Consider the following 61,206-nt stretch of genomic DNA (forward strand, 5'->3'; position numbering starts at 1 on the left):
CTACCACACCCCTAATCCCTTGCAACTCCCACAGAGCTTGGCCCGGCCCACCCATTGCCCACCCCCGGTCTTCTCCACAGGAACAAAATAGATGTCCGAATCTGAATTCTTTCGTGTAAGAGCTTGACAACACCTGTCAGGAATCGGATGTCTTGATTAAAGGGGCGGGGGGAATTCATACAGACTTCTCAAGCCTGTAGTCCACTAACACCAATAAATAAAAATCCCATGCATGTCAATCATGATCTGTGAGCGTGCCCTGCCTCAACAAGGTGGCGGCAGTGGAAGGTATCTTTGAAGAGAGGCTAGGATGTTAATGCCCTCTTGAAATAAACAGAGAGCCCTGGGACACCTTAAGAACTCCCAGTGATGGCGGGAGAGGGGTCTCTGGAATGGTGCTCGCCTGGGTTTATGCGTCAGGAGACCTGTTAATCCCTCAGTTGCCCCCTCAAAAACTATTTGCCGTTTTTACTTCCGTGGGGGAAATGAATCTGCCTCTGCCTCTCAAATTTGTCTCAACCCGGCTGCTTGGAGCCAAGATCTGGCTCTAAATCCTCTTAATCGCGAGCCGATTGGGCCTGTGAGCGATGAGATAAAGACAACCGCTATCAGGAGGAAGAAAGGGGACAGACACCATCCCGGACCGTTTCCAGAGCATTGGTCTTAGGAAATGTCACTGGCAAGTCAGAAAGGGCGCTCCTGATATCAGCCGTAGCCACGGTTTCCCTGGCATCTTGGTTTCCTTGGTTACTGGGCAGGAGGAATCAATGCAGGGATTTGGATTGGAAATACCATCTAAATCCTGCAATAGGCAGCAAACAGACAAGGAGGTCTTTCTTAGGCATTAAGAGGGAGAAAGACAACAAAATGTTACAGTTTGATGGTTGTTGTGGGTTTTTCAGGCTCTTTGGCCGCGTTCTGATGGTTGTTCTTCCTAACGTTTCACCAGTCTCTGTGGCTGACATCTTCAGAGGAAAGGAGTCAGAACTCTCTCAGCTCTGGTGCAGCTTGTTTGGAAAGTTGAGTATTTATAGCTGTGGGATCAGCTTTTGTCCTGTTCAGGAGATTGGGTGATTCTGGTGATCAGCGTGTTTTTTGTTGTGGTGTATTGTTCGGTTAAGGGGGAAGAGATTATCTCTCAACTGTGGTTGAGGGGTGTTGTTAGCTGGTCTTTTGTGTGCAATAATCACCAGTCCTTGTGGCCATATAGAGTTCATTGACCTTTTGCGGGCTGTATTTTTCAGTGCTGGGAGTCAAGTTTGTTGAGTTTTAAACTTTCTTCTTTTTTGTTGAAGCTCTGCTGGTGTTTGTGGATTTCAATGGCTTCCCTGTGCAGTCTAACATAATGATTGCTGGTGTTGTCCAGGACTTCTGTGTTTTGAAATAGAATTTCATGTCCAGATTGTTTTAGGGAATGTTCAGCTACTGCCAATTTTTCTGGTTGTTTTCGTCTGCAGTGTCTCTTATGTCCTTTGATTCTGGTGTGATGTTGTGCTTTGAGGCTCCAATATATACCTGGCCACAACTGCAAGGTGTCCAGTATACTCCTGCAGTGGTGAGGGGGTCCCTTTTGTCCTTTGCTGACCATAACATTTGTTCTATTTTTGGGGTGGGCTTGAATATTGTTTGTAGGTTGTGTTTTTTTCAAAAGTTTCTCCATGCAGTCTGTGACCCCTTTGATGTATGGCAGAAATACTTTATTTGTGGGTGGCTGTTTTTCCCCTTCAGTTTGCTGTTTTTTTTTTTCCTTGGTTTGATGGCTCTTGTGATTTCATTCTTGGAATAACCATTTGCCTGTAGGGCCCAATTCAGATGGCTGAATTTGGTGCTGAGAAATTGAGCTTCACAGTTTTGATTTGCACGGTCTACCCGTATTTTGATTATGCCTCTTTTTTGTCGTGGGTGGTGGTTGCAGGGTTTTTTTTTTGTAGGTAGGCAAAAAAGAAGCATAATCAAACACTAGTAGACCGTGCAAATCGGAACTGTGAAGCTCAGTTTCTCAGCACTGAACTCAACCATCTGAATGGCTACTCCAAAAATGAAATCATAAGAGCCATCAAACCAAGAAAACAACACCAAACTGAAGAGGAATTTTGTGTAGGTAAACAACACTGGCAGTGGCAGAATTGCCAATAATTAAAGAGTTCTCTCTTTTTTAATTTCAAGAGTTCTTGCTGCTCACACACAACAATAAAAATCATTGGTAATTTGAAAATGAAAAAGGAACTCCTTAATTAACAGCAATTGGCTGCTGCCTGTGACTTGACTCTGGTTCTGCAGACACAGCTATGCAACAGGATACTGTCCAGAGCTGCTGCTGTTTCTATGGAAGGTAGACTCTACTATTTCTCTACCCTGACAAAGGCCACACTTCTGCAAGCCTTTGATCACATAAAAGCCAGCTTCCAGAGAATGGTTTTGCATTATAGAACGGATTTGCAGGAGCCAATCTTTTTGACCTTCTCTCTGGTGAGCAGGCTTTGAACTCCACAGAAAGGCCTGACACGTGTGAAGTACTTGTCAGGCAGAAAAATCACTTGTTGACTCAGAATTTTGCCCAGTTCTCTAGACTATACACCTGTACCAACCTATATATCCAGATTCTCCCTTCACTTCCCATGAACCAAGACGACTGTGGGCTGAGTGCATGATATTTAATCAGCTCACTTAACTGCAAGGGGACTGCAGGGCCAGAGAAGGAGTTTGCTTAAGAGGAGAAGGTATGATGTGCATCTTGTATATCGCAGATGATGGTCAAGAAATGGAGGATGTGTGCATGAGATCATGACATCTTTCAGCATTTACTTGCCCTTTGCTGAAACAACAGCTCCCCACAGCTCCCTGTCCGTTGAGCAGCCTGCTTCTTGAGTCCTGTTTTCTACAGTTCCACCAAGAATCACAGAATCATAGCATTGGAAGGAGCCTATAAGGCCACTGAGCCCAACCCCCTGCTCAAGGCAGGAATCCAAATCAAAGCAGATCTGACAGATGATGGTCCAGTTTTCTCTTGGATGCCTCCAGCATTGGAACACTCACCACCTCCCAAGATAATTGGTTCCATTGTCGTACTGCTCTAACAGTTAAGATGTTTTTTCCTGATCTTCAGCCTAAAACTGGCTTTCTCTGTATTGAACCCCTTACTATGTGTCCTGCACTTTGGAAGGATTGAGAACAGACCCTTCCCCTCTGTATGACTACATTTCAAGCATTTGAAAAGTGCTTCTTGAACTTGATTCCACTACATCGCTCAAATCTGGAGTTGCCTCCAGCTCACCATGCTGGAAGTCCCACTTCACAACCAAGAGCCAATATAATATAGGTTTGAAGGCAAAACTCTTCCTGCATTCTCTCTGGAAGCGGCAAAGGCATCGAGCGACAGCCAAAGCAATGATGGGCTGTTCCATCAGCAAAGCTTCTGGTGCCACCTCAGACAATCAGTGGCCATCTTGGTTGGTTGTGGGTGGAGCTAAAAGACTGGAAAGCCACTCAGACCATGAGCAGAAAAAGCAGCAGCAACTCTGGAAAAATCAGAATGGGTAGCAGAGCGCACCTCTCCTTTCGGAAACCATTCTTCTTAGGATAACAAAGAAGCTAGCGTTTGTTAAAGAAATACACCGAGATGGGAAAGAGAACAGGAACCCTGGATCTACATCCCTGAAGTGGAGATGCACCTCCTCACCTCAAAGGTCAAAGGAAAGGTATCACTTCCGTCCTCCTCAAAGAAATATGAGGAAATATGAGAAGGAAGGATGTGACGTCAGCAAGAATGTCAGTCTAATTCATTGATTCTCGTGGGTAACCCATGAGTTCTTGGCCTAACACTCCCAGAAGCCTTTGCCACTCGCTGTACTAGCCAGGATTTCTGGGGGTTACAGGCCAAGAATACCTGGGGACCTAAGTTTGGCAGCCGCTAGCATGACTGAGGGCAGGAAGCATAGATCAGAGCAGGTAAAGGACAGTTTAGAAAATTCAAGGAGATCATTCTCTCTCTCTCTCTCCCCCATGCCATGGAAAGACATCTTTTCATTGTAAGCTGAGTTGCACCTGGTCACCTCCAACATGTCCAAGGATGTATCAGTGATTTCCTTAGAAAAAGCCTCAGAAAGGTAAGAGCGCTCACTCAACTAGTTCTTGCATCCTGGCTCCAGATACCAAGCAATGATACCACGTGGACTGTTCTAACGGAATTCTTTACTTTTCTTCAACGTGTAGCTGGAAACAAACAAATCTACGGACACTCTCAGGCATCTGCCTTCAGCTGAATCATTTTGAGCTCCATAGACTCTTTCTGAACCATGTTAATTTATTTCACCTATACTGATGAGGTTAAATTGAAATGAACTTCAAATTAGAGATTAACGTAATTAACTCCACTGCACGAAGCAGACTCTTTATTTTTCCTTTGAAGGGAGGGGAGGAGAGGTAGTGGTGAGACTGGTTTCAGAGCAGTCAAGAAAATGAACAGAATTCACACCATTCGTAGAATCAGCTCCACTGGATCCTCGCAGAATGTGCTATAGCTAACACCAGTGTAATCCAGGAAATTGCCACCTTGTGTATAAATTCAATTTGACAGAACTCTGTTTTCAGTGTACAAGAGGGCCAATGATTCTCAGCACTTGACGCTGTCCTCAGCACCACTTAGGACGAAGGTTGGGGTCCATAACCCCCTTAATCTGTGGCAACCCACACTCAGTAGGTGTACCTTCACCCTGAGGTGAAAAGGACCGTCCTGGGCAGGATTGCCAGAAGGGTGTGAAAGATAAGGGGGCTTTAAAAGAAAAAAGAGGTGTCCACGTTATTTTTGCACTAACATGTTGGAATACACAGGCCTTCAAATTCAGGCTTGTGAAATCTTATGCATGCAAAAGAACACGCTGGTTGGTTTTGGTTCTCCTGCGTTCTCCTGTTCCCCCCAAGTTATTCACATTTTGGCACATACTTATATAAAAAAGCAAAATCAAATCAAATTCTCACTTGCCCATCTGTTCTGTGATCAGTTCCAGAATATGAAGCTTGCTGCCTCTCAGTCTTGGCAAGGAACTGGGAAGAGAGGATTTCTCAATTCTCCTTATCCCGTAGGACCACGTTATCTGCGGGTGGACCGGTTCCAAGCCCCCCCCCCCCGTTCCTGTGGATGCTGAAAAATGCAGAAGTACCAAACAGTATACATAGCATTGTCTCTGTTTCCCTCTAGTGGCTAGTTGTGCTAGATACATCAATTTTTTTAATTTAATTTTTTTTTCAGGCAGAGGATAAGTAAATCTGTAGATGCTGATGCAGCGGATAAGGGGTGGGTGGGTTCTACTGTGCAAGATTTATCCGTGGGAAGACTTTTCTTCCTCTTAGAAATTCCATGTGTCCTTTTTTCTTTGTCAGAAGCCTCAATCTGCACAGAATGATTGGGAGCCCTCTGCAAAATGGCTTCTCTCCCCCACCCCGTGCAAGGTCTCCTAGAAGGAGAAGCTGTGCAAAATCTGGCCTCTCCTTGTGCAGAAGAAGGAATGAAAAACAAAACAGGCAAAGGGAATAAAACCAAGATTCTCGTTCTTGTGCGCAAATTTGGGAATTCTGGCCAGTATAGGAGGAAGTCTCAGTGAGACACCCGGGCAGCACAAAATTTGGAAAATTACTGAGAATTCTCCAAGTTTCAAGATCAGCTGTTCTACGACACAGCTGTTTTGAGTCCGAGACACCTTACTTCTTTTTTTCTGGAGCAGAACCTGTATTCATCTAGAGATGGGATTTTTGTGTTAACATGAATTTTTTAAAAACACACACATGGACACACAAAAGGCTTTCACTTTTGATTTTGCATTCCTTTGTAGTTTTCTGAAAAGGAGACTCTGAAACGTGAACCATTTGCTTAAATAAAAGTGCAGTACATGAAACAGTCATGTTTTCCCCTTTCGTTTTACCCTTCTTTGACCCACTATATGTAGAATCCACTGCTTGATTTTTCATCAAAGAGTGTTGAGAGTCTTGTGACGGAGGCTGTCGGTTGCAAATGAGAAGATCTGGGGTGTGGACTCTAAAAGGGCTCAGAAACCAGTAGAGGAGTGCTTGTTTTTCTTCTTGTTGTTGCTTTAGTCCTTCCACACGGGATTGTTGTGCTGCTGAGCTCCTGCTGGAGACTTCCACCTTGGGCTGTTCCAGGCTCTGCTTCCATCTTGGAAACTTTCAATTTCTGCTCTTTTTAATTTGGTTTTGGAAGGGAATCTTTCCCTTTTTATTTTTGGTGCTGCCTGCCTTTGCCTGGTGCACTGGCCTCCTGCTGCTCGATTTCAGACGAAAAGGCAACAAGACATGGGGGGGGGAATCTCCCCATATTTCTAAGGATTTCATTTGGGGGGCTTTGATTGCACTTTTTGTCTTTATTAGTTGGCTTGCTTTTCTTGGTTTTGGAAAGCGGGAGCTTTGTGCATGCTTTTTATTTTGTTTTTAGCCCAGACTTTGTAGGAAGCACTGCTGAGTGATTTTTCTTCGCCCTCTTTTGGAGTGGATTGATTGTCTGTTGCCCTCACCCTGCTTTTTTTTTTTTAAATCATTTTTAAAGGTCTGTAGAGCTTAATTTGGACTAGCACCAGAGACATGAATGGGGAAAAAATGAAACAAAGGAACACCAAACAACTGGTCTCTTTCATGTTTAACAAATGACCAGCACATGAATGACATGGAAATGAAAAAGGAATCCCTCAAAAGAATCCAAAAGGAAACAAAAAATAAACGTTTTCGCCATGCACATCCCTCCCATTCATCCCTTCTATGTAAGTAAACAAGACAGCGGCAGAGCTTTGAGCAGGAGCTATTTTAAATCAGTGTGTTGGATAACCAAGTCCCAACCTCCAACCTCTGTTTTTCCAGCCAGATACCTAAACCCCTGAGCTATCCAGCCAGCTATAACGCTCTCCAATTATCCCTAACATTTTTCAGGAGTTAACTTTTGAAAGGAAGAAGAAAAAAAGGCACATCCCATCAAAATTGACTTTGCAATTACTTGCCACTCTGCTTTTGAAATGTGACTCAGCGATGCCATTGTCACTCCCAAAATAACTACCCGTATTTTTCGCTCCATAAGACGCACCTTTCCATAAGACGCACCAATTTTTTAGGAGAAGAAAACAGGAAAATATAATCTGTTTTCTTCGCTCCATAAGACGCACAGACTTTCCACCCCCCTGTTTTGTGGGGGAAAAGTGCGTCTTATGGTGCGAAAAATATGGCATTTACAGTTAACTATCTTACAAATGAGAAGACTTCCTGGAAAAGACCCTGATGTTGGGAAAGTGTGAAGGCAGGAGGAGAAGAGGAGGACAGAGGATGAGATGGATGGATAGGGTCATCGAAGTGACCAACATGAATTTGACCCAACTCTGGGAGGCAGTGGAAGACAGGAGGGCCTGGCGTGCTCTGGTCTATGGGGTCATGAAGATTTGGACATGACTTAACGACTAAACAACAACAAATCTTTCAAATGACTAGTAACTTTTAATACTGGGAACTGAAGTTACGACAGGAGCGCCTGCTTCTCCCTGCTTCCGTTTTCCATTTCAAGAGCATCCCAAGCAAACCGTTCCAATGCAAGGCGGGACTATGTTTATTTATACAACTCTCAGTGCTAGAAAAGAGCCCTTGCCTCCGAGGTTCGACTGGGTACGTAAACAACACCAGTCCCAAAACAAATCATTGCTGCTGCCATCAGAGAATACATTAACATTTCCCAATGAGGCAGGATTTGTGTGAAGATTATGCCGATTAAATCATCAAGCAATCTAATCCTTCCTAACAAGTCTGCAAGAGGGATATGAAAATAGAGATATCAGCCACTAAGCTCCAGCAGGGTGAGACTTGAAGTCATCTCCCAAAGACACTGGAGGCTGTTGTGACTATCAAGAATATACTGCGTAGGATTCTTCCCGGGTCCCACAGAGGAACCCAGACACCTCTCCCTTTCTTACAAAGGAGGAAGCTGCACATGGGTTCTTGTCCTCAGCATGACCTCATGCACAGAAGCCGAATCTAAGGATTTCTGCAACGTAGCTTAAGGGTTTTTTTCCTGCACCATCCCTTCAAATCTATTTCCTAAAGCCATAAATACAAGTTTTCCCTAAACCTATAACAAGAATTTTCAGATGGGGACCTGTGCAGCTCCTATTCAAGAGTGTACGTTTGCACCATCAGATTGCTACAGTTTTCGTAGCAGGAAATTAAAAAAAAATTTCTTACACACAGGTGGGGAATAATGTTGTCCTCCAGATGTTGACAGATGTCACCTTCCATCAGCTCCAACTAGCATGCTAAGAGATGATGGGAGTTGTAGCCCAACAATACTGGGAAGGGCACATAGTCCTTACCAAGGATTGGAGCCTGCACGGATAACTTCACAGCTTGTTGCACTTTTCCTCCAGAGATCAGAAAAGGACGTCTACGTTGGCTTCGGCATGTCATGAGAATGGCTGATGGTCGGGTTCTAAAGGATCTCCTGTATGGAGAATGAGTGCAGGGAAATCGCCCCAGAGGGAGACCACAGCTGCGATACAAGGAGATCTGCAAGCGGGATCTGAAGACCTTAGGAATGGACCCCAACAGATGGGAAACATTGACATCTGACAGTTCAACCTAGAGGCAGGTGGTGCATCATGGCCTCTCCCAATTTGAAGAGACCCTTGTCCAGCAGGCCGAGGCAAAGAGGCAGTCCCGAAAGCAAAAAATCAGGGAGCTGGACAGAGGACAGACTGTATTTGTCTTCAGTGTGGAAGGGATCTTTGTAACTCTCGAATTGGCCTTCTCAGCCACACTGGATGCTGTTCCAAGTCCTCCATACAGAGCACATTACCATCGTCTCTCGAGAGTGAAGAATGCCTAACTACTATGGTCTTCACAGAGTGATAGCCTCTGACTGTTGTTGGTTCCAACATAAGAAGAGCTACTTCCCATTCAAGGGAATGTATTTTCCATTAGAATTCCAGTCGGACACACACACACACACCTATCTATGAGCTCAGTATCTGCTGATTCATTTATCCCCAGACTGAAAATACTAAATAAAACTCATCAGAAATACGTATTTATACATATTTCCAGAAAGATCCAGAGATCATGCCATGTATAGCGGTCCATACTTTGCTGGGTTTTGGTATCTGTGGGGGAGGGGGAGCTCCAAACGGACCACCCGTGGATCCTACTGTATAAATCTAACAGTGAACGACACGTTCCTTCCGTAGCAGATTTTCCATCAAACATCTCCAAACGATAGCAAGGCAATTGCAGAAAAATGTCAGTGACAGTGAACTCGGAGCATTTTTCATGGAAGCCTGGGCTAACGCTATCTGATTTATTTTATTCTACTTCAAATCCAGTAAAAGTACTGTGTGTGTGTGTGTGTGTGTGTGTGTGTGTGTGTGTGTGTGTGTGTGTGTCTGTGTGTGTCTGTGTGTGTGTGTGTGTACTATACCGTGTTTCTACAAAAATAAGACAGGGTCTTATATTAATTTTTGCTCCAAAAAACGCATTAGGGCTTATTTTCAGGGTAAGTTTTTTTTTCATGTACAACAATCTGCATTTATTCAAATACAGTCCTGTCATCTTCTTCTGGTTGCTGCACAAGGGTGGAGGGTGGGGGTTTCACTTAACTAGGGCTTATTTTTGGGGTAGGGCTTATATTCCAAGCATCCTGAAAAATCATACTAGGGCTTATTTTCAGGGGAAACAGGGTACTGTGTCTGTATATTCTTTATATATATACAGTATGCACACACAAACACACACATATATACCCTATACTATATATACTGTATATTTACATAAGCCTAGTTGACAATTATGGGTGAAAACTGATGTCAAATTTTAAGAGGAGTCTTAGCAGCTTTGTCGTCCACTGCAGCATCAACAACACCTACTTCCAATCGACAAGTCAAAATGTTGGATTGACTGTCAGGGCCATCCCCTCACCTCCTGCACCAGAGAGACAGTCCACTGACAGTCTTACATCAGCTCTTACGATGGCTCTGTATGTACATGCAATGCACCACCATTTTTTTGTTGCCCAGTCCATTCACATTATGACTAAGAAAGAGAAACTACAAACATGGGCACGTTTTAATTGCAAAACTGTTTTGGTGTAGTAGTGTGAGGTTCAGCTGCTCATCATGACAGTTTTGAGTGTAAAATGCAGTTTTGTTGAGCCGTGTCAAGCAACCAGTTTTAGTAGATTTGATCATCACCAAGATTAGGTCTTTTGTAAGGCTAATGAGTTTTGATTATCCGTTTAAAGCCAAGCTGTCTCAGAATTCTCTGCATTATAACACAGTTAGTTCACAAAAATAGATTGTCACTGGGGGAAGGACCAGCCCCTTCCTAGGTACTGCAAGACTTCCAGTTAATCTCAGAAAGAGCAAGCGAAGCCTGACTGTGAGAGTACATGTCGTCTTCCCCTTTAAAGAAAAGATTCCAGTGGCCTGCCTGATCCTGTCTCCTGGATGTGCTCTGAGGATGCCGATGTCATGTGTTGATGATGTCACAGACACTGGCCAATAGATATCCTCCAGAGATAGATTTGCTAAATTGAAATAGACCTTGCTGGAAAGGCATGTTTGCAAGTTCATGTTGTGAAAACACGGTGGCCAAAATCTTGTTGCTTGGTGTAGTAAATTGGACTCACTGAATCAATGAGGATTTGGTGTGTCAATTACTCTGTAAGTTCCATTGATTCAAATGAACTTACTCTAGCTATCACTTACTTTAGCAGAGTTAAGCTGCAACTAAAGTAGGCCCATTGAATCAATGGAGCTTATAGAGGAGTTGAGCAGCCAAATCTCTATCGATTCTGTGGGTCTACTGCACTGCAACACACTATGCTAAGCAACAGGATTTTGGACACTGCATGTTTTAAGCTGATGCCTGGCTTTATACACCAGATCATGCAGGGCCAACAGGTAGATGATAGATAGGCATGATTTAAAGTGCAGGGAAACAATGGTTATTTGAAGTGCTGTCCTGTTTTACAGACAGGGAGAAAGAAAGATACTGGTGAGGGTTTTGCCTCAGATTCCAGAATGACTGGACCAGAGATGAATTATTTTACACCTTGACTTGCCGACAGTGGAAGCTAGCGATTCTGATACGTGCATGTTTGTGTGAGTACACTCTAAGTTTTTGTCCAAACTTTCCATGAGCTCTTCAACAAGCTGAGTTCTATTCCTAGATCCATTCATCACCTTGGATAGCTCCTTTAAAAATCATGCTAGATTCCAACATGGAATACAATATTCTTGCAAAATCAGAGTAAACTCCACAGTGTTCATGCTCTCTCTCTCTCATTCTGTATCAGGCAGCAAAATATCTCATGCTGGCCTCTGGCATTTACAACATGAAGTACCACATGCAAACATCCTCCCCTTTCCCCACTTAACTCTGCACCTGCACCGTGTTGCCCACAGAGGACTCGAGAAATCATTACAATGGCTAATTTAATTTCATGCCAATCCTCTCTGCCCTCTGGATGACATTGCAGAGAAGGAATAACCCATTTGCATTCTCTGGGTGGAGGAAGGCGGGAGAGAGACCAGAAAGTAAGGGATGGCTGGATTCCACAGCATGTTGATCGCTGAAGGCTGCTCCAAGCCTCCCCACCAGACATCCTCCCTCTCCCCCCTGGAAACGCCAGTAGCTCTTCTCAAGGACTGGGGACAAGACTCTGATATTCCTAAGTGGAATGTCTTCCTGTATGTCTTGCAACCCACGGAAAGAGAACTTCTTGCTTCCAGGTGATCCCATGACAATTCGTCGCTTGTTCTCTCCAAAGCTAACCTGATCATGGATAGGTAGCTAGAGATACGTTTCACTTGCTTTTTGTTTTTAAAAAAAGAGACTGGCCTTCGCCACGTGCAATGACAGCATACCTTCCTTATAGGAGCAAAACAAACCAACGAAGGCCTTTTTTCTGCTTGCTTGTGAGAAATCAGACCGCCTCTCTCTCTTACTGACACACGCACAGGATCAAAAAAACAAAACCAAGCAAAACAAAAAACACATGCAAAATCCCCAGAAGGACAGGCAGGTTAGACCATGGCATCAAAAACCCAAGAATCTTGTGCCTTCTAAAGACAGAAGTTTAGACGAAAGACTAGCATTCAACTTGGCATAAACTTTCATGGATTTCCACCGACTCAACTGTTCATCTTCAGGGTGTCACAAGATTCATTTACACCTAAGAATATTTCACTGGAGGGAAGGGTAGTGGATGTTAATTGTCTGGTGTCTGTCTGACTCTCTGTCTGCCTTCCATTCCCCACTGGGCTTCCTTGAGAGGGGTTGGACTCGATGATCTATATATTCTATCGGGTCCCGTCCAGCTCTGCAGTTCTAAGATGATGAGGGTGACGAAGGCGAACAGTAACTTCTCCAAGCACTGAATTTGACCTCCACCCTAATGGGACGTTTTGAGAATCGCCATTATTTAAGGTTTGGAATCCTTGTTCCTCATGGTGAAAGCCAGGTGAGCAAAGCTCAGAGACAGATCTGGGGGGGAGGCGGATAAAAGGGATGTTCTTCGCTTGAGCTGTGAGCAGAAGGATGGCGCTACTTATTATGCGGGTGCTTTTCCGCTCCTGATCTTGGCTCCTTTCTTAATCACACCATATTTTATCCCCGTATTGTTTTAATCTGCTGTAAGGCTATCTCGGAGATCGCTCGATCAAAAGGTGGGGTACAAATCTTCAAAATAAATAACCAAGCGGCGCCGGCACCGATCTCTGTCGGCTTTGGCCTTCATGTCGATCGTAATCATTTCATCATCAGATACCTTTTTGGCACCAGAAACACAAGAAAATAACAAGAGCTCCCGCTCAGATAGAAAGAGGAGGGTTTTTTTTTTCAAGGAACAGGGGTGGCGAATAGGTGGCTGTTCTGAGGTCAGGGGACTATGACTCCCATCTGCCCCAGCCAGCTTAGGCTCAATTGGCCTGATGGGAAAGGTGGGAAAATGTGTGGCCGTTCAGATTTTTTGTCACATCATCCCTGCCAGTCACCCCCATGGGCTAATGTGAACTTAGGGACGTGGTGGCACTGCGGGTTAAACTGCAGAAGCCTCTGTGTTTCAAGATCAGAAGACCAGCTGTCGTAAGATCGAATCCACGTGACGGAGTGAGCTCCCATCGCTTATCCCAGCTCCTGCCAACCTAGCGGTTCGAAAGCATGTAAAAATGCAAGTTGATAAATAGGTACCACCTCGGTGGGAAGGTCACGGTGTTCTGTGTCTAAGTCACGCTGGCCACGTGGCCACAGAAACTGTCTACGGACAAATGCTGGCTCTACGGCTCGGAAACGGGGATGAGCATTGCGCCCTACTACACAACTGGACTAAATGTCAAGGGGAACCTTTACCTTTACCTAATGTGAGCTCATGGGAAATGTAGTCCAGTGACATCTGGATGGCCCCACGCCTGATCCATCTTGCCTGCTCCTTCTCACTGTACCTGATCAGAGATGGTCATGACAGCCAAAGTCCACAATGTGTGCAAAGGGCTGCCACATATGCAGAAAGCCCTCCTCCGATGGGTTCCACTTCTTGAAAGCATTCTGTTTGAATGGCTCTCTACTCCATGCCTGATTTGAAGAACCACCAGGAAGGAGATCAGGGAGCTAGTGGTTACCTCTTTGAGGCAAAAGCAGTGCCCACACAGCAGACACAGCTCCAGGGTGCAACAGACACCACCTCCTGCACAAAAAGTGTGCTTAGCATCACATGAGAATTTAAAGAGCAGGATGCATCAGGAGGGTAGACAGACGGGCGGACAGAGATGGTGAACAAGCAGGCAGGTGCACAAGACAGAGCCATAACTAGTGTGTCTACTGGGCTTTTGACTGATGGCACTGAGATGGAGAGAATGTCTACACGTGCTGTTGGTACCCTCAGAGCAGAACCCACATGGCCACTGCATGCTTAGACCCAGGCATTGCTCTCCTCTCCCCACGTATCTCCCCAAGAGGACAAGGAAGTTCTGGGTGCACTAGTTATGGCTCTGGCTCACTCAACAGGACAAAAAACGCACTGATGTGAAATTGGAAATGGTGCCAAGTAGACGCTGGAAGTACAGAAACAATCATATATGCCTGTGATCTTTGTGAAGAAAGACAAGTGCATTTCAAAACTTAATGTGTGTGTGTGTGTGTGTGTGTTTGAGAGAGAGAGACAGACAGACAGACAGAGACAGAATGAGCATTTTCTAAAGCTGGATCTGAAGAACTGGGTTGCAATCCACAAAAGTCCACATTGAAATCAACCCACGAGCCTCCAAAGGTGCCCCCACGCTTTTGTCTTGTCTTTTATTCTCATTGGTTTTTACATTTTACGAAACTGACATGGAGGTCTGGCCTGGAGAATGTGGGAGCCACAACTCCCCACAACAACAACAACTTCTTCTCCTCTCAGGGTCTGATGTGAACGGTCGATGGCACCCATTCAGTGACATGGCCACTCTCCCCCATGCTCCCCTGCTTTAAGGAAAGCTCTTCACTGGATTGGGGCTTTCTAAGAGAGAAGTCATCTTTCGGCGACATACTAGGGCTACCAAATCATACAGCAGTACTGCAAGTTTCAGGGTGTTGCCCTTTGTAGGTGAAGGTTTGTTTTGGGCAGGAAGATAGCTTTGAATTTCTGGGCATCCCTCGCCACCTGCTCTCAGCTGGTTCCAGAGCTCACTGGTTCCGTATGAAAGTGGTGTGTGTGTGTCCTTCATACTGGACCTAAGAGCACACACCTCTTCCCCTCCTGGCCCGCCAACCCTGAGCTGTGTGGCATTTGTAGGAAGACAAAAGAGTGGCATACAGCAACCAGGAGCCTTCTGCTTACATGTGGCTTTACAGCAGCAATGCAAAATCCAATGGCATTGGGGGCGCATGAAGGATGCCTATGCCTATGCTAAGGGGGCACGTGCCCTCTTTTCTCCTAAATCTTGCCTGCTCCTCCTTTGCGACATCACAAGGGTCCACTCCCTTGTTTCCAAGCTACAGTTCTGCAGTTTCAGGGAAGAGGATGTAACTGGTGTTTGTGTGGGGTTTGTGGCAACTTGCCATGGCTAATTGTGCCTAATTGACAAGTTGCTAGGGCACACCTCAGTTGCACGCCGGGCTGTGTGCCTGCCTGAACAACCGAGATGTGTCCAGCGCTTTGTCAGTTAGCCGTGGCATTTTATGCAAACCCTATGCAACCAGCAAGAGGATTCTGGTTGATGTTTGCAACTCTAGGATTTATTTACAAACTTACAGGCTGAGAACAGATGCGGAGGCCGATATGTGAAGCACACCAAGAACATACCTCATTGCCTTATCAACTCCCCTGAAATTCAGTCCCTCCTCCCAGCCTCAAGAGCTTAAAGCAAATGGTGGAGCCAGAAGGACAGGATTCTAAAGGCAGATAAAGGTCCCAATGCAGTGTAGTAGTGGATAGAGTGGAACAGCAGCATTGAGAAGACAATGGAAACTCACTAAGGGATGGTAGAGATCAAACTACTCCTTAAATATTTCACAGACCTTGGAAATGCTATAAAGTCAGCCGGACAGCGGATAGAGTGACAGACGAGGCCTCTGGAGAACAGGGTTTGAATCCCCACTTGGGTGGGGGAATGCAACTTGTAAACACTTCCTGAGATGTCTTACCTTGAAAGCCCTATTAGGGTTGCTGTAAGTTGGGTTCTGACTTGACCAGACAGAAGACACGTACACGTATGTCAGATGTGACTTGGTGGCACACGACACGTACAAAGGTCTCTCTTATTCAGTAGGGGAGCAGGCCAGAGTCCCTACTCATGAGAATGAGTGGCAGGGCCTTTTTGAGGAGCTGCAATCCAAACACACAAAAATCCCCCCCCGGCATCCGCCTTAACTAATAAGCACACATTCATCCTTCTTCTTGTGAGTTCACTGACATCCAGTTTGGATCTAAGCCTCCTCCTTTCGCTCCACGGATTTGTTTTGCCACGCCAGGCCCACTGATCTTTCAAAATCCGCTATCTAAGCTGTGGGCTTCCTCTGCTCTTCCTTCTGATCCGAGGCTGTCTTTGATGCATTTCTTTATTCCCTCACCCACCTCTTTGTCTCATGGGGCATCTCCATTTCATTTGTTCTTCACATCTATCGTTTTTTTGTCTTTTGTTGAGTAACCTGGTTCTTTCCTTCATCTATTACTCCGATATTTAGCACCTGCCTTTCCACTGCTCTTCGGGTTTTTCCTGAACATTTCCATTATAGATTCTGTTAAGAGTCGAGGTCCAAGTTCTCTGTCATCACTCATCTGAGAAAGAAGAGCCCATTAGACTTAGGAAGCCCAGAGTCTAAAATTACCCAATCAGATCATTGAAAGTGAGCCTAGTGCCTTTTTTATTTCAAAGCTAATGGCTCTTCAAACGCTTTTGTTGTTATTCACTCACTCCCAGCTTGCCATTAAACTGTTTTTAATGTCAGCTCTTCAGAGCACCTTTTTTTGTAGTAGTAGAAAGACAGAACAACATGCAGTAACAGTGAAGTGAAATGATAAAGTAAAATAAATTAAAAGGGATAATAGCACTCTACCCTTGGATGGATTCATGACTAGAAGGAGGAAAAGGAAATCTTCCCAAGGAGAGAACCACTTTAGGATTAGATCATATCAAAGGCCTGTCTAGTCCATCATTCTGGCCTATGTTTAGCCAAATCATTCCCTTTGGCAAGCCTACCAACAAGATGGGAATGCCATTGCAACCCTTATCTTGTCTTCCCCATTAACTGATATATTTGTTGTCATTTAGTCGTTAAGTCATGTATGACTCTTCGTGACCCCATGGACCAGAGCACGCCAGGCCCTTCTGTCTTCCACTGCCTCCTGGAGTTGGGTCCAATCCATGTTGGCCGCTTTGGTGACACTGTCCAACCATCTTGTCCTCTTGCCTTCGCACTTTCCCAACATCAGGGTCTTTTCCAGGGAGTCTTCTCTTCTCATGAGATGGCCAAAGTACTGGAGCCTCAGCTTCAGGATCTGTCCTTCCAGGGAGCACTCAGGGTTGATTTCCTTCAAAATGGATAGGTTTGTTCTCCTTGCAGTCCAGGGGATTCTCAAGAGTCTCCTCCAGCACTACAATTCAAAGGCATCAATTACTTGGTGGTCGGTCTTCTTTATGGTCCAGCTCTCACTTCCATACATTGCTATTGGAAAAACCATAGCTTTGATTATGCGGACCTTTGTCGGCAAGATAATGTCTTTGCTTTTTAAGATGTTGACTAGGAACTACCGATGACACTGACCTCAACCAATTGGTCCAACCACCTTCTAAATCCATCCAAATTATCAATCATTACATCTTGTAGCAGTAAATTCCACAGCTTAAATTATGTACTGTGTTAAGAAGCCCATCTGTTTATCTGTCTTCAGTTTCTCAACATTCAGCTTCAGTGGGTGATCCTGGAAAGAGACACTTATCCCTTTCCAATTTCTCCGTGTATCTTCAGCAAATGATCTTGTGGTCTGCCTTGGACACTTAGCAGCAATGACTTCCTCTTGTTCCTTTTCAGCCATTAGTCTAGCCAAGGGTTGGCTGCTATCATCTTTTTATTTCTTCCTGTAATAAAAGATGTATCTAGCCCACTTGTTGAGACATTTAAAAATGGTTGGATGTTAAAACTGCATTATGCTGCCATAACACACATGTTGTTATGTGCCATATGCTACAGTGGCCCTAAGTTTTAAAAAGATAGCTCAATGATTTAGGTCTCTGGCTGCAGAGGTTGGGAGTCTGATTCTCCACTGTGCCTCCCCAGGACCTGAGTGGCAAGCGACACAGTCCCAGGGCACCCCCCCAGAAGAAAGGAAATGGTAAACCATTTCTGAGTATTCTCTACCTGGAAAATCCTGAAAAGGATCAGCATAATTCAGAATTGACTATGATTATTAAGGCTTTTAAGGTATGTAGCTTGACCACTGCCACCTCCCAATCAGTTCCCAAGGACAAGCAAGGATTTGAACCCAGGTCTCCTGAGCCCTTGTTTGTATGCTACACCACACTAGGTCTTAATTGCATTTTATTCTGCCTTCTATTTTGCTTAACCTGTTTTAAATTTCAATTGCATTTGTTTTGCTGGGTTTTATTTTAAGCTGCCTCCAGTGACAGGAAAGGTCACAGAGTAGAAATCTAATAAATAAACCTGTTGTCATTCAAACCCCACTAATGCCCCTCATTACCCCCATTGAAAGTACTCTGGTGTTACTGAGCATGAATTCCTTTGTGTACATATTTTGGGGGACGAAATTGGAACATGAGAAATGGTTTGGAGGAGGGAGAAAAAAAGCACATATAAATGGACATGTGTACTTAAGTATCAGAGGATAAATTAGTCTAATTTTCCAAAGAAGGAAGCAGCTCATAGGGCCCTCTCAACACCCACCTTTCCCAGTAGTTGTGCAGACTGGGGATCATAGGACTGATAATCCTCCAACATAAGATCATGGAAGGTAAAGGTAACAATTTTAACTCCACAATTTGTCTGCTTTGAGAACACTTTGAAAGAGTCTATGGGTGGCATTTTCTCCTTTGTATTTCAGCCCTACAAAACCCCCTTTGCCTGTGATAAGTTTAACAGCAGGCTGATTAAATTAGCTTTTCCCTGTTTGTAGGGAATAGATTGTGCTGGGATTGGGAGAGTTCCATGTTAATTTCGCAACGTTTGGGCTGCTTCGTTGTATTACGCTGCAGAAGGTTATCCTTTTAGTAGGAGAATGGGGAGCGGGGTACCCAGCCTGAGGCTTTATGCCGGTGGTCCCCAACTTTGGGCCTTCAGATGTTCTTGAACTTCAACTCCCAGAAATCTTGGCCAGCAGAGGTGGCGGTGAAAGCTTCTGGGAGTTGTAGTCCAAGAACATCTGGAGGCCCAAGGTTGGGGACCACTGCTTTATGCGCTCAGAGGATGCACAGCCCAGAAACACAGGGTATCAATGATTAAACAAGGGGAGCCGTGGCCTTTAAAATACCTCCTTCTGCAGATTTATAAAATTAAGAGCTTAAACTCTGCCGGAAACAGTATTGGCTAAATCTCTCCCTCTCGTGCTGTTTATGATCACTGGTACACTGTCTTTCTATACTCTATATCTGTTGTTCATTGTATGATTTGTCAGGCTGATGACTTAAGCTAAGCCCACATTGAATAGCTGTATAAAGAACGCAATTTTAAATAATTGCTCTGCTTGCATGTCTGCACTAGCCAGTACTTCCATTTCCCCAGCCAACCAGCAACAACAGCTTTGCTCCAAACTTACTGCCCAGTTATAGAGCTACCTTTTAACCTTCATTAAGGTCTATGTTCAAGGATGCGCTGCAGGTTCCCTCCAACCTTTTCATTATAAAACACAGCAAAGCCGATTTTATGAGGAAGAGGCCACTGGTGAACCGGAAGAGATAACTAAGGCAATTTAACTCTCAGCAGCAGGACCGCAACTCTGCTCTCTTGGGGATTCTGGAAGTCCCCCAAAAAGGCACCTTATTCCAGCTCTACCTGGGACCAATCCCTGCAGAGCGTGTGTGTGTTCTGTGCTGTCAAACCAGAGCGAGCCTTTCAAGGTAAGTGAGATATTTTAAGGAATGGCTTGACCAGTTCTACTCCCCCAGTGTTTCCAGGGCCAAGTGGGGATTAGAACCCTGTTCTCCAGAATCCAAGCCCGTCATTCTAGCCATGGCACCACACTGGGAGTCTCTGCAGAACTTAGTGATGCTTATGTCTGCATCAGCAGCACGCATTTAGCACAAACGAAAGATCTCCCTCTCAAGTGGCTGAAAGGCAACCCTCCAACTTTTGGTTAGAAACATGGGCAATCTTGCAGACAAGGGTTACCATTTTTTGACCCCCAGCAAAGAAAATTACCCTATTTTCCATGTATAAGATGCCCCCATGTACAAGACTCCCCCCCACTTTTCTAATCCAAAATTAAGAAATCTAAGTGAGGCTTAGCAAGTGTAGGGGGAAAAGGATCAAAGCACTGCAGGATCGCTTTGATCCCTGCCTTCCCCTCCACTTGTTTTTGTTCTCTCCTCAGTTTACATCTGTGTATAAGATGACCCTCAATTTTTAGTCTAAAGATTTTAGACAAAAGTATAGTCTTATACGTGGAAAAATACAGTACACAGAGTAATTTCAGTTAACTTGAGGCCTCTTCTTGGATGCACATCTTAACATGAGGAGTGGGTGGGATTTGAGTGTGTCAGAGAAGCTGAGAGCAATGCTGTCAGAAGGCTAGACTTCCATTATAAGCCTGGACTCCTGGTAGGGTCTCTCAAGATGGAACAGTCACAGACAGACCGGGGCACTTCATATTTGTTTCCCTGGGAAAAATGAATACGAGCCACAGCACTACAGGTGCCACAGTGGCCCAATACCATCCCCTAGAACTGGCCAGGTCACTTAGTGGACTCTATATAGCATTCTCATCTGTTGCCATTATGCTTGTCACAGGAGCCCAGCCAGCTCTTCCCTGCCTCCCTGCTCAGCTAATGAGGGAGGGAGGCGGGGAAAAGCCAGCCGGGGTCTTCCCACGATTGGTGGTATGACAACTATGATGATGGATAAGTGGCCCAGCTAGTTCTGGCGGATGGGCACCGTCTTGGGTTCATATTTGTTTCTCCAGGGAAATGAATACGTACAAAGTGCCCATGTCTAGTCATAGATGAGCCACCAGGCTAAGAGGCATCCACCCTCTTCAGGAGTAACGGCTGCATCAGCAGAAGAGAGGAGTAGTTTCAGCAACACAGCAGGCAAAGAAATGTCTGGAGAGCAGCAGCAGGTAGCTGAAGGTGACACTGGCAGAGGATCTTTCAAAGACAACGGCAGTGACACCCGAGCACACTTGTGTTAGTATTGCACAGAAGGCGATGGTAAACCACTGCTGAACTTTTCATACCTTGAAGACTCTATGATAAGACGGTCCAAAATGACACAAGCGATAGTGCTGGAAAGTGGAACTCCTAGGTCAGAAAGCACTCACTCGGAAAGAGCTATGGACAAGTATGAATAGCACTCCTTACCTTATTTTTACTCAAGGTAAAGAGATGGTTAATGCTTGGTAACTCTTACGTCCCATGGAAGCCCTTTCCAACTTTGCATGATACACCTGGTTTTTCAAAAACATTCATCTACTGCCTCCCTGTATCACCACCAGTTGTAAGGGATTCTGTACCATGGAAGTAACGTTGCTACCCTGTTTCCCCGAAAATAAGACCTAACCTGAAAATAAACCCTAGTATATAAAAGAAAGAAGGTAACAGTAAAGCTTGTAGGACCATCCATTTCAAGAGAAGAGAGCCACATTAAAATCATGGCAATGTGTACTCTGCACTAATGCTAAAAACTTGAATTCCAGCAAGCCAAACTTGGCATCAAGAAAAGGTGGATGCTACTACCTGTATCAATTATGCAAAGCAAATTCATCTGCATAATATATTCATGTTTTGTCAGCCAGAGGGAGAGGGCACTGGATGCCTGCCTGCCCCCCTCATGTGATTTGGCTTTTAAGGAGTCATCAGTCAAAGCTGCAGAACAGCTTATGACACCTTTGCAAATAAAAGAGCTAGAATCTCGCACTGGTTTCAAATGGAAGCCAGCGGTTTCCAGGAAGATGAATTCTGCAGCCAGAACCACAAACGATGCTTGCACAGAACTGCAGCACAGATACCTGCCTTGAAAGTGGAAGGGAACCGTAGCTAGGAGGAGAGAATAGAATGAAGGTGGATGGACACTCGGCCTCAAATTTCCACTCAGCCGTCAAACTGCATGAGTGGCCCATGAGATGCTAGTCATCTTTTAGCAGAGAGCTCTTGCAAGGATAAAATGGGCAAGGAAGGACCACGTCTGCTACTCCGAGGGACAGGAAACAAAAGGAACCTCGCCCAACCAAAGTGGATTTTCAGATTTCTGGGTTTGGTTCTGATGGCCACCTTCGACTTTTACAAGCTGCCATCTCCAGTACATGGAACGCACTTGCCATGCTGCGCCTCCCATTCCCCCAACCAGCACATGGCTCAAAACTCTGCCAGCCCTGAAACGCTTTCCACAATCACGATCAGAAAACAAACCATCAAAAGATGCTTATGCTGCAAATCTGTTGGCGCTTTATTGATTCACATCCTCCCGGCACATCCGAAGTTGTCTGATCCTGGCACAATTTTTTTTTATCATTTTCTCAGCACCCAGTTAACCCCTGGCGGGGTTTGTGCCAGCAAATGAACTGAGCCAAGGAGGAATTCAGCCTTGTTTTGTGCCCTGTCTGAAGGAAAGCAACCCCTGGTTTCTTTTTCTTCCCACGCTGCACTGACAGAAATGTGATTGCCAGTTTCCGAATCTCATTAAAAAAGAGAGAATCTTTGCTCCAACCCCCAAGAGAATGGTGTGAATCAGAATTTTCAGAAACCCTTGTCTATAAAGCAGCATATGATTGTAAAGTCATCTCTGAAGATACAAGAAAGTCCCATGGGGGGGGGGAGAAACGGAACATATCCCAAAACTGCAGCAGTTTTCGTTTCTGTCCAGCTGTGCTTTTTCTTCTTCTTAACCCCTTGGTTGATCAACATTACAAGGCACAGCAGCCCCAAACAAAGCTGGCTGTCAAGCAAGTTAAGAGGACAGTAACACGTGAAACAGCCATGACAGGATCAGAAGCCCCCAGCTGACTGTAACAGCTGTTCAAATAGTTTGAAGCACCACAGGAAAGTCATATTTCAACAATCGCCCATTCACCCACTTACCCTTCAGCAGACCTTGTCTTCTTAAGATAAGTGCTCCCATCCCATTAAGAGCTACCAAGTAATACAGTGGTGCCTCGCTAGACAGTTACCCCGTATGACAGCTTTTTCGCTAAACATTGGCTTATTGCGATCGCTATACCGATTTGCAAAACAGTGATTCCTATGGGGGAATTTCGCTGGACAATGTTTGGTCCCTGCTTCGCAAACCGATTTTTGCTAGACGACGATTTTGACAGCTCCCTCCACGCTCGCAAACAGGTGTTTTCGGGACCTAAGCTTCACAAGACGATTTAAACAGCTGATCGGTGGTTCGCAAAGCGGCTTTCCTTTGGCCGATCTTCGCTAGACAATGACGATTCTTCCCCATTGGAATGCATTAAACAGGTTTCAATGCATTCCAATGGGGAAATGCTTTTCGCTAGACAATGATTTCGCTAAACAGCGATTTCAGTGGAACGGATTATCGTCGTCTAGCGAGGCACCACTGTACAGAACTGCTGATAGTAAGGGTAGCGGGACTGCAACTCCCAGCATGCTCCCCATTAGCAATGCTGCTTAGGGCAAATGGGAACTGCAACCCACAATATCTAGAGGCCACATCTTTGTCCATCGTTGGCACGTAAGCATACTTCGCAGCAAGAGGTCCAAAATTTGCCGCGGGCAAAGGCAGGGAAACACTGACAAGCCGCCGCCACGAACTGCTCTTCGTTTCACTCCAAGAGGCAGACAGCGAGCGGACTGGATCGGCAGAAAGCAGTGCCTGTTTCTTACAAAGCAACCAGTGCTGCTTTCCACAATGCAGGACACATTCAAAATGCCCGGTTCCGAGAGATGCTTCCTCAAAGCCGTGCATTGCACACAGGGTGTCCCGTGATCACTTTTGCCACTGCAACACAAGCAGTCTCCCAGGGCACACCACCCATAACACACTACCCATTCACAAAGAGACACTAAGAAGGGGAAAATCTCAGAACATGATTCATTTCAGCCGTTAAATCACCTCTCATCCAAAAACAGAGGAACTGTCAGGGGTGTTTTTGCAATAGGTTCTCTGGGTATCTTATTGATGGAGGCACACATGACTAGATGAAATGGTAGCGAGTACAAGAAGGAATCCTGTAGACTATCTTGCCTGATGACATGGGTGTCATCAACATTCAGGCTGTCCTTTGTTATGTCAAGTTCGGCATCCTTTTCCCCACTGGCAATGCGGGCACAACAATACTGGGCCATTTCTTGGCGTTTTGAATCGTCCATAAAGAAGCACACTATCCCACATTCATAAACTGGAGGATTTTTTGAAGAACTGAATGGGGAATCTCCAGCCATCTAGATGCTTAGAACTGCAACTCCCAGAAGTCCCATCCTGTGTGGGCAACTACATCAAACACAGAAAAATATAACTTTGCAGATGTTGGGCTGCCATTCCCAGCAGGTCTTGTTGTTCGTTACGCTGGCTAGAGCTGAGAGGAGATGCATCTCCAACATCTGGAGCTCTGCCTTTGCCCACCTCTGGATTATAGGAATGGTAGCTTAAAACATCTGCAGTCCAGAGGTCTCCTCACCAACCAGGTAACTTTCCTTTCATAAAAGGACGACTGGCACCAGATGGAGATGGGCATACAATGGATTTCTTACTGTCTCGAAGAGGAGAGTTTCTTCTATAGCTGGGCTTCTGCAGACATACGAGCATTCAATGGGGAATTAGGGTTGGGGGGGGGGCAAGGAGGAAACACAAGCACCAAACAGGGTTAGCTGCTAAAATGGGAACCCTCAACTCAACTTGGCCATTCAGAACACAGATGTAATTGCCGAGACCTGGCTGCCATCTGGCTGCAGTGGATGGGAAAGGAAAGAGAACTTGACGTCGTACATGCTTGGAGTACGGAATCAAGAGCGTGCTGAAGCAGAAGGTGTCCACAGCAAGACACTGGGAACACCGCACCGTCCCCAGGTGGAAGCAGGGACGAGGCATTCATAGGCCCAGCTGTAGGGCGGCCTGCACACAGACCAGTCGAGGCCTGAACCGTGCAAATGATCAGAGAGATAAGGAATATTTTAGAAGCACCATATGGGCCAAATGAACAGCGAACCGCTCCGCAAGTTGACACTCTCCTTGGGTTTTGGGGTATCCTCGGTTCTCATCTCTAGGTCTTGGCAGGCATACGTCATTTGAAAAGAAGACCAGCCACTGCCCGGGTAATGATGAACCCTCACAGCTGCCACAGGGAGCAGTTCAATTCTGCAATACAGTCCATAGCCGATGGCCATCATCATGCCCACAGAGCCACCTTCCCTGAACCAGACATTTCTTGGATTCATCCTCTATGAGAAACAATATTTTTAAAAAAAACAGAAATATCCCTTTCCATGTCCAATAGGTGGCTATGCCAGCAGGTTCTGCAGACTGCATTCCACCAACCCTCCCTCCCTCCCACCCACCCCACTTCCCAGGAGCTTTGAAGTAACCAAGGGAGATTGCTTCACCATTTTTTTTATAAATGCAATGGAAATGTCAGGCTCCTGCACACGAACTCATGCTAACAACTTCCTTGTAGGCCCTTCTCAGTCAGCAATATCACACGCTAGCTTTTGAAACATACATTACAGTCAGATTCGCCTCCCCCTCCATTCATGGCCTCTTGGATGTTAAATCCCCACTGGGATATTGTGCTGGTGTCACGCCGCACAGGCTGAGATACCGGGCGCATCCTTTTTCATGTCCTAAGCATGGAACGAGTTGAGAATACTGGCAGCTCTTCTCCTTTAGGAGTCTTTGGGGGAAAAGAAAGCGAAATGAAAGCCTCAGGTCAGGCTCCGGGGCCTTGCTTCAGCTCACAAAGAGAGACAAGGATGACCGGAACCATGTGGGAAGCATACAGACAGCTTCATGAAGGGCCAGGGGAAGCAATGTCTTCTACCAGTAAAACCCGGAAAGAGCAACAGCAACCGCAAAGTCTCCGTCAAGAGCTGATTGTCTTTAACACATCAGAGGTGCCCAGGCAGAAAGTCATGCGGCCGACCGCCGGCGGATCACAAACGCCCCTCGCTGGAGCTGGCCAAGGTAGATCCTCATCTTTGTGCTGTCGCTGGTTTTCCTTACCCAGATCTGTTTGGAGCAGGGTGGGGGTGGGTGGGGCAGGGACAAAAAAAAAGAGAGAGAAATAAGGGTCTTGAATCAGAAAAGTCAATGTGACGTTGGAAACAGTCAGGAAGACCTCCCCCTCCTCTTCTGAGCATTCGGAGAAACGGAACTATTTTGCATTTCATTACGGGGGGGAAGGGAGTGGGGAGAACATTGCCATATGACCCATACCACAATAAATGGCACTCTTCGGCAGCTGGAATTAAATTTTTCCACTCAAATAGGATTACCGTTTTGCATATCTTATTACAGTAGTGCCTCGCTTTACGATTGCCCTGCATTACGACGAATCCGCTTTATGACTATCTTTTTGTGATCGCAATTGCGATTGCAAAACGATGGTCTAAATGGGTTTTTTTCACTTTGCGATGATCAGTTCCCTGCTTCGGGAACCGATTCTTCACAAAACGACGTTTTGCTAATAGCTGATCGGCGGTTTCAAAATGGCTGCCAGGTAATTAAAATGGCTCCCCGCTGTGTTTAGGGATGGATTCCTCACTATACAGGCAGCGAAAATGGCTGCCTTATGGAGGATCTTCGCTGGACTGTGAGTTTTTACCCCACTGGAACACACTGAACGGGTTTCAATGCGTTTCAATTGTTTTTTTTTTCTTTTTTTTTTCTTTACAATGTTTTTGCTTAACGGCGATTTTCCTGGAACGGATTATCGTCGTTAAGTGAGGCACCACTGTACTAGAGTTTTTTTTTTTGTACTACAGCTCCCAGTGGCCATACAGATTGGGAGATTCTGGAAACCGTAGTCCCTTAAAGTAGCTTTTTCAGCCTGAGTTTTACTAAATGCTGATTTTTATAAAGCAGACAGGTCTCAAGTTTAAAAAGAGTCAGCTGAAACCACCGGGGCAAGCTAGACAAAGCATGCTTAAAAGGCCTCTTCTGTACTGCTGGGCTCTGGATTTCTATGACATCCACTCCAAGAACCTGGCTAGCCTCATGCAAATGTTTAATTCACCACAGTGCCTCAAGCCAACACTAGGATGAGGGAACATGGAAGAGTTTACAGGGGGCCACTGTGATATAATGGTTAAAGCGTGATAGACTAGGTCTCAGGAGGCTTGCGTTCAAATCCTGCCGTGACTATGAATTTTGCTGGGTGGCAGTCCATACTCCATGAATCTGACTTACCTTACAAGGCCAGTGGGAGAAATAAACTGGAAAAGGGGGAGCCACATGTATTCCTTTGATATTATTGGAGGTAAACTAAAATATAGGTACAACAAATAAATTAGAAATGATCAATAGATCCCTGTGATTGCCAGGCCAGGAGTGGAAGGTGGAGAACATGGTGGCAAGCAGGGTGGATAAAAACTACGTTAGGTTTTTGGTGTAGTTTTATGCTAGAGGTTTTTATTTATCTTGCTCTTTTTATCTTAAGCTGCCCAGAAGAGGGTTGTGCACTAATGGGCTGGTATCTGAGCACAATCAATCAATCAAATTTTAATTATGATTTAAACCAAAAATAATTTTTTAAAAATTTAAATCATTAATCCATTTTTTAAAAAATTGAAATTGTGATTTAAATTGTGACCAAAATCAAATCCACACTGGCAGCAAGGCCAGCCGGGACGGGCGGCAAGAGCCCTAAGCTGCTGCCCAAGGAAGCCAGTTACTAGCACCAAAAGACACAGGGACACAAAGCTGCTGCCCACTGTCTCACCGTATTAGCTGACCAAACCTATTTGTTGTTGTTTAGTCCTTAAGTCGTGTCCGACTCTTGGTGACTCCGCAGACCAGAGCACACCAGGATCTCCTGTCTTCCACTGCCTCCCGGAGTTGGGTCAAATTCATCTTGGTCGTTTCAGTGACGCTGTCCGTCCATCTCATCCTCTGCCGTCCCCTTCTCCTCTTGGCTTCACCCTTTCCCAACATCAGGGTCTTTTCCAGGGAGTCCTCTCCTCTCATGAGATGGCCAAAGTATTCGAGCCTCAGCTTCAGGATCTGTCCTTCCAGTGAGCACTCAGAGTTGATTTCCTTCAGAATGGATAGGTTTGTTCTCCTTGCAGTCCAGGGGACTCTCAAGAGCCTCCTCCAGCACCACAATTCAAAAGCATCCATTCTTCGACGGTCAGCCTCCCTCATGGTCCAGCTCTCACTTCCATACATCACAATTGGAAAAACCATAGCTTTGACTATGTGGACCTTTCTCAGCAAGGTGATGTCTCTGCTTTTTAAGATGTTGTCTCGGTTTCTCATTGGTTTACTCCCAAGAAGCAGGCATCTTTTAATTTCATGGCTGCTGTCACCATCTGGAGTGATCATGGAGCCCAGGAAAATAACATCTGTCATTACCTTCATATCTTCCCTTTCTATTTGCCAGAAGCTGATGGGACCAGTGGTCAACATTTTTTTTTGATGTTGAGCTTCAGACCTCTTTGCACTCTCCTCTTTCACCCTCATTAAGAGATTCTTTAATTCCTCCTCACTTTCTCCCATCAGAGTGGTATCATCTGCATATCAGAGGTTGCTGATATTTCTTCTGGCAATCTTAATTCCGGCTTGGGATTCATCCAGTCCAGACTTTTGCATTATGTATTCTGCATATAAGTTAAATAAGCCAGGGGACAATATACAGCTGTGTCATACTCCTTGCCGAATTTTGAACCAATCAGTTGTTCCATATCTAGTTCTAGCTCTTGTTTCCCGTCCCACATATAGATTTTTCAGGAGATAGATAAGATGGTCAGGCACTCCCATTTCTTTAAGAACTTGCCATAGTTTGCTGTGGTCCACACAGTCAAAGGCTTTCGCATAGTCAATGAAGCAGAAGTAGATGTTTTTCTGGAACTCTCTGGCTTTCTCCATAATCCAGCGCATGTTAGCAATTTGGTCTCTAGTTCCTCTGCCCCTTCAAAATCTAGCTTGTACTTCTGGGAGTTCTTGGTCCACATACTGCTGAAGCCTACCTTGTAGGATTTTGAGCATAACCTTGCTAGCATGTGAAATGAGAGCAACTGTACTGCAGTTGGAGCATTCTTTGGCACTGTCCTTCTTTGAGATTGGAATGTAGACTAATCTTTTCCAGTCCTCTGGCCAGTGCTGAGTTTTCCGAACTTGCTGGCATATTGAGTATAGCACCATAACAGCATTATATTTTTCACAGTTCAACTGGAGTGCTATCACCTCCACTGGCTTTGCTGTTAGCCATGCTTTCTAAGGCCCACTTGACTTCATTCTACAGGGTATCTGGCTCAAAGTCAGCAATCCATCCTTGCACAAAATGTTTCTTTAACATCTCCAATTTTCTTGAACAGATCTCTGGTTTTTCCCTTTCTACTATTTTCCTCTATTGTTTGGACTGTTCATTTAAGAAGACCCTCTTCTCTCTCTTTGCTAAACTTTGGAAGTCCGCATTTAATTTTCTGTAACTTTCCCTATCTCCTTTGCATTTTGCTTCCCTTCTCCTCTCTGCTATTTCTAAGGCCTCGTTGGACAGCCACTTTGCTTTCTTGCATTTCCTTTTCTTTGGGATGATTTTTGTTGCTTCCTCCTGTACAATGTTACGAGCCTCCATCCATAGTTCTTCAGGCACTCTGTCCACCAAATCTAGTTCCTTAAATCTGTTCTTCACTTCCACAGTGTATTCGTAAGAGATTTCGTTTAGTTTATATCTGAATAGCCCAGTGGTTTTTCCTATTTTCTTCAGTTTAAGCTTTGAGTTTTGTTATAAGAAGCTGATGATGAGAGCCACAATCAGCTCTAGCCAAACTTACTTGTTGTTCCTTTTATCTCTTGACTCCCTACTTTATCATTCCAGTCCCCTATAATGAGAAGAACATCTTTCTTTGGTGTCAGTTCTGGAAGATGTTGTAAGTCTTCATAGAATGGGTCAATTTCAGCCTCTTCAGCATTGGTGCATAAATCTGGATTACTGTGATGTTGAAAGGTCTGCCTTGGATTCGTATTGAAATCATTCTATCATTTTTGAGATTGTATCCCAGTACAGCTTTTCCCACTCTTATTCACTGTGACGGCTACTCCATTTCTTCTACGAGATTTTTGCCCACAACAATTGATATGATAATCGTCTGAATTGAATCCGCCCATTTCCGTCCATTTTAGTTCACTGACGCCCAAGATGTCAATGTTTATTCTTGCCATCTCCTGTTTGACCACATCCAGCTTACATTCCAGGTTCCTATGCAGTATTCTTCTTTGCAGCATCAGACTTTCCTTTCACTTCCAGGCACGTCCGCAGCTGAGCATCCTTTCGGCTTTGGCCCAACCACTTCATTAGCTCTGGAGCTATCTGTCCTTGTCCTCCGCTCTTCCTCAGTAGCATGTTGGACGCCTTCCGACCTGAGGGTCCCATCTTCCAGCGTCATATCTTTTAGCCTTTTGTTTCTGGTCATGGGGTTTTCTTGGCATAGATACTGGAGTGGCTTGCCAAAGCCTGCTCCAGGTGGACTGCGTTTAGTTGGAACTCCCCACTATGACCTGTCCGTCTTGGGTGTCCCTGCACGGCACAGCCCATAGCTTCTCTGAATTATTCAAGCCCCTTCGCCACGACAAGGCAGCAATCCGTAAGGAGGACCAACCCTATACCGAGCAGCAATAGCAACAGCATTGCTCTAGACTCCAGCATCGACTCTCTCCTTCCCTATCTCAGGGACTGAGGGCTGAACCTGGAGTCTTCTTGCATGTTGACCGGTGAGCTGTACCCTCTTCCTCCTCCTGACATAATTTTCTTTCTTTTTCAGTTTCCAGATGAAATACAAAATGATGTGACTTCCCCTCCGCCGACCCCAATGCTTAACTTCAAAATAAGTGAAGGCTCCTTGAAAACCAGCTGACGCCAAAGGATGCCTCCGCCCCAAGTTCAAGCTCCTGTCTGGCAACAGGATGAACTGGGACTTAATTTCAATTATGCAGCCACATAACCATATTAACGTTCCTTATTGTTAATGTTAATGAGAGTGAAATTGCTAAATTTGATTTAAGGTTCTGTTCTAATGCATCTCTTGGTACAACATGGCACGTTCATTTGAATAATCACCCACTGAACATAATGACATCTCTGTGACTAGTCTCATTATTAATTGAAAAAGACACTTTGAGGAGCAGCCATAATTCAGGACCTGCGCAAGCAATACAATGTATTTTTCATTTCCCATTGCCCACTTGTTCTGAGCTATATGACTTAAAGCTTTTCCCATCAGCAGCTAGCCAGTCCCTTCTTCAGCTGCATCCGAAGCATAAAAACAGGACTTTCACCCGCCATGAGCTACAGTTTCCAAGTCTATCTGCCAGTTTTCTGTTATTCATTTTGTGTTGAATGCCAACCTCTCCCAAATAATGTTCAGGCATTCTTCAGCCCCCTAAACTTCCCTTCTCCAGGTAGGCTCTTCAGAACTAGTAACTGTAGAAGGTATCTTGATTCCCCCCCCCCCCACAAACACACACAAAAGGACAACTGCAGATTGCATCCTGCAGAAGACTTGCCTCTGCCATGAAAAGAAGATGCTCCCCAGACTGGATTCGGGAGAAATGTATCTTTTGCTCATAGGTACAACCTGTTTGTCACAGTCGCATCTTGTATTGAAACACTATTGTGCATGAAAAGCCCTAAAAGGCTGGTCCCTGGAAATTTGTTTTCTCACCTCTAGTTTGCTTGTGCGTGGGGGCAGCTGAGCTGGGGCATACAGAAACAAGTAGCAGTTTCCCATTGGGCCCGTACACTGGCTCACTCTAAACCAGCGTAAGCAAAGGCTTTCAAGGAATGTGGGGCAGCACCCAAGATAAATCCAACAAGAGATGCTAAAGCAGGCTTTGCAAGCAGGTACTCTCTAGGTATGTTGGGCTTTGATTCCCACCAAGCCCAGCCAATTAATAGTCAGGGAATTGGGGAGCTGGGAGGGCATTGGACTGGGGAAGACACTACTGGAAACTGAACCCGGGACTTTAGTCACTCCCCTCCAGTATTCTGTCTCCCCCAACCTCCAGGGATCCCCTCCCAATTTGGTGGGTGCTGCACCACATCTGGAGCTGCTGCTGAAGTTCCTGGGGCAGGATGGCATCTTACAGGAGGCCTCCAGGGCTCCCTGCTCCTGCCCCACCAGACCTGCAGACTGGCAAGGCAGAGCATCCCTTCTGGTAGAGAAGGTGGGGAGGGGCTCCTTTCATGTTACAGAAAATTTCACATGCATACTCCCCCGCCCCACAACTGTTGGCATGCTGGTTTTCAGCAGGAGACAGGGACTGCAGTGGGGAACGGATGGCAGGCGTTTGGTCATTTTTGACAATATACTGGAGGAAGAAAGAACAATATTTTCTTGCTGGTTATTCATACTTCTTTGCCATTCTCCTCAAAAGCTCTATGTGGCATACATGGTCCCTTCACTGATGTTCCTTTTCATGACAACCCAGTATAGCAGGCTGTAAGGTTATTGTTTTTAGCTTTTAAGTACAGTACTGTCTTTTTAATGATGTAAGCTGCCTTGGGTCCTTTTAAGGACAAAAGTGGGACAATTTCGCCCCCCCCCCCAAACAAATGAACAAACAAATAACTAGTGCAAGATCTCAGCTTCACAGCAGACTGGGATTTAAATCTGAGTCCCCTAGCCTTAATCTAACTTTTTATCCCAGAGGTGGGCAAGTACAGCCTTCTAGGTACTGCTGGGTTGTGACTGCCAGCATTTTCCACCCTGGGCTAGGCCATCTAGTGCCGGCCAGAGGTAGCCTTCATAATGCATCATCTGCAGGGCCACATGTTGCCCACCCCTGCTTTAACCATTACACTGCGCAAATAAAGAAACAGCTATGGTGACAGGACTGAATGCCTCCGTAAACAACAGCTGGGTGAGTTTAGAGAAGATATGGAGGGGTAGCAAGGAGAGGCTTCAGCTCCTAGTGTACTGCTGTCATAACCAACAAGACAGAGTGCCATTTAGGTGCCAAGGAACAATCACATTAAACTCAGAAGCATTGCCCCCTCCTCTGAAAAAGCTGAAGTGAAGCCTCACTGCAGCTCTTAAATGCATCTTCAGCCTTGATGCTCCTTCATCAGCCCCCAGCTGGCTGTTGCCATGCAACCAATGAGGAAAGAGCCAGCCAAGAACTCGGTTTCTGGTTTGGACAATGTGTACATCCCAAAGGTGTGGGTGTGGGGGAAATACAAGCTGCATTCTTACCCACAACTACACTAACCCACCAAACATGCTTTGAAGTGCCATCGCTGGCTGAAATCCTGTGTGTTCCTGCATAAGATAAAGTTATGCCAGCGTTAAGCACGCTGTGCGCTGCGCCCAGGAAACCAGCGCTGCCAAATTCAGACCGTGCAATGGATCGCCTGGCTGCCCTTGTGACTGCTGCTGCAGGACACACATGCGAGGGCTTTGTGAACAGCGCTTCAGCTGTAACATACATCCACTTATGCCCCAGCAGCTTCAACTCGTGCACACAAAGCTGCGCAACAGGATTTCAGCTGTTGTTTGCAGAGCGGCATCTGAGCCTCAGATGAGTGCCTTTACCTCGTTGGCTCCCACGGAGCTGATCACACAGCTGATTTTGGTGTTCTCTTTCGACTCCAGATAAATAGCCTGGCTCTTGTGATACCTGAACATGCAAAATAAAATAAAATAAAAATAAGAGCTTTGAGATGTCAATTCTATATGACCTCTTAGGCAGCTCGAGACCCCCACCCCCCTAGAAAAGTTAGCTGCTTTGCCCTAATCAGGGACACTCCTTTATTTCTCTACCACAAATTTCACTCTGACCTTCTGCGCTATTGTCCACTGATTTGTAACATTCACTCCAGCAAAGTTGGGGGATGAGGTGAACAGTGTACAGAAAGGGGAAAAGAAATCCTGCAGTGTTCCAGTCCTTCTAACCTGCTTTTTTTTGTCTTCCAGGCATGAGGTCAAATATTAGCAGTGGCCCAAACAGCTTTCAATAATTAGTGCTCAGAAATGTAATCCAGGAAAAGGCAGGATTCTTTCCGGGATCTACACAGTGTTGCCATGGACCATCTCTATATGCAAAACACATGTTTTGCCACTGAGGTGAAAGCTGGGATCCAACAGCTTAGAATGCACGTACTGCAGATGGGGTGCTACCTCCCTCCCATATTCTATGCCTTGAAAATCAAGAGGCGGCTATCCTGCTTCTCTCCCTCCCTAGGGTACACCCACTCTCCCAGAGCCTTATCAGTCTTAATTAGGGTTTAGCATTTCATTTCTCCTCCATACATAAACACAGGCCAGAGTCTCCTGCTAAAGACCAAGTTTATTATCCCTCCTGCTTTTTAACGTTTAATTACTACCTGCATGCTTCTTCCTGCAAAGAATATTGATGAAGCACACGGACTGTCTGAGCAGCTATTAAATGCACAAGACATTGGCAGCAGATTAGGGATTAACAGGCTAATTGTGAGGATTTGCCAGATTTATTTTTTTAAAAAAACAACAAAAATAACGAGAAGACCGATAGGGAGAAAGAGATGGAGCCCAAACTGGGTGATGAAAAGGCAGCCGTCCCCAATCTGCCTATGCTGGGTGGAGACACTGGTGCTTTACTCCAAGATGTTGAGAGGTACTGAGCAGGCTTGTTGATGGGTTGTCGAGAAACTGTCTGAAAGTCTGAAATGGACACCAGAAATTCCTCTCCCTGATGAAACCCAAATCTATTGTGTCTCTCCAGCTAGCTCTGAAAAGTGGAAAGACATGTGGACGCACTGAACAAAGTGCCATTTGGAGACCTATAGCTTCTAACATTGGTGTCTCCTCCCACTTTTTTTTTGTTTAGTACGTATAATCATCATCTGTCAGTCTCTTCTTTCTGCCAGTTTAGAGGCTACCCAAGGCAGCTGCCACCATCATTTCTTGTAACAGCATAATGGTACCCGTCTATTGCTTGGGTGGACACCTCTGCCCTTATGATCCTCCCTTATCAGCGGAATGCTGGTTTGGGCTGCTGGAAGGTGTAGTTTAAAAAAACCTCATTGGCTAGCTTATTGCATACAGTGGTGCCTCGCTTAACGATGTTAGTTTGTTCCAGCAAAATTGCTGTACAACGAAAACGTCGTAAAGCGAAATTAAAAAACCCATTGAAACGCATTGGAAACTGTTCAATGCGTTCCAATGGGCTAAAAACTCACCGTCCAGTGAAGATCCTCCATACGGCGGCTATTTCCGGTGCCTGTATAGCGAGGAATCTGTCCCTAAGCACACAGGGGAGCCATTTTAAGCACCCAGCGGCCATTTTGAAAACCCAACAATCAGCTGTTCTGATCATCGTAATGCGAAGAATCGGTTCCTGAAGCAGGGAACTAATCTTCGCAAAGCAAAAAAACCCTATTTAAAGCATTGTATTGCGATCACAATTGCGATCGCAAAAACATCGTTGTGAAGTGGATTCGTCGTAATGCGGGGTAATCGTTAAGCAGGGCACGACTGTAGCTCTGTGAAGCACTTTGGTTGCCTATTGTACTACTAATTTATTTCACTGGATGATCATTGGGAAAGGCCACATCCTTAAGGAAGGGGCTCCCGGGAGAAGTACATCAGGCCTCTTACCTCCCATCTTTTAAGAGGATACTAAAGATTGTTTTGTTTCGAGAAGCTTTCAAGGACACCTTTATGTCAATCCTTCTCTGTGATTCTGCCACCATTTGGGGTCTCCTTTATTTATTGTACATACTCATTTTTGGGTGTTTAATGTTTACAAAAGCAGGAAAACAGTCTGGTTTGTTGGCTGTAAATCACCCAACAAACCAGACTGTTTTCCTGCTTTTGTAAACTGCTTACCATAGTGCTTTGCACTATGTTTGCAGTATATAAATACACAGAATAAATTTATTCATTCTTGGGGCATGTGTTGCATGGCTCCCCAGTGCCTCAATTATTTAATTTTAGACCCTGGACTTAATGATATCATGGCACACCATCTTTTATATTGGGATGAAAGAGCTGGCACCCTCCAGCCATTGTTGGATTTCACTGCCCCTCATCCAATGTGGGGCAATAACCTTGAACCAGCGGGGAGCTGGACTCTTGGGAGTCATTCTCCAAAACAAGAACTTCATCCACCTCTACCCTCAACACAGGCTGTGCTAACTAGAGCTTCTGAGAGTCCCAAGTTCAACACATCTGGAGGGTCCAAGGTTTCCCAGTCCAGCTTTAGCAGCAATGAGAACTATGTCAAAATGTGGCAAGCCATCTCTTGTTCTATTTAGACCATCCGCATGAAGCCTGGCCTGACAGCAGCGCAAGGACGTGCATGAAATTCCTGCGTGACTTTGGGTCCATTGTATTTTCTCGGCCTAGAGAAAATGTGCCACATCAGTCTCCAATTTGAAAATATCTGGCATGTCGTGTTCCTCACCTGCCCCCCCCATGTGCAAATTGATTGGTGAAAAGCAAACGTCCACCACCAAAAACACCTTCTTGCAAGGAGACTGCTGAATGCCACCAAAGAACCACAGGGCGCCCATCTCTAGCCTCAGCATTTGTTCTCTTGGAGGTAATTGCCTTTATTTCCCACCAGGAAGGCGGCGACGGGTGGGGAGGAAGAAAAGCGTATTCAGCCCACAGAAAGCAGGTTCTATTTGTGACACATGATAGCTTGGAGATTTTAATATGCACTTAAGAATTGTCCTCCCACACTCATGAGTTATTTAAAATATTAACTATTTTGCCAAGGCATTATTATGATCGATAAGAAAACTATTCTTGCAGCAAAGGGAGAGAAATGCTAGAGTTGATCTTGTGGAGCAGGAGAGCAGAGGAACGGAGATGCAAAATAGCCAATTTTGGTTTTTCAAATTAAATCTGGGCTAAAATTTCGAGAGCTGGGGGTAGAGAAAACAGGCCTGTGGAATAGCTATGTTGCCTTCAATCACAGACTTTTGGGTTGAAATCCCTGTTCACTCAAGGCAGCTAGTTATTCCCCAGCTTTATCTTCTTTTCAAGAAGACTGAGGAAGACAAAAGGGTATGCATACAAACACATATGCACTCCTTCATGATGGAAAGGCAAGGTTAAACCATTTCAATCTGGGACCCATCAAATCTTCCCTATTAACAATAAGGCTCCAACAATGTCCAAGAGTAGACTATTCCTGACAGTTGCATTAGCTCGCAGCCTTGCAAAAAGCTGACCGAGAGTTTATTTCTTAAGTAACAGCATCTAGAATGGGAAAAAGTACAGAATGGGTTTGGGAATGTGGGGAAAAAAACCCCCCAAACATCCCAACTTCACGTATTTACAAAGAAAGTTAACCTTTCCGGACCTTTTTCATCCAGGAAATATGCTAATGAGATACAACTTATCAAAAGTCGCTTTAAAAAAAAACAACTCGAGACACCTCTGCAAAATCCACAGGTGTTCTGCATCTTCCTAGTATTTCTCCATATGGGTTTCGTTCTGTTTATTAGAAACAAGAACCTGGATCGAAAAGAAAGATTCCCCCCCCCCCCAAAGTAAGTCTGCTGTTGGAACAAACCCATCAGCCAGGATTCAAACAGAGATGATTCAACGACTCCCAAGTTCCTGAGCTGTGGGACTTTTGATGGACGGTGCTCTGTTTTGCCTCTCTACCTACAAGCCAGACAAATAAGGTATGGTGTGTTGTAGAGCCATTTCTCTGGCATGGGGGATAAGACAAGTTAGAGTGCTGGCTTTTTATGTCAGTGGTGAGAATGAGGCTACAGATGAAACATCTATGGCTTGTTTAGGCCTCCCTGCCAGAGACAGGAGCAACCGGGCCACGTATACAAGCACGCTGCTTGTCTTCAGTAAGCCAAGGATCCCATGGAACTCTTAACTTTTCAGGGCATGCAGTTATGGGCCATGTTACTAGACAAATCACTCTGGAATATCCCTGTACTTTCCAAAGTGATTTTTTTGTGACATGGTGGGATACTAGAAAACACATCCACTCTTATGTACGGGGAAAGGGTGATGGGGCATTTTTGGATCCTGTATTCTTAAGAGAGTCAGAAGGCAGTATGTCACAAGTTAATTATGCACGTGATGCTAGTCACATTGGTGACATTTTTAGATCAGATCCCCTTCACCCGTGTCTGTCAGGTGCCTTTAAGTCAAGAGATTGTCCTTCTTGAAGAAGGGATCCAATTAGAAAAGGAGCACAGAAACAGCAGTTCATAAAATACAGGATCTCAGGAGATTTGAAGACTTGCCAAACTAGTGCACCAAGAACCCCCCCGCCCAAAAAAACCCCAAGGTTCAACAGGCCAGCAAAGGAGCCAAAATGTGCACCAGCATGGCTAGGATGGGTGGAAGTCTTCCGCATCCCAGCTATCCCAGGTGCCTACAGATCGGGAGCACCTAAACACAGGTAGAATGGCTAAATAAACAGAAATACTACCTGAAAAAAAAAAAACCTTCAGCTTTCAGCCTTCTCAGATGGAAAATAACTTCTGATTCTATTCTGCCACCATGTGGCATGAAGCTTTAACCACGAAAAGCCAACATTTTTTTTTGCATTTCATAACATATAGCATAACCAGTGGATGCATGGATATTTTCTCAATGTCACTTTCTTGAGAATGCAAACAGGAGCGTATGAACTGGGGAGAGGCATGATTCCACAGTGGGAGCACACTTCCTAAATGGAGAATACTATTACCCCTTGGAACTAGCAGCTGGTCACTAAACTCAGGTCTATGAAAGGATACAATGGGGGAGGGCAGGAGGGAATAGGTCTCTCCAATGACTGCATTATAGACCTGGGGACTACTTCCCACTCTGGTCCCTGGCTGGAGAGCACATGTCTGTTGACCGCTACATAAAAGGTCCAGCTTGATACAGACACCTATTCTCCTGCCCCCCCAAAAGATGCCTCACTAGTACAGCAAGCAACACGAGGTGGAGTGTGCTGCTTTTATTCCAGGGACCCTGGACCAGAGGTTGCATGCGCTTCTTGTTGTTCACTTCACTGAAACCTTTTTCTTCTTTTTTAGGCTGGGATAGAAATATTCGAAATAAATAAGACTTGAGCGTTATTGTCTCTTTGGTGAGGCCAGAGCGATGAGATACTCCCCCCTGGTGGACATTTCAGGTCTTTGCAAATCTTGCACAAGACCAGCAATGGGTCACTCTGTTCGTTTTCATCACACTTTAATAAAAAGCTTCTTCTGCCCTAGTTCCACATAGGGTGTTTTTTTTCTCAGCACGGCTGGCAGAGTATAACCAGTGCGTCTTGTACATGTCTGTGTGTACATTTCTGTCAATTTTAGACATTTCTGGATGCATACTCCCAACTGGGGAAATTCTTTGGAGACTTTTCAGAAACGTGTGCGTTTACCTTTGGAAGCACTTAAATACATGCTGACTGATGTCTGTGCTTTTTATGACCCAGATAATGTACAGCAGCTTGGAGCTATATGGACTCTCGAATGCAAACTGCTACCAGGTCCATGTTCCATTCTGGAGACTGTCTTTATATAAATCCATTTTGAAAAACCCAACAGAGTAAATTCCCCAGAATCCCAATATTAAAATGTTGCTTTATAATTCAGACTATCTATCAGCCCACTTGGCTAAATTTTGTCTCCATCGAGGTGGGAAATATGCTAGCATTTGATCACCACCATGTGTTTCACCCACTGGCAAGGGCTGGGAAGAGCTGTCGTCAAACAACACCCAGAAGGGTACTCTTTGCATGGTCTGGTCTATACAGATTGGCAGTTGCTCTGGAAGTTTTTAGGCACTGGAGACGATAGTGACTTAACAAGAGAGCCTTGTGGCGCAGTGGTTAAACCGCTGTACTGTAGCCAAAACTGTGCTCACGACCCGGGGTTCAATCCCAGGTAGCCTTCTATCCTTCTGAGGTCAGTAAAATGAGTACCCAACTTGCGGACGGGGTGGGCAATGTGTAGCCTGCAGAATTAGCGTGTAAACCACCCAGAGTGTGCTTGAAGCAGCACACTTTGCTTTAACCTAGGATCTCTACGTATAATGCAGGTGCACTGACACTTACCTAGATTCTTTTATCTTAGACCATGTGGGAGCAACCATGTGGGCACCCCCCCCCCAATCATCTTGCCCTGCCATTCAATTTGTGGTGCTTGGCACTGTAGATACTTAAACCTACTATAGCTCCTGAAAAAGAAAAAGACTTTTCACACTCGCATCAGTTCAGTTTCACGTAAGAACTCCAAGCCTTACCATCTTTTATCATAGTAAAGTTTGCCATCTTCTATTCTGGCCTCAAATCGTTGCGCTGGGGATTCAGCAGGCGTAGCTGGAAGGTGTTCTGGTGATGAAGGAGATGCTGGAATAGAAGAGTGAGCTTTATGTTCTGTAAAACTCCTAGACATATGCTTAAAATGTAAGCAATGTCAGGCAGGTAAACCATGCTCTCTTCTCAAGCCAAGGCTGAAGATAAAGCATAAAGCTTTCACACAGAGAGCACACTTGCCATCATGGGGTTACCTTGACATAGACTTCTACCAATGAACCACCAGCCACTCTACCCCATATTGCCTCCTAAGAGGCAGCAGCTTGTCCAGTGTGTCAAGCAAATATCTTTTCCCAACTTTGTGACCTGAAGTGCCAGGGACTAAAAGCAGGAGTCTATGACTTAAGTCCCTCACATACATACATACATACATACATTCATTCATTCATTCATTCATTCATTCATTCATTCATTCATTTATTTATTTATTGGACTTATATACCACCCCATAGTGCTACAAGCACTCTCCGGGTGGTTTACAATTTAATTATACAGGCTACACATCATGGCCTTCCCCCCCTTTTAATACTTTGAACAACAGAGAGATGATAGACAATGATTTGGAACAACCTCAATTGGAAAAGCAATGCAAAGATTCTGGTTTGAACAGTAGGGGTTTCTTAGTTACACCCATTCTATGAATTCTCTGCTTCTCCATTTCTCCTTTGCCCACATTCAAAAACCCATATGCTGTAATGGAAGCATATGGATTGTACTGTCTGTCAACTACATGCAACTCCAAAGCTGTTTCTGCAGCCCCCGCAGAACTGGAAAAAAATTATTTTAAAATATCTTTCTGTTCCTGCCTTGCACCACGATGGGAGAACTGAACCTCAAGAGAGCAATTTACCTATTAACCAAATGTGGGCCCCTGACACCATGCTTAGTAGAAATCCAGATACCTCCCCCCCTGCAAAAGACTTTAAGGAGCCCATAATGACCACTCCAATTTCAGTTGCTGTGGCTATTGGAAGGTCATGGACTCAGAATAATGCCCCCCAGACCGTGCCCATCCTTGCCTTCATATAATGCAAACTGGCTGGATAGCTCAGTGAGTTAGGTATCTGGCTGCAAGCCACAGACTGAGAGTTTGATTCCCCACTGTGTTCCTCAAGAGAAGAGCCAACATGCATAGCATTGGACAAGCTGCACAATCTCTAGGGGGCCTCCAAAGAAAGGAAAGGTAAACTACCTCTGAGCTTCTATATCTAGAAAACCCTAAAAAGGGTCGTTATAGGTCAGAATCAACTTGGTGGAACAGCTATTATGATTAATTATAATATCTTCTCGAAGGCTTTCATGGCCAGGATCCAATGGTTTTTGTAGGTTTTTCAGGCTGTTTGGGCGTGTTCTCAAGGTTTTTCTTCCTAACATTTCACCAGTCTCTGTGGCCGGCATCTTCAAAGGACAAGAGTTAGAAATCTGTCTGTTCTGATGTAGGATAGTTGAGTATTTGTAACTGCGGGATCAGCTTTTTGTCCTTTTCAGGAGATTGGGTGATTATGGTGATCAGGGTGTTTATTGTTCTGGGTGTATTGTTGTGATGGGGGGGGGGAAGAGATGATCTATCACTGTGATTGATGGGTGTTGTTAGCTACCCTGTTTCCCTGAAAATAAGACAGGGTCTTATATTAATTTTTGCTCCAGAAAATGTACAAGGGCTTATTTTCAGGGAATGTTTTTTTTTATGTACAACAATCTACATTTATTAAAATACTGCCATGTCATCTTCTGGGTGCTGCACAATGGGGGGGCGGGGTTTCGCTTAACTAGGGCTTATTTTTGGGGTAGGACTTATATTACGAGCATCCTGAAAAATCCTACTAGGGCTTATTTTCAGGGAAACAGGGTAGTCTTTTGTTTGCAGTGATCACCGGTCCTTGTTCGTTGCAGGCTGCATTTTTCAGTGTTGGGGGGGGGCGCGGCGGCAGCAAAGCTTTGTTGAGTTTTAGACTTTCTTCTTTTTTGTTGAAGCTCTGGTGTTTGTGGATTTTAATGGCTTCCCTGTGCAGTCTAACATAATGATTGCTGGTGTTGTCCAGTACTTCAGTGTTTTGAAATAGAATTTCATGTCCAGATTGTTTTAGGGAATGTTCAGCTACTGCCAATTTTTCCAGTTGTTTTAGTCTGCAGTGTCTCTCATATTTTTTGATTCTAGCGCAGATGCTGCGTTTTTTGGTCCCAATACATACCTGGCCACAACTGCAAAGTATCCGGTATACTCCTGCAGTGGTGGCCATGTATAATGTACTTACATAGGATGTTGCCCTATACCTACCTGCATTGTCTAGCCAGCAAGACAAAATCTCAGACAGAAGTCTTTCCCCATCATCTAGCATGTTTTATATTTATTAAATATTATATAATCCCTCTTATCATCAAAATGGTGCTCACTGTAACCAGCCACAGTAAAACACATCTTTAAAACAAGACTCTTTTTGCCCAGTATGTCATGACAGAAACATGGAAACGAAAGCATGGAAAGCAATGCACTGAAGTACAGGTTCCTATGAACTGCCAAAGGGGCAAGAACAAAAACCAAGAGGCGCTTACCTGGTCTTTTGGGTGATTTAAGCTGTAAGGAGAGAAAAGGAAAGCAACTTTAGTGACAATGGACTATCTGCATGGAAAACTTGGAAAGGTCCTTTTTTAAAAAAGGAGAATATCTGGAATCTCACAGACAGCACGGCCAGGTGCGTGGCTAGGAGACGCAATCTCCACACTCTGCCCATAATCACAGAGAACTGCTCAATGAAACAACTGATGAAGTAGAACATTTCACTCTGGGCTACAAGTATCTGGAAACATTACAGTTGATGTGATCAATTAGGCTTTTCAGTCAGCTCAATCTATGACACTCCTCCTGATCAATCGCTACAGCCTTGACATGCCCTAGATCAGCCGCAAGGCTTTAGCGACTTTTCAGATGCAAAGACGAGCTTTGATCACGTTGATTAAAGTCAAGAAATCCCTGGTCCAACAGCTTCAACCACCGTTTTTCAGACTCTCAGTCCTGCACTGGTGCCTCTACAGAACTCTCTTTTTATGTTTTAGCCCACAAATGGCTGGCTGACAGCCATTTCTCTTGGGAACCATATAGATGGAGAAAAACACCTAAGCATGTTGCTAAGCACGACTCTTTTACACTCCTAATGGAATGAGAAGCAGCGGGTTCGCAGGACTCTCAGATGCTCTCAAGACATCCTTTGGGATCTATATGGCTGGAACAAGTCAAAACAAGTAGAGCAAGTTATACTTGGGTCCCTGGTGTTTAAAGAAAGCATCAGGACTCTTTCCCCTTCCATTCTGTTTGCTGCATCATGGCCCCCAAGAGTTTGCAGTGCTGGGTTCAATTTTGGCCACCACAAGAGGTTTGTTCCCCCCACTGTGTAGGAAGCCACAGTGAAGGGTTCAGTAGCTGTGCTCTGGATGAGTGCCATGCAGACATCCCAGGGGCCAGTGCAGGAGAGCTCTAGGCATCCTCCAAGCTAAGACAGGGTAAGGTAGAAGGCAAAATCAACAGAGAAGCATATCGAGTGAAAGGAAAGGGTACGGTGGCACCCTCCTTGCAGAGACAGCATCCAATGTTAAACAACTTCTCAACAAACCTGCTCCTCCCTTTTGAAAAAGGAGCACTGGGAAATTTGGGGGCCACTACATATATGACCACAAAATAGATAGAATGGTAGACTGATATACAATCATAGCTTAGGAAGAGTTACTTTAAATGCTAGATAAATATTATCAGTTATATAATTAATAATTGGAATTATAAAATATATGTCTGAATTTGGATTCTCTTTATATATTGTATATACTTTGGCATGATATCTGGAACTACTCTTAGAAGGAATTATTTAGAATTATTATGAAAAAAAACTGATTATATAAAAGATGGAAGGAACAATAGTGCCACGATTAGTATTCGTGAAACACTGGAAGGAGTCTGGAATACCACAAATACAGGAACTGATAGTAAGAATACTGGGAAGTGAAGAAATTAATATGTTAACAGACTAGCTGAATCAAAGAAAAGAGAGAGAGAGAGAGAGAGAGAGAGAGAGAGAGAGAGAGAGAGAGAAAGGAGCACTGGGAAACTTGGTGGTTACTAAATATATGGTCACAAAATAGTTAGAATGGTAGGCTGATATACAATCATAGTATAGGAAGAGTTACTTTTAAATGCTAGATAAATATTAGCAGCTACATAATAATTAGAATTAGAAAATATAGGTCTGAATTTGGATTTTCCTTATATATTGTATATATTCTCATATGTTATTTAGAACTACTCTTAGAAGGGATTATTTAGAATTATTATGAAAATAATGATTTGTATTATGTTTGTTCAAATCCACCCCCTCTAAATGTATCTTTGTTTTTTAAGCTGCTTTTTTTATGAACAGCTCTTGTAGAAGACTGATCCCCAGGCAGGGAGAGCGAGATCAACAATGAACTGATTAGCAGTCCTTTTGGATCAAAGAGAACATTAAATCTACCTTGCCCCTGGGAGACAGCAGAGGCCACACTGCAGCCCCCCAGATGTTGTCAGATCACAGCTCCCATCATCCCTCAATATTGAGCATGATGGCTAGGGCTGATGGGAGTTGCAATCCAACAACATTTGAAAGGCTATGAGTTGCACACCCTGAAGTATTTATGCTAAGCATGCTTACCTTATTGAGTGTTCTCAGATCCTCCATTATCTGTTCATCGGTTAGGAGATAATTGAGCTGAGGTAATCCAGATTAAGGACAAGTAACTCTGAAGCAAAAATGGGTCTCAAAACTTCTTGACATAAAAGTAGTCCAGGAGCTACATCTCTCTTTGCAGCTAGTTCTGCTTATCTGACTGTGTTGCTGTTTTTCTGTGTAATGGTATTATATTATACAGGTATTTAGACTGAGTAATTGAGGTGGAAGGGGCCTATAAGGCTCAATGCAGGAATTCACGTCAAGGCACATCTGACAGATGGTTGTGCAATTTTCTTCTGAATGCTTCCAGCATTCAACTGCTCACCACTGCCAACATAACTGGTTCCATTGCTGTACTGCTCTAACAGTTAAGAAGTTTTTCCTGATATTCAGCCTAAATCTGGCTTCCTATAGTTTTGAGTCTATTATTACATGTCCTGCCCTCTAGGATGATCGAGAACAGATCCTGCTCCTCCTCTTTATGACAGCTTTTCAAGTATTTGAGAAGTGCTTTCAGATCTCCCCTCCGTCTTCTTTTCTCACAGCTAAACAGGCCCAGTTCCTTCACTCTTTGCTCATGGGGGAGGGTTAGTTTCCAGTCTCCTGATCATCCTTGTTGCCCTTCCTTTGAACTTGCTTCAGTTTGCTGGCATCTTTCTTAAAGTGCAATGTCCTCTAGATGAGGCCTAACCAGTGCAGAATAGAGGGGAATCAGAACCTCAAAGGATTTGGAGACTATGTTTCTGCTAATATATCCTAAAATAGCACTTGCCTTTTTTGCAGCCACACTGCAACATTGGTTCATATTCAGCTTCTGATCAACAATAATTCCAAGATCCTTCTCACTCATAGTGTTGCTAAGTCAAGTATCTCCTGTCTTGTAACCGTGCATTTCTGTTCCCTGCCCCAACCAGGTTTTTGTTTTAACCTTCCAGTGTTGTTTTGTGTTATCTTAAACAGTTTGTGGAGAACCATCTGCCCTGAAAGGAGGTTTAGAAATACATTCAATCAATCAATCAGCAACCAAAGCTTCACTTGGAAGGGCAGACTTTGTGCTGAGCAGACAAACAGCTGAATTGGGCTATCAGCACAATAAAATTTTTTTTTCAGAGCTGGAGAGTGTCTTCAAAATCCCAGTGCTCTCCAAGCAGGCAAACGAAAACTGAAGAAGTGTATGTGGGGGGCCATGGGTGCATGCATGGAAGGGTAGTGCGGGGGGGGGGGAGATCTGTCTCCACGTCCCTGTCCTGCCAAGGCCCCGTCCCAGATTGGGCAGCGGACCAGGGGTTGGGCACCCAGGCTCTAGAATATAAAAATGCAGGCAACTGTGTTGATCCTTATCAACCAAACAATTCCAGCAGTTTTCATTTCCACTTCAAGGAAGTCTTTTGACAAATAAATGGGTTTTAATTCCTGCTTAAAGATCAAGTTGGCACCAAATACGTCATACTTCCAAAACCTTTTCAGGCTTCAAGCCTGGAAGGCCCCACTTCATAGCACACATTTGATTCAGACAATCTTGCTTTAGTAGCAAGTGAAACAAGTTCTCTCCTGGATGACCTCCATCCGGAAAGGAGCACTTAAAAACTTAGGCAGCGAGTCTAAGAAAAAGTGTATCTGTCTCCCACATGGAGAAAGTGTGGAAGACATTTTCCCTCAACTCAGCTCTACGGACTTCTTTAAAAGCTCATCAGGGATGGATACTGGGAGGCACACCACTGGAAGGCAGTAAAATAGATCTGAACAGGAGTCCCAACCCAGGTAGAGTTGGGTTTCTAGGTGGAGTCTGCATAAGGCTCTCATTCTGAAGTCCAAACTATCTGGAGGGTGTGATGCTGAGAACCATTAGCCTAGAATGTCTGGTGGGCGAGGGAGATGGTTTCTGAAACTGAAAGGACTCCTAGAAGTAGAAAATTACAAAGCTACTGGCTTAGGTTAGTTAGTTAGTTATGTGCAGTCATGCTGGAACCGTCTTACAGTGACTCTAATAGGACTTTCAAGGTAAGTGAGGTATTTAAGGAGTGGTTTTACCAGTTCCTCTCCTCCAGTGAGTTTCCATGGCTGAGCAGGGATTCAAACCCTGTTCTCCAGAGTCCTAATCCATCACTGTGTCCATTTCACCACACTGGATATTCTATGGTGCAGTGGTCCAACCTTGGGCCTCCAGATGTTCTTGGACTTCAACTCCCAGAAATCCTGGCCAGCAGAGATGGTGGTGAAGGCTTCTGGGAGCTGTAGTCCAAGAACATCTGGAGGCCCAAAGTTGGGGACCACTGGTTTAGAGGGCTTCTTATACATACCGCAGCAGACAGAGATGCTGACCTGATACATTTTGCTTCCTCAGGCTAAATCCAGAGAGCTTTAGATATATGTCATCTGTCAGACCCGCTTTGATTTGGATTTCTGCCTTGAGCAGATGGTTGGACTTCATAGTCTTATAGCTCCCTCTAGCTCCATTATTCTATTATTCTTTTTGTGAGGCAGGTATCCTGTTTTGCTCCATGCCTCAGCATTTCCAAGTAATAATCAAGATGCAATAATCAGGATCAGTGGCTGTTCTCCCTTCTAATTTTACAGGACCGCTTCCATTTAAAAGAATAGTCTACTCCATCCTCTAAGTGATGCAGATGTTCTAAGGCAGTGATTCTCATTTCTCTGGCTCAACAGATGTATTGGACTCCAACTCCCAAGATTCCCGAGTGGCAGCAGCTCTTGGAAGTTGAAGAGAAATAAACAACATGCTTAGCTAAGAGTGCAGAGTACTTTGTGGTACGGTTTACTATGACTGCCAGTCACTCTTTCAGAAAGTAGACAGTCCCCACTGCCTGCTACCTTACAACTGGTGATGCTAAGGATGTAACCTGAGTCCTTCTACAAATGTAGCCTGTGCTTTGCTACTGCCCTATGGTGCCTAGGCACTACCCACTCCACTGGGGTCTCATTGTTGCCTTACAACAATGTAAGGCATTGCACAATGTAAGACATTGTTGCCTTACAACAATGTGAGGCCATCATTCCTTTGCAGTTGCACATTGCAGGAGATTCTCAAAGCTTAATGGACCAGGTAGTTTGCAGAGAAACCTGTTCTCTGTGATCAATCCGTTCCCAGGATTTTAACAGAACAGCTTGGGTACGGAAAGGATATCGGGGGCTGGCTTCCTCCTCTTGTCGGGTATGGGGACAGGATCATTTGGTCGCCTCCTCAGTTTTCTTGTCATGATGGGCTTCACTTCCATGGAATCTGAAAAACAACAAGCAAGTTGCCCACAAGGTATGCCAGATGTTTAGAAGTGACACAAGACAGGTTGCCTATCTTCACACATACAGGTTCCATACTGGCATAAGCCTCTCCTTTAGAATTTGTTTTAGAGCATAGAATTTTGATGTGAACTATCAACTGCCTCCCCGTACTTGAAAGGGGAATTTACTTCTTCTACTATCACCATTATACTGGCAAGATACATAAGGACCTTCACACCCCCTGAGTTAACTTTTCTCCACTGTTGGTGTTTATATATTTTTTTCCAAATTTTATCTCTAGTAACTATTTCTTCCTTAACTTTATATACATCACGGTTATGCAAACAGTTGTAGTCCTTTGTGGCCTATGGCTTTTTAAGCCATTATTTACTAGTTGTGTTGTGGAAAAAAAAGAGAATTTATTTTTATAGCTCCTTCTTTCATGCCAAGACACTTAGAACAATGGTCCCTAAACTATCTTAAATGCATACTTAATTTCAGAAAAAACAGTTCCTGAAACAATAGATCTATTGAACACAACTCTATGTGCAGAGCAAGTGTAGGGTTCAACCATTAAGGCTGCAAACTAATGTACAGGTGGCAGGCAGTTTGCTTCAATGAAACTGGTACCACTGAGTAATTATGAATCAGAGTATAAGAAGTTGACATTTTCCATGATGTTATTTTTTTCCATCTACGAGACTATTGTCCCCTCCGATTCACAGCTGCTCTCCAAAATTTTAGATAGAAAAAAGCCATTGTCAGCACCTCCCCATTGGCGATGCAGGGCCTGGATCCAGGGCCCTGAGTTTTGCTACTGGTCCCTTCCCTTACAAAATACAGCATTCTGGTCTTTTACTCACCACCTGTCAGCTCCATGGTTAACTTCTCACTCTCTATCATCTTTTTCTTTTCTTCTAATTCAGCAATTAAATTTTCTTTCAGCTCAATTTTTTTATCTTCAAATTCCTTCACTGCTGCTTTCTTCTCCTTGATGTAGTTCCTTTCTACTTGTTCTGTCTGACACAGAACCACATCCCCAAAATACAGAATTATTTATAGGGCAGAACCGTATCAGATATGCATTTCCAACAAAGAAAATGTACCCAAGATTTCTTGAGCATAAATCCACACTGTCAGAAATGACACCATCCACATTCATGATCAAAATGAGCAACAGACCTGACTGCATGACTAATTCAAAGACTGGAAATTTTATTTTGAGTGGCAACTTACAACCAGATGGCTATAATATTAAAACAGCCCTATGTCTTGCCTCAACACAAGTCTTTCCAATGGGATTGCTGAAATAACTCCTTACTTGTGGGTAATAGACATTCCGCTTCATCAGGCTGAGAGGGCTCATATATTTTTTAACAATGGTCAGCAACATGCTTTTGAAAAACCCACAAAAAAAGGTCTGAAGATAAGAGCCATTCCACTCTCACATGTTTTAAGCATATCCCATGGTTTCATTTATCATGCCTAACATCACAAAGAACAGGTCTACTGATAGATATCTCCAGAGGATCATCTCGTACTGTATGTCAGATACACAAAAACAGACACACAGAGAAAGCAAGACAGCTAGGTATCACTGCTTCCCCCTTTTAAAAGGAGGACCATAACATTTAAGGTGAATCTTTTAATCTTAACTATGATATGCCATATGTTCATTCCAAAGACAATAGTATAAACACTAACCCTCGTGGCAGAAACTTTACAGATTACTAAAAGTTATCCTCAAATGCACATTCATTCATTGTCACTGAGCTGTTCTCTGAGGATAAAAACAGTTTTGTACAATATTTTATAGCAAGTATCTGGCACCAACCGTACTCAAAACATGTGGAAGAGAAGGTTGGATCCAGGCTTAGTCATACAGTGGTGCCTCGCTTAACGAGCGCACCGTTTAACGAAGAATCCGTATAGCGATCCCTTTTTGGGGATCGCTATACGGATCAGCCCCAATCGCCGCACTCGCTTTGCGACGATTGGGGCCTCCGGATGGCCCGAAATGCCCCCCCGCAGCGTTTTCGCGACCTCCGTAAACAAGGGGAGGGCGCGAAAACACTGATAGGGGCCATTTCGGGTCATGCGGCGGCCATTTTGGAGCCGCCGATCAGCTGATCGGCGGCTCCAAAATGGCCGCCGGAGCGAAAACATCGCTGGAGGGGTAAGTTTCCACGCTTATTGGAACACATTAAACTAAGTTTAATGCGTTCCAATAGGCTTTGCTTACCCGCACAGCGATGTTTTCGTATAGCGAAGGTTAATCCGGAACGGATTAACCTCGCTATACGGGGCACCACTGTATTAAGGTCCACCATAATCAACGGAGTTGAATCCAAACCAGTGAACTGGTCACTTTACTAAGACCCTAGAATAAAACAAAAACTAAAAAGGCATGCACTTACTTCCAGCTGGAGAAAAAGCTCTGAAAGAAAAGAGAAAAAAAATTATATCAATTTGCAGGCATATGCAAGCAACATGTGACTTCAGAGTGAGTAATCTAGAACAGGCACACTGGTGATCAGAGGACAACAGGACTGTTACTGTCAGAATATAAAACCAACTGAAATATTTCTGTATGCAGCGAATGACAGAGTGGAGGGTCAGATGAGAACCTCCATGTACCTTACAAGCAAATGCACACTGACACAAGCTTTAGTAGACCACATTCTACTCAAACAAACCTACAGACCTGCTTGCAAAATCTGATGAATTTGTTTACTTATTATTTAATTCATTTATTTACTGCCCCGTTAGTGTGTTGCACTATTCTGAGCAGTGAACACAGTGGTGACATCTGAAGTCCAAAAAAAATCACAAGAACAAAATGAAATAGTCACAAAGTCATAAAACCAACAAGAAAACTATCTTAAAATAAGTTACATCACAAAGGCGCAGCATTCCATGTAAGCAGCAAGACACAAGGCTAAAAATTCTGATGAAGTTGCTATCAAAGGATTTTCGGAAGAGACAAGTCTTCTGCAGACCCTTAAATCCAGGGCGGGGGGGGTAGACACAGCTTAACTAGGAGCTGATTCTAGAGCAGTGGTTCTTAACCTTTGTTACTCAGGTGTTTTTGAACTGCAACTCCCAGAAGCCCCAGCCAGCAGAGCTGATGGTGAAGGCTTCTGGGAGTTGCAGTACAAAAACATCTGAGTAACAAAGGTTAAGAACCAGTGTTCTAGAGCACTGGTTCTTAACCTTGGGTTACTCAGGAGTTTTGGACTGCAACTCCCAGAAGCCTTCACCACCAGTTGTCCTGACTGGGGTTTCTGGGAGTTGCAGTTCAAAAGCATCCGAGTAACAAAGGTTAAGAACCACTGTTCTAGAGCAGTGGTGTCACTGCTGAGGAGGCCAAACTTCTTGTTGATGATTTTCTGGCCTCCTTTGGAATGGCCACCTGGAAGAACACTGCCTGGGAGAATCTGGCAGTGCAGGTAACTGATCTTGGGAAAAGACACAAGTGGTGGGGTTCGAAACCACGACAGTCTTTCTAGGTGAATATCAATCAAGCGAGCCAGGACAGGGGAGATGTGATCTGATTTACTTATACCTGCTACCATTCTGGCAGCTGCATTCTAGCACCTACTAAAGTCTCCAGGTCTGCTTCAGGGGTAGCCCCATATAGAGATCACTACAGTAGTCAATCTTGGACATCACACATCAAGATCCTGAGGGCTTCCTCATCTAGGTAAGGGGTGATTAACCACAGTTGATTACCGTTGATTACACTGCTGCAATCTGGGAACCTCAAGAGAGAGCCGGGTTCAGGAACATGCCCAGGTTCTAAACCTGATCCCTAAGTGGGAAGTTGACACCATTCAAGGATATAGTCTATGTAATTTATGACGACATTTGTCTTTAATATGCAGACAGACAATAACTTTTCCCACTATGAGAGTAATGCAACTATGCCTCTGAAAAGTTTCAGAATAGAAAAATGACATGGATAAACACATCTTAGTGCTAAGCTGGCATCATGCATGGGCAACATATTTCCCTCAGCCCCGATAAAGACTCAAACAGTAACGAGAAATCCAGCTCACCAACCTGCATTACGTATCCTCTCCTTGTACTGTTGATCCAGCTTTTTCATTCTCTTCTGATATTCCTGCAAAGTACCTATTGCAAAATGCAACAAATTGAGATACTTATGTTCTGCCTTTGAAAAGGGCACACTTGTTCCTCACTTACCTATTATTCCTACACTACTATCAGGCCACTGATGCAGGAGACACATTCCTATTGGTCCTCCAGGTTAGTGTCTATAGATATCCCTGAAGTATCACGGCCGGGATCTGATGGTTGTTGTGGGTTTTTCGGGCTCTTTGGCCATGTTCAGAAGGTTGTTCTTCCTGACGTTTTGCCAGTCTCTGTGGCCGGCATCTTCAGAGGACTGGAGTAGGAATTCTGTCCATGCTCTGTTGCTGTTTGTTGGATAGTTGAGTATTTATAGCTGAAGATGCCTCTGAAGATGCTGGCCACAGAGACTGGTGAAATGTCAGGAAGAAAAACCTTCAGAAGATGCCCCAAAACCCAACAACAACCATATAGGCAAATTTGTTTGATAAGTAACAAAGGCTCTCTTTTAGGGGAAAAATCCCCACCCAACTTTAGCAGCGCCTCCCCCGAAGTTCCAGTCATCCTTCAACTCACAAGTGGATGACAGGCTCAAATGAAGTGCAAATCGGCAATAGACATTATTTTCACTGTTCAGTTTTAACACAGAAATGCTACAGCTTCATAAAAGTTGTTAGTAACCAGGAATGGATGCCAGTGCCAATATAATATTAGCACGTTTGGTGATTTTGAAGTTGCCTGAGTCAGCAAAGTCACTTTTATATTTGAAAACAAAACTTGAGAATCTGATTACTTATACTCTTTGCCTGTTAAGAGAAAGATTCTTCCAGTGATTAGCCCTAGGAAGTGTATAAGTACATAACTGACTTATTTATTTATTTTATTTTATTTATTTACAATATTTTTTAGCCGCACCATTGCCAGTGACTTGTAAACAGTGGGATACAAATCGCCACAAACACACACAATAATCCACTATAAAGTTATGAAATCATTTTGGGAAGTGCTGCTCAAATTGAAACCAAAACTAGAATGGAAATCAATTTTTAATGTTCCATAGAGAGAGCAATGTGGCACTTCATTATTTGCTGAGTCTGGAAATATTTTTATAGCAATGCTATAAGTCTCTAAATCCTAACTGCACTGACTAACCAAATCCACTAATACATTTCAGATGTGAAAGGCAAGAATATAGATGTGCCAAGGATCCCTCTGAGGGAGAGAGAAGGTTAAGAGAAAGCAAGTGACCAAAGACCACCTGCTAAGCTTCATGGCTGTGTAGGGAGTTTGAAGCCATCTCTCCCCAAACCCAATTCTAGTCTGACACTCTGCCTTTCTGTACTCTCCAGCCATGGCTACTAAAACAAAACACCTTTGGATGCCAAAGTCTGTAAAGTAAAGGAAATAATGAGACGTACATACAAGCGATACAAGCTCAGCATGAGCAGCCTTCTACAGTTGGTCCAGCAAAATTAAGCACTGAGCCAGGATCAAAGGAGACGCCCATTTATTTCTTAATACTGGAGGTAGGAAGACACTATATAGCTCAACAGCAGGACAAAAGCTTTGCACGAAGAAGGAACCATGTTCACGTTCTGGTGCGCATGCGCACGCACACTTACCCACGCACCCATTGCAGTTGATGGGTAAGATCACTCTCTGCCCAAGATCCAGGAGAAGGTACAAAGAACCTCTGCAGAAACTAGGGACCAATTTCTTACTGCCAAAACTTGTTGTGGATTGCACAACTGCCTCATGACAGACTCTAAAGTGCCAGGAACTCCAGTTAGTTTATCAAAATGAAGTACAAGGGAGGCTTTCTTTGTTTTAAAGATGAGCCATGGATCCCAAAAGCTTCCAGTGCAATTCTCCTTATTTTACATTCCCTTTGGGGTTGGGGAGCTATCGCAGCTGAAGAAACAGATGAAGAATACAAAAGTCACTGCCATTCACCGCAGACAATACAGCACAAGATGGATGAATTTCCTGACCCGGCATCACACCATTTCTAATGACGATAATGTGCCTGAAGGTACAATTTCCAAGAACTAAACAGTTTGATCTGGTCAAGGTCACTGAAACCTGTAATAAATGTTCCTCTTCAATAAAAAAAAAGAGTGCAAGATATTTAAACCCTACCTTCTTGTAACTGCTGTAGCTGCCTCTTAAGTGATGCCAATTTATCCTGATACATCCTGGAAACAGAGTAATTTCCATTAAATTGTTATGGAGAAACCGATTTCACAAACAAAAAATAAGTTAGAGGTGAGTGAAACAAGTGATTTTCTTGTCTCTCTTCTCCAGCAGAGTCCCCCCTCCCCAGCACAATACTTTCCTCTTCAAAAGGATTTAATCATCGAGGTACCGATAATTACATTTAGGTATTGGGGATCATAACAGCATATATGCCTTATTTACACAAACTGCTGTTATGGAGAAATGAAGAGAGATTCCCAATTGCTATAAGACAACTGTAAGAAACATATCAATCAAACTGTCAACTTTTAAAAGCATTGAAAAATCAGGAACAAAGTTATTACAGAGCCAGAAAAATGCAAAAAGCACAAAGTAGCCCAACAAACTACAGTTGTTGTTAGCACAGTAATATTTAATATGTTATGACTGCTAAAATCATAGGCATCCTTCAGTCTCGAGAGACTATGGTATCGTGCTCTGCATGGAGGACTTGGAACAGCGTCTAGTGTGGCTGAGAAGGCGAATTCGAGAGTGACAATCCCTTCCACACTTAGGACAAATACAATCTCTACCCTGTCTAGACTGCTAAAATATATACTATTTTATCAAGCTGGTTTTTTTCAATCTACTTCAAATTTACTGCTGTTTAGAGTTCAGTCAATGTACAGAACTACAGTTAGTCTAAAATAAAAGCTTTTAATCACTACAGAGCCACATGGGAGGAAAGGGAAGGGTAATTGCTAGCCTAGTGTAGTGTAGACACAGGATTTTAAAAAGGCAAGAAAGCTGTCACAGGTTATTCAGATGAATTGATAAATGATTCGAACATATGGTTTGGTCAGGACAACAGGTAGAGGACTGAAGATAAAACAAAATGGAAGATTTCTGAGCATGATCAAGACAATTAATCCAGCTGAAAGAAAGTAAGGGAGTGGCCATTACGAAGTAGAAAAACAGAATATAATAGACTAAATAAACAGACACAGCAGAGTGAATATACAATACAAAGGAGACTAAAGGGAGGGGCTTCATGATTTGGATGATGGTATTATCAACTGATATGGCAGAAAAGGTGAAGGTACAGGATAGAGAAGCACAGACCATCAACACACTGAAAGTTATGCAATTCGATATCCTTCTAGGGCAGTCGAGAAAACAAGAAGAGCAGTGGTCCAGAGCATAATGACAGTGAAGGTAGGAAGCTCCTGAATGGAAATACACTCACAATCTGAAAAAATTAATTTGAACTACAGTTCCCAGAACGTCCAGATTGGTTGGAAGTTGTAGTGCAAAAACATAATAATTTGAGTGGAAAATACACCCTGCCGGGAACTGTTAAATGGCATTTTTGTTGAAGCTCATGGCAGACATTACAAACAATAGAGCACAGATGTTTAAGATCACCACAGAAAACCTTCTGGGAAGGGAAGTGTTATTTGAGTACCGAGCCCAGAGAAGCTAAAGGAGTTAGAGGAGTACACGCTGAAGAAGTAGAATTCCGAGTTTTCAGGAGCACAAAGCTGGTAGTAAATATGGGCCACATGAAGCAAAAGAGAGGCTTTTCTATCCCTTAACTTAAAATTATAAAGTTGCAACAGTTCTGTTATCAAGGGAATCTAGGGCTAATGTGACTCTTTACATTTTTCTTTCTGGATTTTCACAAACATCAATTTCATTCGCTCTTGTCAGGACATTTTCCATCTAGAAAATAGTTAATTTTTTTAAAGAGAGGGAAGCAATACTTACTGTTCCTTCATTTCTACGTAATCTTCCTCATCATGCTTCGCCAGATCAGTTTCACTTGCATCTTCCGTATCTGACCAACAGGAACATCAAAACAGTCTTAGAACAGTGCTGCCAAACAGTGCATTTTTTGTCCAGACATTCCCCACTCGTTTTTATTAGACCCCAGCCTATTTGAAAGACAACTGCACAGTTGTTCTTCAATTATAAAGAACGAATGTACATGAAAGAAGAAGCTGTCCATACCCTGAAGTTAAAAAAGTAGACATATGACCTCTTCTGGCTCACACATCAAATGTCAAAAAAGATATTTACACACTGCTTTTGACTGTATCCTTCTGATATTTATACTGAGTAGACTTGTTAAATCCAGCACTGTTTATCAGCCTTCCATTGGTTTCCAAATGGAACTCTTGCACATACTCTCTGAAACAGAGGCAGGGACTCTTTGATCCTCTCTAGAAGATGTTCCCCGTTCACAGATTGCTGCCTTGTCATAGCGAAGGGGCTTGAGTAATTCAGAGAAGCTATGGGCTATGCTGTGCAGGGACACCCAAGACAGACAGGCCATAGTGGAGAGTTCTGACTAAACGCGATCCACCTGGAGCAGGAACTGGCAAGTATCTTTGCCAAGAAAATTTCATGGACAGAAACAAAAGGATAAAAGATATGACGCTGGAAGATGGGACCCTCAGGTTGAAAGGCGTCCAACATGCTACTGAGGAAGAGTGGAGGACAAGGATGAGCTCCAGAGCTAATGCTGGGGTTGGGCTGAAGCCGAAAGAATGCTCAGCTGCAGACGTGCCGGGAAGTGAAAGGAAAGTCTAATGCTGCAAAGAAAAATACTGTGTAGGAACCTGGAATGTAAGATCTATGAACCTTGGTAAGCTGGATGTGGTCAAACAGGAGATGGCAAGAATAAACATTGACACCCAGAGCGTTAGTGAACTAAAATGGACGGGAATGGGAGAATTCAATTCAGACGGTTATCATATTTGCTATTGTGGGCAAGAATCCCATAGAAGAAATGGAGTAGCCCTCATAATCAACAAAAGAGTGGGAAAAGCTGTACTGGGATACAATCTCAAAAATGATAGAATGATTTCAATACGAATCCAAGGCAGACCTTTCAACATCACAGTCATCCAAGTTTATGCACCAACCACCAATGCTGAAGAGGCTGAAATTGACCAATTCTATGAAGACATACGACACCTTCTAGAACTGACACCAAAGAAAGATGTTCTTCTCATTATAGGGGATTGGAATGCTATAGTAGGGAGTCAAGCGATAAAAAGAACAACATGTAAGTTTGGCCTTGGAGTTCCGAATGAAGCAGGGAAAAGGCTAATAGAGTTTTGTCAAGAGAACAAGCTGGTCATCACAAACACTCTTTTACAACAACACAAGAGGCAACTCTACACATGGACATCACCAGATGGGCAATATCGAAATCAGCTTGATTATCTTCTCTGCAGCCAAAGATGGAGAAGCTCTATACAGTCAGCAAAAGCAAGACCTGGAGCTGATTGTGGCTCTGATCATCAGCTTCTCATAGCAAAACTCAAGCTTAAACTGTTGAAAGTAGGAAAAACCACTGGGCTACTCAGGTATAATCTAAACCAAATCCCTTATGAATACACAGTGGAGGTGAAGAACGGATTTAAGGAACTAGATTTGGTGGATAGAGTGCCTGATGAACTATGGATGTAGGCCCATAACATTGTACAGGAGGGAGCAACAAAAACCATCCCAAAGAAAAGGAAATGCAAAAAAGCAAAGTGGCTGTCCAACAAGGCCTTACAAATATCAGAGAAGAAAAGGGAAACAAAATGCAAGGGAGATAGGGAAAGTCACAGAAAATTGAATGCAGACTTCCAAAGAACAGCAAGGAGAGACAAGAGGGTCTTCTTAAATGAACAGTGCAAAGATATAGAGGGAAAAAATAGAAAGGTATCTAGAAATCTATTCAAGAAAATTGGAGATGTTAAAGGTGCAAAGATGGATGTGATAAAGGACAAAAATGGCAGGGACCCCACAGAAGCGGAAGACATCAAGAAGAGGTGGGAAGAATACACAGAGGAATTATACCAGAAAGATCTAGATGTCCCGGACAACCGAGATAGTGTGGTTGCTGACCCTGAGCCAGACATCCTGGAGAGTGAAGTCAAGTGGGCCTTAGAAAGCTTGTCTAACAACAAGGCCAGCGGAGGTGATGGCATTCCAGTTGAACTATTTAAAATCTTAAAAGATGACACTGTTAAGGTGCTACACGCAATATGCCAGCAAGTTTGGAAAAGTCAGCAGTGGCCAGAAGATTGGAAAAGGTCAGTCTACATACCAATCCCAAAGAAGGGCAGTGCCAAAAAATGTTCCAACTACCGTACAATTGCACTCATGTCACACGCTAGCAAGGTTATGCTCAAAATCTTCCAAGGCAAGCTTCAGCAGGTTGTGGACCGAGAACTCCCGGAAGTGCATGCTGGATTTCGAAGGGGCAGAGGAACTAGAGACCAAATTGCTAACATGCACTGGATTATGGAGAAAGCCAGAAAGTTCCAGAAAAACATCTACTTCTGCTCCATATACTAAGCAAAAGCCTTTGACTGTGTGGACCACAATAAGCTATGGCAAGTTCTTAAAGAAATGGGAGTGCCTCACCACCTTATCTCGTTGTCGTTTAGTCGTGTCTGACTCTTCGTGACCCCATGGACCAGAGCACGCCAGGCCCTCCTATCTTCCACTGCCTTCCGGAGTTGTGTCAAATTCATGTTGGTTACTTCGATGACACTGTCCAGCCATCTCGTCCTCTGCTTTTACCTTGTCCATGATCACTGCAGATAGTGACAGTAGCCACGAAATTAAAAGACGCCTGCTTCTTGGGAGGAAAGCGATGACACACCTAGACAGCATCTTAAAAAGCAGAGACATCACCTTGCCGAGAAAGGTCCACATAGTCAAAGCGATGGTTTTTCCAGTAACAATGTATGGAAGTGAGAGCTGGACCATAAAGAAGGCTGACCGCCGAAGAATTTATGCTTTTGAATTGTGGTGCTGGAGGAGACTTTTGAGAGTCCCCTGGACTGGAAAGAGAACAAATCTATCCGTTCTGAAGGAAATCAACCCTGAGTGCTCAGTGGAAGGACAGATCCTGAAGCTGAGGCTCCAATACTTTGGCCATCTCATGATAAGATAAGACTTCCTGGAAAAGACCCTGATGCTGGGTAAGAGTGAAGGCAAGAGGAGAAGGGGACGGCAGAGGACGAGATGGTTGGAGAGTGTCATAGAAGCGACCAACAGGAATTTGACCAAACTTCAGGAGGCAGTGGAAGACAGGAGGGCCTGGTATGGGGTCACGAAGAGTCTGAAACAACTAAACAGCAACAACACCAGAAGATATTCTGGACTGTCTTACATAAACTACTAACCTTAGTCATGCAATATCCTGAGAGTTAAAATTCAAAATATCTAAACCTCTAGCCCCTTCCAAGATCCACAGGTCGGCCCAGGAACCTTCAATACTTTCAGAAATTATTTAAACTCTTTAGTTGATCTTCTAACCTAACTCAACTTACGTAATAAAATGTAGCAGAGTACTAGGAAAAGAAAAAAAAATTCTAACAATGACAGCAGCCTGATGGGAGCTGCAGTCCAATAATACCACCCACTCCACGTGGTACTTACTGACAAGAAAACAACCCCTAGGACAGGAGTGGCAAACCTTTCGGCACTTCGGAGGGATCCCTCCGTGGTTTAGTTATCTGACCACCGGCAGTTCGATTCCCCACTTGGGCCTCCTTGACAAGATCTGGACTTCATGATCAAAAAGGGTCCCTTCCAGCTCCGCAGTTCTAAGGTGATGTTTTGGACTACAACCCCCTCAGTCCTTGATCATGGTGGGCAACACAGGCTTGGGGGGGGGAGGGAGAGGTTCTGGGAGTTGTAGTGCAAAACCTCCGGAGCGCCGCAGGAACTGACCCAGACCTCGGTCCCTTCACCGACCCGAACCGGGGCTTCCTTCCGAATGAGAGAGAGACCGCGCACCGCTCCCGGCGTGCCTTTTACTCTCGAGGAAGCCCCCTGCCAGGCTCTGCTGCGCTTGAAGGCGAGCCTCCCTGGCCGGCCTTTCCACGGAAGGAGACCCGCCAAACCAGCTTCGGTGGGTCTGAGGATGATGATGATGATGGCGGTGCCCTTCCTCCCCCTTTCTTCCCCCCCCCGCTCCTTCCTTCCCTCCCTTTCCCCCCCTTCTCCCGGGGAGGGCGGCGTCCCTCCTCCCGCCTCACCCTCGTCCGAGTCCCTCGCGCGGGCGCTGCGCTCCCCATCTTCCTCGTCGGCGGGGCTGTCCAGCTCTTCCTCCTCGTAGCTCTCGGCGGCCGAGACGGCGGCGGCGGCGGCGGTGGCGGCAGCGATGGCCGCGGCGGCGGCGGGGCCAGTCCCGGAGGGCAGCGCGGTGGCGGCGGCGGCGGCAGCGGGAGGCGGCGGCCCCGGCGAGGGCAGCGCGGGAGAGACCAGCGTGGCTACACTCATGACCGAAGCGGGCGGGAGGAGGCGAGGCGCCGGCCCGGGCCTTCCTCCTCCTCCTCCTCCTCCTCCTCCTCCTCCTTTTCCGCCGCCCCGGCGACGGCGACCCGCTCTTTCTCGCCCCAGAAAGCCTCCCCTCAGCTAACCGACCCGCACTGCGCAGCCGCAAGAGCCACTTCCGGGTCCTCCCCCCCCCGCCGCCGCCGCCGCGCAACCGTACGCTGGGACGCTCGGCGAGGGAGTTTACCTGAGCTTCCGCCTCCGTTTGTCCCACTGCGCTTCCCGTAGAAAAAATGGGAGGGGGGAGAAAGCGAACAAACTGCGCCGCCGACCTATCGGTGCTGCAGTCAGAGACAGCATAGATACATTAAAGGGAGACATATAAGCACACACGTTCTGCGGGTGACTCCGGGTTCATTTTGGAAGTTGTCACTTGGGTCTCTGAAGCTTTTTTTGTGCATGGTTGTTCACTCTTTGCTGTTGCCAAGCAATCCCGTGCATGTGTGTTCAGAAGTTAAATTGTGCTTAGTGTGCGCGACCGTTGGGAAAATTTAACACTCTTGCTTGTCGTTTTAACACTGGGTGTGTGCATGCTTGCACA

At 44.6% G+C, this 61,206-nt stretch overlaps 1 protein-coding gene across 1 annotated transcript; it reads right to left on the reverse strand.

The window, feature by feature from the left end:
- Positions 1–25,235: 25,235 nt before the first annotated feature.
- On the reverse strand, positions 25,236–60,721 carry SUDS3 (SIN3A corepressor complex component SDS3). The gene is made up of 12 exons (XM_072983662.2): positions 60,368–60,721; positions 56,085–56,154; positions 54,282–54,337; positions 52,113–52,184; positions 50,468–50,487; positions 48,914–49,070; positions 47,956–48,051; positions 44,793–44,854; positions 42,670–42,691; positions 40,044–40,149; positions 33,387–33,471; positions 25,236–25,866 (listed from the first exon to the last, which is right to left on the reverse strand). The coding sequence occupies exons 1-12, from the start codon at positions 60,609–60,611 to the stop codon at positions 25,768–25,770; spliced, it is 1,089 nt and encodes a 362-aa protein (XP_072839763.1). The 5' UTR covers positions 60,612–60,721; the 3' UTR covers positions 25,236–25,767.
- Positions 60,722–61,206: the final 485 nt, after the last annotated feature.

This window comes from Pogona vitticeps, chromosome 14 (assembly GCF_051106095.1).
Source record: "Pogona vitticeps strain Pit_001003342236 chromosome 14, PviZW2.1, whole genome shotgun sequence".
In the NCBI taxonomy this organism is placed as follows: Eukaryota; Metazoa; Chordata; class Lepidosauria; order Squamata; family Agamidae; genus Pogona; species Pogona vitticeps.

Excerpts from the sequence above, each read along its gene's own strand:
- SUDS3 (XM_072983662.2), bottom strand. The coding sequence starts at position 60,611 with ATGAGTGTAGCCACGCTGGTCTCTCCCGCGCTGCCCTCGCCGGGGCCG. Across the intron at positions 50,488-52,112 it reads GGAGAGGATACGTAATGCAG|AGCTTTTTCTCCAGCTGGAA; the intron begins GTTGGTGAGCTG and ends CTTTTCTTTCAG. Across the intron at positions 48,052-48,913 it reads AACCATGGAGCTGACAGGTG|ATTCCATGGAAGTGAAGCCC; the intron begins GTGAGTAAAAGA and ends GTTGTTTTTCAG.